Source organism: Gastrolobium bilobum, unplaced genomic scaffold (assembly GCF_033153095.1).
Source record: "Gastrolobium bilobum isolate Gb01-03AN ecotype WA unplaced genomic scaffold, APGP_CSIRO_Gbil_v1 utg117305, whole genome shotgun sequence".
NCBI lineage: Eukaryota > Viridiplantae > Streptophyta > Magnoliopsida > Fabales > Fabaceae > Gastrolobium > Gastrolobium bilobum.
The window spans coordinates 11,618-74,192 of record NW_026899084.1 but is presented as its reverse complement, the minus strand read 5'-3'; the positions used below and the strand labels follow the sequence as shown (position 1 = coordinate 74,192).

Below are 62,575 nucleotides of genomic sequence, written 5' to 3'. Positions count from 1 at the left end.
GTGCTAGTCCTCTGGTTACAGTTGGTGTCCTGCTACTTGCACCGAAGTGTGGGAGGGAGGAAGCAAAAAACCTCTACACTAATGATGTTCAGCAACTCTATTTAATCATCTCAGTTTATGGAATTAAGCAAATCATCCGACATTCAGATGGAGACATATATTGGCAAGAGTCGCTCTTTGATGCAGGCATATTTGGATATGCTGCCATACCCAACAGATTCTACAGCATATCGAAAACAGGTAGAACGTCTCTTTATGGTTGCCACACTTTCTGGCCTTCCCGAAGAATATTGATAATGTTCGTGATACTATCTTGACTAGTGGGGGAGCCTGATCTATCCATGACGTATCAGCGTCTTCTGAATTTGAATAAGAAATCTGCTCCTGCATCGGCTTCTGCTGTTGATTCTACTGCTCTAGTTTCCGTACTGATTTTCGCGGGCATATTGGAGGTGGACGTGGTCGTGGTAGAGGCAGGTGGCCGGAGGCCAGGAGGCCCAGGAGGCCAGTCGGACGTGGTCAGCGACCTCGTTGTCATTACTGTCAGCAACTTGGTCATTATGAGGAACGCTGCTTACAAAGTATCTCGCAACCTTCTTTTGTAATGTAGCTCAATCAGATACTGCTTCAAATGGTTCAGTCTCTCTCTCCTCTGAAGAATATGCAGCATTCCAGGCCCTTCTCAGGAAGTCCTCTCCTCAATCTCAGGCCTCTGCTTCAGAAACTGGTAATCCTGTTGCTTGTGTTTCTCATTCTGCATCACTTGGTCCTTGGATATTTGACTCAGGTGCTACTGATCACCTCTCTAATAATTTACCCTCTTTTACTCTTGCTGATGGAACTAAGGCCCCCGTTCATGGGATTGGACAAATCTGTCCAACCTCCTCATTGACCTTGACATCTGTCTATTACATTCCTCACATCCCTTATAATTTAATATCGGTTAGTAAATTGATCAATTCTCTTAATTGTATTGTCACATTCTCAAACCATTCTGTTTCTGTGCAGGACCCGGGTACGGGGAAGATGATTGGAGTGGGCCGTGAGTCACGGGGTTTGTTCTACCTTGATGTGCCGAGTCCTTCAGTTGCTTGTTCTCTCACAGAATCTCCACAGCTCATCCACAGTCGTCTCGGGCATCCTAGTCTTGCGAAATTGCAGAAGATGGTTCCTCTTTTATCCGGTCTTCAAACTTTAGATTGTCAGTCATGTCAGCAAGGAAAGCACATACGCTCCTCCTTTGCTAATCGAGTCAATAAACAAGCTGATGCTCCTTTTTCAATTATTCATTCAGATGTTTGGGGTCCTAGTCGTAGTGTGTCTATTTTAGGTTTTCGGTATTTTGTCACCTTTATTGATGATTTCTCCTGTTGTACTTGGATTTATTTAATGAAAAACCGTTCTGAGTTGTTTTCTATTTATCAAAAGTTTTCTGCTGAAATTCATACTCAATTTGGTGCTTCTATTCGTATTTTACGTAGTGATAATGCTAAGGAGTATGTTTCTGTTGACTTTTCTCATTTCTTAGCCACACAGGGTACTTTACACCAAACCACTTGTCCTCACACTCCACAACAAAATGGAGTAGCTGAACGTAAGAATAGACATCTCATTGAGATTGCCAGGACTCTTCTTATTCACATGCATGTTCCTCTTCACTTCTGGGCTGATGCAGTCCTTGCTTCTTGCTTTCTCATCAACCGCATGCCTTCATCTGTGCTTAATAATGATATTCCTCATAACTTATTGTTTCCAGATGTTCCTCTCTTTCCTCTATCCCCACATGTTTTTGGTTGTACCTGTTTTGTTCATGATCTCACTCCTGGTAAGGATAAGTTAACATCCAAAGCCTTTAAATGCATTTTTCTTGGTTATTCTCGTCTTCAAAAGGGTTATCGCTGTTACTTAGTTTCCGCGGATGTCACCTTTTTTGATCAACAACCCTTTAATTCTATCCCATCTCCATTGTCACAGGTTGATCATGTTCTTCCTGTTCCTTTTCTTGACTTGTCTTTGCCAGATGCAGGTGCTTCTACTCCAGATAAGCAATCACCTATTGCTCCAGTACCTGAGGACCGTCCACTTCTCACTTATCAGCGTCGTAAGACAGTACCTCCAGTCGACTCGACCCCTGCTGACTCATTGCTCTCTGCAGTTGATTCTTCCCCTCCGGATCCTTCACCAGAGGCTCTTCCCATTGCTCAAAGAAAAGGTACACGTACTACTCGTAACCCTTATCCTCTTTATACCTTCTTGAGCTATGATCGCCTTTCTCCTCCTCATTTCACCTTTGTTTCTAGTCTTTCTTCTGTTTCTATTCCTAAGACCACAGGTGAAGCACTTTCCCATCCAGGATGGCGCCAAGCGATGCTTGATGAGATGACCGCACTTCATACCAATGGCACTTGGGACTTTGTTTCTGCTCCTCCAGAGAAGTCTATAGTTGGTTGTCGCTGGGTGTTTACTGTGAAAGTTGGACCTGATGACCATGTTGATCGTCTCAAGGCACGCCTAGTTGCCAAGGGTTTTACTCAAATCTTTGGCCTTGATTATAGCGATACATTCTCTCCAGTCGCTAAGATGGCGTCCGTCCGCCTATTTCTTGCCCTTGCTGCTGTTCGTCACTGGCCACTCCTTCAACTTGACATCAAAAATGCCTTTCTTCATGGTGATTTACAAGAAGAAGTTTACATGGAGCAACCACCTGGTTTTGTTGCTCAGGGGGAGTCTGGGTAGGTATGTCGTCTTCGAAAATCCTTATATGGTCTCAAGCAGTCTCCTCGAGCATGGTTCAGTCGCTTCAGTTCTGCTGTACAGGCGTTTGGCCTAATTCGCAGTAAAGTTGACCATTCTGTATTCTATAGGATTACATCTCCTAACAAGTGCATCTATTTGTTAGTCTATGTTGATGACATCATCCTCACCGGAAGTGATCAAGACGGAATCCATCAGTTAAAACAACATTTATTCAGTGCATTTCAAACAAAGGACCTTGGGAAGCTGCGTTACTTCTTGGGAATTGAGGTGGCGCAATCTAGACAGGGCATTTCTATCTGTCAAAGGAAGTATGCCTTGGATATCCTAGAAGAGACTGGTATGTTGGGGTGTAAACCAGTTGATACACCCATGGATCCTAATGTTAAGTTATTGCCCAGACAGGGGGAGCCGTTATCTGATCCTGGACGTTATCGAAGGCTGATTGGGAAGCTCAATTATCTTACTGTGACTAGGCCAGATATTTCTTTCGCTGTCAGTACGGCCAGTCAGTTCCTTGATTCCCCTTGTGATTCACATTGGGATGCTGCTGTGAGGATCCTCCGATACATCAAAGGAGCACCAGGAAAATGTTTGTTGTATTCGGATCAGGGAAATACAGAAATTTGTGGTTACTCAGATGCCGATTGGGCAGGATCACCCTCGGACAGACGCTCTACTTCTGGTTATTGTGTCTTCTTCGGAGGAAACTTAATCTCATGGAAAAGCAAGAAACAACCTGTTGTTTCCCGATCTAGTGCAGAAGCTGAGTATCGTGCAATGGCAAATACTACCTGTGAGTTGATCTGGTTAAAACAGTTGATTCAGGAGCTTCATCTTTGTGAACAGAAACAACCCACGACACTCATCTGTGATAATCAAGTTGCGCTACATATATCCTCTAATCCTGTTTTTCATGAGAGGACCAAACATATAGAGATTGATTGTCACTTCATTCGGGAAAAGATTCAGTCAGGAGAAATCAAGACAGCTTTTGTCAACTCGTCTAATCAACTAGCAGATGTTTTCACTAAAGCTCTTAGAGGTCCTCGGGTTGAATACATTTGTAACAAGCTTGGTGCTCATAATATATACGCACCAGCTTGAGGGGGAGTGTTAGAATATTAGATATGATATGATTAGATTTGATTAGATATGATTGGATTCTGTCTTATCCGTAAATAGTCTGACTGTATTCTGACTGTATTAGGATTAGGTTTGGATTAGGTTTGGACCTTACACTTAAGCCCATTAGGGTCTCTATATATTGTAACTCCCTGACACAGATCAATACATAACGTATTCTTTTACATTTAACTATGATTATTGCTAATTGTTTGCTAGTGATTGGGCTACTGATTTGCTCCTTTATTTATTTATTTGATAAAAGAAGAAATTCGTTGAGACAAAGAGAAGAAACTACAAAGAATTTGGAGGGTGAGGACCTCCTTAACATAAAAGGAAGACACACACGATAAGAAAAGAAAATATCAATGGAGCTAAGCTGCCCAATCCCTCAACTTTTATTTGGTTAACTGTTAGAAACTGAAAAAGTAAGGGAGTGGAAAGATAGTAGAGAAGAGAGAAAGAATGAATAGAAATCTGGTATTGATGACTGAAACACAGAGAAAAGGATAGATAGAATTCTCTTTCCAAAAGTTTCCTCTTTCTACAACAAAGCTCATGCTTAGTTCCCAAATGATAACGGATCAGAATCTTCCACTCTTCTACCCTCTCCTCTTATATAAGATAATTTCCTAATGTAGAACTTTAACTGCCTATTTAATCTAACTATTTTAACTAACGACTCTCCAGCCCTATTAGAAACCTGAAACCCCCTTAAAAGGCCATCTACTTTACACCAAATAGAAGCCACAGGCCTAATCTTATCTGGAATCAGCTGCTGTGCTAAAGTTAACCTCCTAAAAAATGATTTATACTTCAACCATATGCACCAAAGTGTAGCATAGATTGCATATTATCACAAAATTTTAGCCTATTCTACCTAAATCATGAGAGCAATCATCAAAATATGGTTCAAGGACCTAGGGCACACCCAATATATGGCATAAACATGCAATATGTCATTATTAATAATTCTATTAAGAACTGCAGTCCATTTAAAAGACTGGACCTTATCAGGTTGGAAAGTAGGTCTATTCAGCGAATTGGATAAATATTTGCATGAGATCACCCCAAAATGGTTAAGAGACCAAATTCTTTCATCCTACTGAGCTCCTTGATTACTCTATTAATTAATTGTATTTGTAAAGAACCAATTCAATCCAAAAGTATAAACTTTTAAGTGAAGGCCACTCCACATCTTCAGAAGGGCTATTGTTGCAACTCTCCCAAAAACTTAAGTTGTGAGGAGGAACATTAATGATTTTAGTATTTCTCTTAACTGTAGTCAAGCTATAAATAATAGATTAAATGTGCTGCCCATAGACAATTTTCTCCCAACTACTTTCTGCTTCAACAATAACCATATATTTTTAGAAATATAATTTAGAAGGGGTGTGCTTCTTTATCATCTTTTTGTATGCAGAGATGTTTTGTTTCTCTTTAATTTATTGACTTGCATAAATAGGTATTCATGTTCAGAAACTGATGGCATGAATTTGCTTTATTTTCAGGCTTCACATTTTCTGAAGTAAATTCTGTACTTGCAAGCACAAACAAAGTCATTTGTTCCCATTTCTCATCTGATGGGAAATTGCTTGCAAGTGGTGGCCATGACAAAAAGGTTAGTTAAGGCATTGGTCTGGAAAAGCATTTTATTTAGTACTTTCTCTGTTCAACTGATTTCCTGGAATCAGCTATTAACTTGTGCAATTGACCTGCTTGGAAACTGAAAAAGAAAATCAGGAGCTTTTGTATAATTAATTCTGGTTATATATAAAATGTGACATTTCCTCTGATTGTTTCATAATGCAGGCTGTTTTATGGTTCACAGATTCTCTAAAGCAGAAAGCTACTCTTGAAGAGCATTCAGCTTTAATCACTGATGTCCGTTTCAGTCCAAGCATGCCTCGTCTTGCAACTTCTTCATATGACAAAACTGTCAGGGTTTGGGATGTTGATAATGTTAGTTGATTTTGATTCTTTTACTTGAATGGTATACTGTATACCGCTTTTAAGATGTTTCAATAGATTTTAAATCTATATATGAAGTAACTTGGTTATGCAGATCACAAGTACAAGCTTTTCCCTACCTGTGAAATGTGAAGATCAGAGGATATAAAATCGTGTGTTTGATAAGCTTTTATTGAAAATATGTACAACATCTTGAGATTATGAAAGTATAAAACAAATTTATATGTTTTTTTTTTTAAAAAAAAATGTACATACAAATATACTATAAATAAAAAGAATGCAATTTCTCAAATAACTCTATTCCTAGTGAGCTATGGGTTTGAATTTTAAAATATATTATGTTACACTACTGTGTTTTGTCGTATAGGATCTCCTAAACATGGTCTTGCTGTAGTATAATGCTATGAGGATGTTGCAATGAAGAAGTTTATTCAAGATTCTGTTAACTGACTAGATTATACTTAAAAATTTAAATTCAGCTTATTGGTAGTTATCTGGGAGACTGGGACAATATGCAATGGTGTTCCTTGTAGAAGATTGGGAAGAGAAGTTATCTGATTTCTTTAATAATAAAGATAATTAGTGAGGTGCAGGCTTATTGCTTCACAAGATTGGGAATTTCTAGCTGTTAAAAGTTTATAGAGATTGTATTGTGATCAACATGGATGTTGAATTGCACATGAATTCTTATGTCCTAATAATCTTATGTTATAGATCTATGCACAAATTTCTGATTGCTAGATTAGTATTGCTGTTGGTTTAGTTATATTTATCTAAGGTTTGGAATTCTTCATGTTATTGTAGGCAGATGTGAATGTGGGGTCTATTTAAGAATTAAGATCTGGAATGTTGATAGTGATTGTCGGTTTGGATAGTTTGTCTGCCTAAATCTGGATTTTGATGGATTCTGTTTTTCCCTAATTTGTATTCTACTTCAATTGATATATAATTACCAATGCAGCCTGGGTATTCGCTTCGGACCTTTACGGGACATTCTGCAACTGTTATGTCACTAGATTTTCACCCTAACAAAGATGACCTTATCTGCTCTTGTGATTTTGATGGCGAGATACGATATTGGAGCATTAACAATGGCAGTTGTGCTAGAGTCTCAAAGGTGTTATTTAGCATTATCGTATTTTATATGCAATTGTCTGTTTTGTAGGTTGTGTATTGAAGTGACTGTATTCGTTTCAGTTTGCTAAACTGATAAATTTTTTTACCAATTAGGGTGGCACTGCACAGATGAGATTTCAACCTCGTCTAGGGAGGTACCTTGCTGCAGCTGCAGAAAACGTTGTCTCTATACTTGATGTGGAGACACAAACATGCCGATATTCATTAAAGGTCAGTTTGAATAATTTTTTAAAGTATTTTTTGTGGAGTCAGGATTAATAATTTCATTGAGATATGCCATTCTTCCCTAGTCTGTAGTCTGTACACACTTATTATCCTGTCTAGTTAACATCAGAAGTGAACTTGTTGATTTTACAAGGAAAACAACTTGGATCTAGGTAATTATCGTAGCATATTACAAGATGGATGAAAGTGGGGTTGGAGGGAAGGGATAGCATTAAATTTGCTATATAATAGAACAAATGTGCCTGTTAAAGCCAAATTTCCCATTTATTATTTTGCAATATTGTTTAATCTTTGTTTTATATATGTAATTGTGGAGATGCTTATGACAGCTACCCGTTTAGCTATAATATATAGTTTTTGTCACAGTCACAACTGACAAAGTTGTATGTTTCTGATTACTATATGGTAGGTTCAGTACTCATTTCCAGATTTTAGTTGCTATTTCTTCCTGAAACTGCATTTTTTACCTTTTTCAGGCCTTCTGCTGATCCTTATTAGAAGAATAAATTATGTTGGCTCAGTAGAAAGCGTACAACTCATTACATCATGATTGTTTCTTGATTGTGAAAAATGCTGCTTATAAGCTATTGGCTACTTGGACAAGTCTAGGCAAGATATATTATCATGGTGAAAGATTTATAATGGTGCTTTAGTGAAGATTTCATTTTCAGTTGTTCTAAGCAAAATGGCAACTTAATTGTTTTTGCTGGATGGAGGTCTAAGAAAAGAGACATTGGTCATACTTTCAAAAAGAATCAAACACTTCTCAGTATTGTGTATATTTCCAAACAACTTAGGAGCTTGCGTATTTATTTTGTTGGTGATTTCATCAGTAAATTTATGTCCTCTAGTAATAGTTGTCCTTTTCATACTCTGTACCTAGAGCATCACTGATTTTACTGTTTGGAATGTGGTACTATGACTGTAGGGACATACAAAGTCGATACATTCTGTGTGTTGGGACCCTTCTGGGGAATTGCTGGCATCTGTCAGTGAAGACTCTGTCAGGGTTTGGACTCTTGGAACTGGGAGTGAAGGGGAATGTGTTCATGAGCTTAGCTGTAACGGCAACAAGTTTCACTCGTGTGTTTTCCATCCAACGTATTCTTCATTGCTTGTCATTGGTTGTTACCAGGCAAGTCTACATCCTTTCATTATTTCGTTTTCTTTTGAGAATGTTTGGAATCACAATTTTTTGGGAAATTGAATTCGTTTATAAATGAAATTCTCTGCTTGGAAAGTTATGAAATAGGAATTGATTTTAATCCCCTCAAATTTGGTTGGAATTGAGTATTTGATTTGATTTTAGTTGTAATTATTTGAATTACCGATTTCACCCTTATTAGTTTACCCATCTTATATGTTATAAGGGTAATAGTGTAACATTCTTAAAACAAGATGAATTCAAATCATCTTTTAGGTGTTCCAAGCATGATAGTTGAATAATAAATAAATTAAAATCCTACTTTTTAGTTATATTATTATAAACTTCAAGGGAAAAGTATTTCTCCAGTCACTGGAGATAACTTTATCTCCAGTGAGTCCAAAACGACGTCGTTTTTAGTTTGTAAGATTAAAAAATTATAATAGTAAAGACTAATATAACCTTGCAATAAATTAGAATTACAAAAACACCTTGATTTTCGCCACAAAACGATGTTGTTTTGGACTCATCGGAGATAATTTATCTCCATTGACTGGAGAAATCCTTTATCCAAAATTAAATTGTTGTTGTATTATATTATATAGTATTTATATAAAAAAATTGGTTTAATAAAAAGATTAATTTTATATGATAGTTTGTACGTGTAAGTGAGAAACATGCACATTAATATTATCTGATTAACATTAAAATTAATAGTATTTACATGATGGTAAGGATGAATAAACCTTTGCAAAACTTCGTTACTTAAAATAAGATGCAAGATTCTGAATTAGAATATGATATTATAAAATACACAAACGTGCTATGAAAACATAGATCTCGTTTCAATCTCTAGAGGTGCCACCGTAATAAAGACATTTTGGACAGGCATGGTCCATGTCATTACGAATACAGATTGTGGGAAATAAATTTAAAACTTACAATATTGATGTAAAAATGTTGCATATTAGATGGAGTTCCAATATGATTAATACAGGAGAGGAATAGAAGGGTTTATTTGAGCCCTGAGCTTAATCAGAAAGGAGTGCAACTCCTGAAAACTGGGAACTGAGAACCTTTTAAAAGCAACTCATCCATCATTGATTGTAGAAGTTTTTGAATATATGAATTAAGAGTAATTTTATAAGTTGCTTCAGTCATATAGGGCAAAGGGAAAGTCCCGGTTTACAAGGCTCCTTGACTTGTGAAGGTAGAGATGAGGGTCGATTATATGCAGTCTTACCCTTATATTTTTGCAAAGAGATTGTTTTCTAGACTTGAACGTGTGATCTTCAGGTCACAGAGTAATCTTACCACTGCTTTGGGGGCTTGCCCTCAAGTTGCTTTAGTCATAAATAAGTAAATAACTATTTTTTTTGTATTTATTATTATGATGTGGGTGACTTGAGATAGTTAAATGTCATATCATGGATGAATAGTAGTTAAATCTGATCCATAATAATGTATCATAATCTGCAGTCATTGGAGCTTTGGAACATGACCGAGAACAAGACCATGACTCTGTCTGCTCACGAAGGTCTTATTGCTGCGTTGGCGGTTTCAACTGTAAATGGTTTGGTTGCTTCAGCCAGTCATGACAAGTTTGTCAAGCTCTGGAAGTGAGGTATACCTTGTTGTGTTTACAATACAGGTTGTTTATCAGTGATGATAACATGCTTGTAGTTCATTTATTCCTTTTTGTTGCTTGATTAACCAACCTCCCTCTTTTGCCATTGGGTTGGGTATATCTGAATTTCTATGTAACCATAGATACTAACCTTTGTAATATTGTCACTCCCTCTTGTAACCTGTTTCATTATTATCTACCTGGAGATTTCTGCTCCTGTATCATCCAGACCTGCTGTTATATTATTTATTTTATACCCCTATTTTCTCCTACGGATAGTGCTGATCCCAGTCTCGAGCATTAACTCATATCTTCAGCAACCTAAATTTGTTTTCAAAATGGGGGAAGTTCAAACATGCAAAGGTATTTTGATTATTTATTTACTCGTTAAATTTGTGCAGTGGTTTTGTAGAACTCTTTTAGATGTGTAAAGAACGGCGTGTTGAGATATATAGTCCCACATTGGTTGTATGTGCAACTAATGTGGCCTTTATAAGGCCTTGGGCACTCCCACCCTTTGAGCTAGCTTTTGGGGTGGTGTATCCCAAGGTTCTTTACATGGTATCAGAGCTTCGTTTCCTTCCACTTTCTCTTGTAGACTTTCTTAGCATAGGTAGGCTGAGCCTGTTGCATCTTCCACTCTTCAAGCCCAATGGGCTCTCGTGTGAGGGAGCGTGTTGAGATATATAGTCCCACATTGGTTGTATTAGCAACTAATGTGGAGTTTATAAGGTTTTGGGCACTCCCACCCTTTGAGCTAGCTTTTGGGGTGGTGTATCCCAAGGTTCTTTACATGGTATCAGAGCCTCGCTGCCCCTCACTTTCTCTTGTGGCGTTTCTTAGCACATGTAGGCTGGGCCTGTTGCATTGTCCACTCTTCAAGCCCAATGGGCTCTTGTGTGAGGGGGCGTGTTGAGATATATAGTCCCACATTGGTTATATGTGCAACTAATGTGGCCTTTATAAGGCCTTGGGCTTTTGGGGTGGTGTATCCCAAGGTTCTTTACAAGATGTCAAAAAAATGACTAATTCCTCTATAAAATGAGTTAGTAATATCATTTACGGTCACCATGTATATTACAGAACTTTGCTAGGATAAACTTTAGAGCAAGTTTATAGTACACTCGAATAGCAAACATTTTATTTAAGATAGTGTTACAAATTTTAAATAAGCTGGGTAGAATGTACGCAATAACCTAATTACCCAGTTGACGTCTATTTCAATTTCAATATCTACTGCCATGTGGGGGTTCAAGGCTTTCTTTGAAATTAGTGGAAAATGCTTATACTATTTCTCATCTTATACTCCTGAGAGGTGATTGAATTAGAGTGTGGCTGCATAAAAGAGGTAGGACAATAGTGAAAATTTTTATAGGCACGAGGTAAATGTAAATAATTTTCATTTCAAGGTCATAATTTCTGACCAGTACATGATAATGAGCTGAAAATGATAGAAGGAACTTCTTTTATTATGGTTTACTGGTAATAATTTTTGTACTTTTTACTTGCATGAAGTTTTAATATATTATTTTCAGTCTTTTTAATGCCAAATAGTGAAAACAAAAAACTAATCCTTTTATATGTCCCTCTTTATCAAGCATTGCTGAATATGTTCGCCAGGGAATGGGGTGTGTAGTAAAAGCACATAATGAAAAGCAGGAAAAAAAAAAAATCTGCATACTTGTTAATGTTTGCATCACATGTTTTTTCTCTCTTTTAATTTGTTTCATGAGTTAGATAATAGCAGTGTTTTTTTTCTTGCCTAATTTTCATAATTTCAATATGGTATGAGAGATATCATCCTCAGTTACATATTCCATTACTATTCTGTTGTCAAATTTCTCAAAAATTTGAAACTCTATTGTAATGATGTTATTTTCTATATGATTTTTTTTTCTTCTCATCATTTGTGCACAAATATCGTTACACTGTGTTTCCAGAAATGGAGTTGTGAATTACCACCATATGAGTGTAATACTTATATGGTCATTCAAACAAGTAGCTGGAATGTAACCTCTAGCACAAAACATTTGTTCGTTTCCTTAATAAAAAATTCACTTTAGGCCTTTCATCATAGTAGGCAATGTTTAACTCAATTCAGCTTCCTAATGCAGAATCTTATGGGATATTGAACTCTGGTTCATGAGTGAATCACATATTCCGTTCAACAAATGCTACCTAAATAGAAGGCATCAACATGGTACGCATTCCATCAAACAGGGGATGGGAAATCAAGATTGATGGGGAAAACTCTTACATAAAAAAAATATATATCTCAAATAAGCAAACTACTGTAGCATGATAACTATAAAGGAAAAATAAATAAATTTTGCAGCAAATAAAAATGAATTACAAAACACAGTTCCTGTGTACAATAGTTTCCAATCTTTCAATACAAAAAAGAAACGCCTAAACTTTTTTCAATCCTCGGGAAAATACATTTTTTTAACCCAGACAGAAGGTTATTATTTGTACAATAGTAGTTGAGACAAAATAGAAAAGATATTGAGTTGGTTATTTGAGCAGTATCAACTTTAGTGTCTATTTAATTAAATTCTAAAGGAAAATGTAAGACAATCATATTCGTTCATTGATATTTATTATTATGAGTGAAGTCTTATTACCCTTAGAATACAATAATAGTAGCTCAAGGTGCTTCCCGGGTGTGCAAAAAATCCAATTGAACTAAACCAAATAGGAAACCAAACCAAACTGATTCATAAAAACCGGTTTTTTAAAATGGTTTTAAAAACTAAACTGTTCCTTAATTTTGGATATGGATTGGATCTTTATCTTTTAAAATTGGTTCGGATATGATGGTTATCCAAACCACTTTTAGAACAGGGGAAACACCGCTGCGTTAGCTTAAAGCCTCAAAGCCGAGCACAATCTATTCTGTATTGGGGAGTAAAAGCTCTTACGACTTTGTACTTAATCTATTAATTGTCCTATCTACAAATGTACGTTCTATTGGATTAAATATAATTTAACGGACACAAGGACTGTTAATTTTAATTAGGAACACCAAAAAAGAACATTCTTTGCCCCTGCATAGTTACCAAAAAGTTTTAGTCATGCTATGAATGGATAATAGTATTAAGAGGTTTAATACTAAGAAAAATTAAATCTTGAGTATGTATATTTCTATTCAATTTTTTGTTCCTATCAAACAAATGCAAAGGATCGTGTATCATTACTCCATCAAAATTATTTATTTTTTTATTTTGGAAATTGCTCCATGAAAATTATTATGTACATCTTATTATAATTAGAGCAACTGTTTTACGAGCAATTGTACTTGGATACAAACAATAAATAGCACAACTCAATAAAAATTGGTTTTGAATTTGTTATAAAATCGATTTTAATTTAATAACCGGTTTATGATTCAAAATTGGTTTTTATTTAAAACCGGTTTCAAACCGGTTTGGAAAAATTAAAACCGGTTTTTAAAATATAAAATCAATTCGGTTAGAAAATCAAACCATTTAAAACTGATTCAGTTTGATTTATGACAAAAATCAAACTGAATTTCTCCATGCACATCCCTATTTCCAAGTTGATACCATGTTCAGAAACACTGTAAAATGAATCATTTTAGAATAACAGTAAGAAGGAAGCTTTACTGATGATTACTGAATCATAATATTCTTTTAAACATTTTTTAATATGGAGGGTTGTGTCGGGACATGGTCCCTCAAATGGTTCGTGCTGAAATAGTATACCAATTGGCTATCACGAGCTTCGCACTTGGCACAACGAGTTTACTGGTTGGCACTACAAGTTTATCGGTTAGTACACAGAATCAGCCGATCTGAAGTCTTCAAGCTTATCGCTCAACAATTTAGTCTTATCGATCGATAACACTAGAAAATGATTGGCAATTCAAGTCTACCAATGCAAACGAATAATAGTAATCGATCGGTCAAGAGATGCAACGGAAACAAGGAAATGCAAAAGACGAGAGATGGAGACAAAGACAACAAATTTTAATATGGAAAACCTCCTCTAAGACAGAGCAGTAAAAATCACACGACACTAATCTTGAAAATCTTTCACTATGAAATAGTAGAATTACAAATGATTCAAACTTCCTTAGTCCTACTAGAGGTACACTCAAGCTTCACCAACAATGGTAGTTATAAATATCTTCTCTAAAGAGGTTTCACACACAAGCTTCTCTTGAGATCACCCAGTCTTAGTTTCTGTCACAAAAGGTTTCGTATGCTTATAAAGGTGAGGAGAAACTCTATACCTTCTTCTAGAGTTTTAATCAATAATGAGGTGGACAACATTTATTGAGGTGATTGTGTTCAGATATTGAGTCATACACCCATAAATGAGGTGCATGCTTAGGAATAAATCTTTGGTCCTATCAGTACATCTCACCAATAGGAGCATTACATGTCAGTTAAAATTTTCTTTTTTATGTCAAATTTTTTTTCTCTCCTCTGATGTGTAATGCTCCCATTGATGAGATGAACTGAATCTAGGTACAACAGTAGCACCAAAGATTTATTCCATGCTTAGCCATTAAACATTAAAGAAGAAACACACCCTAATACATTACTGTCTCTGCAAAAGAAAAACATAATATCATCATATTATAATATGATGATATTATATACATATTTATATTCAAATGGTAATATAACTTTGAAAGAGAAGTAAGACGCTATTATTTTATTTATGATATTGTCATTAGTGTAAATGTAAGTAACTACAATATTAATTTGAGAAGTTAAATGGATTCAAATCTTAATATTTTCAATTTAATTTTTTTTCCAAGACTTTATAATTGCAATGTAATGGTTTGTCTGCTTTTAACATGTTCTCTAAGATTTGAGTGCTATTTTGCAGTTTCAATAATCTAGAGTATCTTTAATAAAACTAGACAATACGATTTATAAGGAGTATTCGAATTGAAAGAGAAAATAATTACCTTTCATCTCTCGTTTTATTTTTGTTTCTTGAACGAAGAAATTATTGTGAAATCATCACAATATTATAAGAGGATTACAATCTCTATCAAAGAAAAACATAAGAATATAGATTTTATTAGTGTCATTGATGGATATAAATGTAAGTAATTAGCAAGAGACCTTGCTTGTGGTGTACCCTCATATCACATCTGTGTTGCTAATAATGGAACTACCAGGCTTACAATCTGTTTCCAAAAAATAAAAATAAAAGCGCCATAAGTTATATTTGGTAAAGAGCAGGATTTGTTGGTTACACGTAGAAGTCATCAATAACCTTATCAGCACCAATATTTCAACCCACCGTGTCCCACTATTCAGTTAAAGATTTGATCTCTTGCCAAATTTAGGAGCATGCGTGACTCGAAATCGTGGACATCATGTTCTCCCTTGCCTTGAAGAACTAGAAAATTAGGAAAATTGACTTAGAGAAGCAGCAAACAAAATCAAGTTAGTAGCAAGATTTCAACAATATCTGACTCCAAAAAGACCAATATTGCTTCTTCAACAAAATGTTCTCATAACTAGTATGCATTAGTGTATATATATAAGTTGGGGAGTGATCCGTTTATAATTTTTTTTACAAATTACACTAAGTATGACTGGTCATACATTCTTGATTGAAGTATGACCGGTTAGACATAGTGTAGTTTGTAATAGTTTGTTAACAAAAAGTTTGTAAATATAACCTTTCTCGTGTTAGTTAATTCTTATCTCTCTTCTTCTCTTTCTGCCGTCCTACACAAAACTAGATGTGTAAGAGCTTGATCAACACCACCCTAGATACAAAGAAAAACTATTGCCTTATATGTCATAATGTCATGACCTTGACTTATGAATGGGAAGGAAAAAAAAATAATTATAGAAAAGAAAGTAATGATAACATAAGGTATAAGAATGCACAAACTTCTGGCCCCCCTCTTGCTGGAACCCTCTAAGACACTTATCTATACATATCAAACTGCACAACAGCGACGAGTGACTGGGAAGGAGACACATTCATTTCCCAGCAATGAGCATATGGTTCTGTTAATTTGGACCACCTGAGAAAATGTGTGCTTTATTGTGAGTGCCCAAAAGAAGACAAGGCAAAAATAACAAAACACAATGCTCAAAAATTGTTACCACTCACCAAGTTCTACCCTCTTATCCTGTTGCAATAGGACAGTGATCAGTACATCAAAGTCTGAATATTTTTTCTTCCCCTTTTCCTCTCATCTTTCTGTACCTTAGTAATGTTCTGGTTAGGACAACTGAACTAGATACCAACCTTTCCTTCCAATCAAATTGGGAAAGAGAGATAGGAAAACAACACAACATTTCCAAGTGTAACACCAATTTGCTGTTTTGCACAATCTTCCTTTGTTCTACAAAAAGAATATGTTGCATGATCACTACTTCCTTTTCTCCAGAGTCAAACAATTTCAAATAATTAATATTATTCCCTTGTTGATCATTATGACTTGTGAACAACTGGATACGGTGATGTGTATGTACATAACGCACGTGGTGGTTGGATCAAGTAGCAGGTTAATTAATTGTATCAGTTACGTACTCTCTAGAGTGGTCTAGTGCTATTACTATATAAATAAATAGGCTTATATATATCATGTGACTTTGCCGTTTTGCTGATATTCACAGCTTGAGAAATCTGTGAGAAAGGGGTTTCAGAGTCCCACATACATTCAAGTATAAATGTGTTCAACTCTAGTTCCTTATATGTCAAAATCCTTTATGTGGTAACTTTTTGTTTTTTAAATAACTTTAAAAGAGAATGTTCAGAAGGGCTTGCAAGTCTTTACTAAAATCACATATAACTACTTATGTATAGGAGTAGAGAATAAACTTGATTTAGGAATAAGATATATATACCTATTCTCACTTTGATTTAGCTGTTCGGCGTTCATTTAGTGTCAACATCTATCTTATAAACATAAAAAAGACTTGACGTTCACGAAAAGATGTTTTTTGTGTAAGAATTTATCCTAAATCCTAAATATGGGTTATTGTTTACTTGTTGCTATAAGTGTGAACGAAAGTTTTACATTATTGTCTAATGATGTGTAATTTAATTATTTAATTAGTTTTGTATCTTATGTAATTATTAATAAAATCAAATTCATTAAATAAGGTGTCAACATAATATTATATAATTAATAATATACAAAAATTGATTATACAATATCAAAATCAAACTCTTTCAAAATGGATTGACATCTAACTTTAATTATACATGACTTAGTTGTTTGGTGTTTTTGCAGTTATGTATGATAAATTAAGGTGGGGCCATAGAATTGCAACAATTTTGATCATGCGGAGGTTCTTTTGGCAATCGAATATGGTAATTAAAGTCAATTATATAAAAGGTAAGCAGGTTTTTGAGCTAAAAAGACAAACATATTTAGGAAATCCTTCGTAAGGATAGTTAAAGAAGAAATATTTTAAACAAATGATGGTATTTCGGTTGGTACATGGGAGTTGAGTAGGTGGTGGAAAGACCTTACTTCGATGTCCGCTAATACCATCTTTGGGAGCGCAATAAGATCTCAATCCCGAACTTTTTCTACACTCGGGATTAGTTTCATAGCCAGTTCAAAGAACCAAAGCTTGTGGGTATATCCGGGGGAGCCCACTCATCTCAAAGAAGTAATTAGAGTTGATATCCAAAAAAGAAGAAATATTTAAGGGATATAAAGAAAAGATAGGTTATTTTGCCTATCCTTATTTTACCCTGCCTACCTCTTTTAACACCGTTAGATTATAATCTCATCTATTGATAGAGATTTGTGGGATAAAATCAACTTTTTTACCCCTTCCTCTCTCTCACTGCCTCCCATCTTTTCTCTCTCCTCCCATCCCCTTCTATCACCATCATCTTTGTCAAGCCCACCACTCCCCATCCACATCACTCTCCTTCGTCCCAAATTGTCTAACCGTGAGACCACCGTCAACCGCCAATCCACCATATCAATTACCTTCGTCAACCACCATCTTCATTGATTCCTCGTTTCATCGACCAAATCTCTTTCACCTCCACCGCCCAAAACCTCACTTCTTCCAATGGGATGTGAAAAATAAAAGGATTTAATAATAGAATTATTTTAGCGGTATTTGCAATCACATCATTACATTATATGATCGGAAGTTAATTTTGTGTGTAAGGATTTAATCTTAAAATTGATTTTGGGGTATTTACAAATGCATCATTGTCTATGTGTATTCCATTCCATCATTTAAATTAGGACGCAAACAACTTTAGCCTGTTTGCAACTACCAAATGGTGATTAGGGTTACCACCATATTAAAATTTCAAAAAATTAAATTTTAATATGTTGGTGGAATCGGCGGTGGCGGTGGCAGGATATGGTGCGATAGAGAGAAAAGAGAGGAAAGAGAAAGGGTGAAGGTAGTGAGGAGAAAGAAAGGAGTAAAAATATTTATTTTATCCCGCAAATCTCTATTGTTGGATGAGATTATAATCTAATAACGTTAGATGGGGTAGACAAAGGTAGGTAGAATAATATATCCCTATAAAAAAAAGTAAATCATCTAGAAAGATTTTATAAAATTTATTTAGAGAGAAGAATTATTACATTTTGCCAAATTGACAAAAATAACATTTTAAAAATGGGAAATAGAAGTATAATGTTACAGGAAAGTGTTTAGGTTATGTTATAGAGATAGAGATTGTGGGACCCACACTTTTTTATTTTTTTTATTTTTGAAAACAAGTGTGGGTCCCACAATTTCTCTCTATAACATAACCTAAACACTTTCCTACAACATTATACTTCTTTTTCCCTTTAAAAATATTTGTAAATGGTTATTACCCGTTAATGAATGATTATTTGTTCTAATTGAGTGATTAAGAGTTATAAATGAAATTATCTTTTACATATATGAAATTCTGAAGAAATTTGAGAGTCACTATTACTTTTTCTCTTATTAAGTGACTAATAACTGTAAATAAAGTTTTTATATACTAAATATATAAAATTAAGAATAAAATTCTGAATAACTATTTTTTTTTTTCGGTAAGCTGAATGACTACTTCTATTAGAGAGTGATTAATGAAAATACGTGATTTTTTTATTAATTTTTTTGTCAAGAGACGTAAAATTATAAAAAATTTTTGTGAATAGTTATTATTTTTTGTTTGGTGATTATTCATTCTCACTAAGTGACTACTTTTGCTTTGTAAATAAGTTGTTGAGAGACTTGTTTTTATTTATATGATTTCTTATTGATTTGATTGTAAATAAGTGAAAGTTCATTATGAAATGTTATGATTATTATAAAATCAAATTTGTTGACCCTAATTTCTTTTCTATCGATCGCTCTCCACTTTATTCTATCTTTGCTCTTCCATATTATGATTCTCATCTTGCACCGCAAATTGTTCACATTTGATTTATTATTTATAGGGATAAGATAGATAATTTCTGCAATTTTTAACCGCGTTCAGATTCAACTTAAAACCAAAAATACACATGAAATACAAGTAATAAAAAAATTAAAAAAATAACTAATTTTAAAATAAACCATTACGTCAATTAAAGGTTTGGTCCCAAAACTTGCGAAATGTGGTTTGGTCCGGTCCGGTCTGGTCAAAGTTTTGGCTGTTACTTGCGCTCAATCGGCCACTTGGATGAAGTTGCTACACTTCAGTTTATGCACTTGAAGATCCGGATACTCAATTTCGTTTTTCAACTCTCTGTTTCTCAAAATCACAAAGGGAGACGGAGGGTATGTTTGATTTATATTCGTAAAAACAGTTTTTGAGGTTTTAAAATAAAAAAGTTAAAAAATCCTGTTTGGAAATGGCTATTTTAAAAAATGACTTCCAAAATAATAATAAGTTGAGTAAAGTATCTTTTGGATCCTCAATAAAAATTACGGAGCCCATTTTATTCGCCTAGAAAAAAAGTTTTGTGATCCCTCTGAAATTCAAAATAGACTCAGTTAGTTGAAATTGTGGTCACTCTGAAATTTAAAGAAGACCCATGTTAGTCCTTGTTAGTCCCTCAAAAGGACTAACATGTGCCTATTTGAATTTCAGAGGAACCACGAGTTGACTTTTTTTCCCGGATTAAATTGAGCCCTTGATATTTGTTGAGGACCCAAAAGATACTTTACTCTTATAATTTCTTAGTTTTAAAAATTAAAAATATAGAACAACTTGGGGATCATGAATGTTTGAAATCCATATTATGAAAGGAGACATTGCTTTTGCTAATTCGAATTGAAGGGTGAGATAAAATCGGTCTATTTCCTGCATCATATCCATAGGTAGCACATTCATCATAGTTAGAAGCTCCAGCTCCGTATCAAGGTCACGGTCGATATGTCACTATTATCAATATGGTCACTATCGTCACTCTCATCAATAAAAAAACTCTTAGATTTGTTATCCAGGAACTTGTTCAGAAATACTGTAATGAAAGGAACATAGGAGTTTGTCGCCTATATTGGAAAGCTCTCACTCCTTCTTCCTCCCTTCCTCCTATATAAGGACCCCTTCCTTACACCTACACTTGGAGAGGGAAAAAAAAAAAACAACACAAAAAGACTCTTCTAAGAGATACAAAAAAGACACTTGGGATTGTGCTTAAAACTAAGCTAGTGTCTAAAATATTTTTACTATGACATTAGCTTAGTTATAAGTCCAAGCCCAAGTATCTTTTTTGTAACTCTTTGAAGAGTCTTTTTTTGTTTTTGTTTTTTTGTTGTCTCCAAGTGTAGGTGTTCAAGTGTGGGTGTAAGGAAGGGGTCCTTATATAAAAAGGAAGGGAGGAGGAAGGAGTGAGAGCTCTCCAATGTGAGACTTTGAAGTGAAGGGATGAGAGTTGTTTTTTTTTTTTTCTTTTCAATATGGAACAACCATATTCCGAAATTTATATCTAACACCAGCGGACTTAACTCAAAAATATGAATGGCCAAATTGAAGTATCACAAGAGAGAAACACATTGACCAAATTTGAGGACGATCCAACGGCTGGACTAGGAGATCTCCCTTTTTGAATATGATTGCCCGTAACAGTATGGTGTTCTCACAAACAAGCAAGCCTTTGTGTGAAATCTATATCTAACATTAAAGGACTCAATTAAAAATCTTAACATTCAGATTAAAGTATCATAAGAGAGTAACACACCGACCAAATTTGAGGATGGTCTAACTGTTTATTTGAGAGAGATGACTCTCGCAAAACTGTTGCCTACTGCAGAATCCTTTAGGAGAGACAATTCAGGTTTAAAAATTCCAGGAGTGCTACAGACATATAATCAACAAATTCACTGTTAGATGTGAAGAACAATGAGTCAATATCTTGCTAAAAAAATTCCAGCTCGATCGAATGGTGGATGAAGGGATGTCGAAGATTGAACAACACTTTTTTTTTTGGAGTTACCCAACCCTAATTATCTCTTTGCTCCTTCCCTTTCTATGCTGCGATTTTCTCTAAAATGACTATCTCTCCCTTTTCTCTCTATTTGGATGCTCTCTCCTTTTTTTTTTCTTCTTTAAGGTCAAAATTAGGTGTTCACAATTTATGCTATTACAATAAAAAATAAATAATGAATTAAGCTTATAAATATACTTGTTAACTAAAAATGCTAATAACTCTAACCATAATTTTGATTGGTCATGGTGATATTGGGATTTGTATATATTATATATATGTAAGTTTAGACAAACAACTTTGCTTTCTCCGCTAGAGTTTTTTATTTTTTTTACTACCTATTATGAAAATAGCACTCTTCGTGCAATAGGAGTATGATAATTCATAGAGTTTAATCTTATCATATATAGGCTAGAGATGAAACCTAGCATAATTATGATTAAGCAGTGTGTCTACTTGGTCCACCTATACATCATTGCCTACCTTGTGCTGCCCAGCTAGGCTCAATACCGATAGATGTCAAAATTCTAATTCATCATGATCACCAAAAACTCATAATATTAGTTAAATTGAAATATAATTAATCTGATTAAGTTTAAAAATATAAAACTAATTAATTAATATTGTCAATGTATGTGAAAATTCCCAATACTCTCTCACTTGGGCTATATTATTTAAATTGATATTATTTTGAAAATTATATAATTTAAAAAATTCTCTATCAGATTAACAATTAAAAAATCATTTCACATAACTAGAACTTTTAAAAATAGAATTTCAATTTTAGCATATGATATTTACCGCTAACCCAATATCAATGATTTTTCTTTTAAACTTGTACAAGATATATAATGAATTTTGACTTGTTATAGAGTTAATTATGGATGTGCCATGTATAAAATTAATAAAAGAACTATCATTGAAAATTGGTTCATAGATGGGATTGAATTAAGTAAATGTGATGGATTTGTTTCTTAAATGAACAATGCCCCTCATCCTGTTATGCTTTTGTAACTTTTCTTCTAACTCTTCATATTTGTTGGCATCTACACAAGATAGAGAAAAATACTGCAGATTCCTTGACAGTGCATCAGCAACGACATTTTCCTTCTTGGGCTGGTACTGAATTTTAAAATCATAACCCAAGAGCTTTGAGATCCACTTTTGCTGGTCTTCACCTAAAATTCGCTGATTATTAAGGAATTTCAGGATTTTTTTGGTCCATTTTAATGATAAAATGGCGACCCAATAGATAAGGCCTCTCCACTTTTGAACAGTAAACACAATTGCCATTAATTCTTTCTAATACACAAACTTGTCCAAGGCTTTAGGTGAGAAAGCCTGGCTGATAAAACTAATGGGACGGTCCTCCCCCTGCGTAAGAACATCCCCCACTCCTTTACCAGAAGCATTCGTGACCACCGTGAATGGCTTATTAAAATCAGGTAACGCAAGGACAGGGAGAAAACATATAGTTGCTTTTAATTGTTCAAAGGCACATTGTGTTGTACGACTCCATAAAAAGGCATTTTTCTTTAATAAATTAGTTAAGGGTTTTGCTATTTTTCCATACCCTTGAACAAACTTCCTATAATAACCAGTTAGCCCTATGAATCCTCTCAACCCTTTCAAATTTTTGGAAACTGGCCACTGAGACATAGCTTCAAGCTTCGTCGGGTTTGCCTTCACACCATCACTAGAGATTATGTGGCCAAGGTATTCGATTTGATACTGCCCAAAGCTACATTTTTATTTGCTACTAATTGGTGCTTCCTTAAAATTTTCAGTATCATTCTGAGGTGCTTTAGATGCTTTTTTTTTGCTACTGCTAAAGATCAAAATGTCGTCGAAAAACCCCACAGCAAATTTGCGTAAATAAGGCTTTAAGATCTCATTCATCAGAGATTGAATGAGCCCAAATGGTATCACCAAGTACTCATAGTGACCCTCATGGGTCCTGAATGCTGTCTTGGGAAGTCTTCTTCGCGCATTCTGATTTGGTGATACACGAACTTGAGGTCTAGCTTGGAATAAACACTAGACCCTCCTAATTCGTCCAAAAGTTCTTCAATAACGGGAATTAGGAACTTATCCGGTATTATGAGTTTGTTGAGGGCTCTATAGTCCACACAAACTTGTCAACTCCCATCTTTTTTATGCACCAGAATTACTGGACTCGAATAGGGATTGACACTGGGTCGTTTCATCCCTGCATTATGCAGCTCAGAGACCAAGGTTTCAATTAAATATTTTTGGTAATGGGGATGCCTATAAGGCCGTATGTTCGGCATCTCACTCCCAAGTTTGAGCTCAATTGTATGATCCTATCGTCGATGGGGTGGCAAACTATGAGGTTGTCGAAATACATCCTTGAACTTTGCTAATAGTTGGTCAAACTCCACCCAGCTCTCATCTTCTATGGTTCGTCTATTATGAACCCATTGAGATTTAACCAAACATCCTTGACCCTCCTCCTTTAATGTTTTCAGCATTGATCGAAAGGAAGCCAACGCCCTTTTGCAAGAGAGAGACAGGTCACCCAGTAAAATCACTTTGTCCTCATGCGTTTGAAATTTAGAGTTAACTTATTGAAATTTGCTGTAATTTCCCCCAAGCTTTTCAGCCATTCCATCCCAAGAATAACCTCTGCTCCTACTAACCTGAAAACAAACAAATCTTGACAAGTTTGCAAGCCTTGAATTTGGATCTCCACTTGGCAACAAACACCCTGGCTTCCCACCTTGTAACCATCCCCAATTCCACCTTCAAACTGTATGAATCCTCTATGGTCAGCCCCAACCTTTTCGCCACTTGCCGACCAACATGATCACCCTTTCCCCATTAATTTTACCCCATAATCGCATGTTTTGGTTTGAAGAGAGCCCTAAGACGCTATAAACACAGAGTTGTAGGGTTTTCGCCTTTGGTCATTGTTCTTCTTCTTCTCTCATCTCTCCATTTTTGGCTCCTTCACTTCGGTTGCATCTTCCCCCTCTTCGTCGATCATTAGCAACCATAGTTGTGCCTTTCGACATCGATGATTGCGATTCCATCATTCATCATAATTGAAGCATACGTCTCTACACATACGATCTTGGAGCTCCTTTTGACAGAGCCTCCTTCCACCTCCCCTTACGGTGTTACTTCTAGATCCTTCTAAGGTTCGAGGCTCCCCATTTTCCCCAGAACGCACATCGTTTGTCGTTGTATTTGATACACGTGTTTCAGCACCTTGCGTTTGGGCTGAATTAGTGGGCACATGTTTAGCATGTGACCCACTAAAGACCCCATTTGGGCTAATTTAAACGGCCCAACCTAGATCCTTTTTCGCCCAAGGTCACCCCAAACCCACCAGCCATCCACGATGCATTCCTTCCCTCCAACCACATCGTCTTCCTCATCATCTCCGATAAAGAGTCAATGTTGCTCTGCATCAACTTTGTCCATAGACTATCGCTAATCCCATGCAACCAGATCTCCTTAAGCATCGTTTTGTCAGCATTCCCAACTCTCACAGCTGTGTCGGCAATAGAATGTAATTCCTTGTGGCGTCTCCTACTATAAACCTTTAAAGGATTCTTATTAGAATCATATCTAGCACGAAAACTCTAAAGTCTTTTGCATTTAATAATATTTACCATGTCTTCGACCATATTCAACAATATTTAGCATAATTTTGGCCTAAAAACACGATATGTTTGACCCTTAACACACCTCAACATGCATAGATCCACGATGAGTCAAACCAAGTAAATACATGATGAGTAAATATGTGTAAATAATAAAAATTTATCTAGAAATAGCAAGTGAGATTTCTTCACCGACCACGCAAAAACAGGAAACAATAATATCAATTGTTCATATGCGTCCAACCACCTCAACTTGAATAAATCTATGATGAGTCAACCTGCCTAAATAATAAAAAATTATGCATAGAAACTGCAAGCGAGTTTTCTTCACCGACCACACAAAAACAGGAAACAACAACATTAATTCATACTCATCCAACCACCTCAGCCTAGTGGCGCACTCAGAAAATTTTATTTATGTGTGCCCATTTAGAGGCGAGGGAACGAGGGCAGTGTCCGTGAATTTTTTTTTAAATAAAGTTTTAAATATATTAAAAAATAAAAGAATATAAATAAGAAAAGAAAAGAAAACTTCAACTTAACATAAAAAGCTAGTAATTAAGAGTCAATTAAGCTGTTACAAAATAGATGCATGTTAGTTTTTTTGAGGGACTAATGTGAGTTTTTTTTTTAAATTTCAGAGAGACCACGATTTCGACTAACTAAGTCTATTTTGGAATTCTGAGCGACTCGACTTTTTTTTTCCTAAGACATTAAATTGGGCGAAGTAATTTTTGTTGAGAACCAAAAATGTACTTTATTCTTTTTTTCCCCAAAATTTTATGTGTGCACTTGTACACAATTGCAAAGATGCATATATGTCCGCCAATGCCTCAACCTGCATGCATAGATCCACGATGAAAAACTTATTGGTGAGGATCTAACAATTGAAAGACGAGTGGGTTAAAATTCAACCGTTTTTTGCATTAGCAGAGGAAGAGAGCAATATTCGAGCCTAGATCTCTGCATATTTTTCCTATTCTTAGTTTAATTTTTTACTTAAGGTTCTCGTTTTACTTAGGTCTTCCATTTTCAGCGGAATTTGAGTGATAGAGAAGCTATTGAGTTTTGAGTTCCCTTTTTACAGTATTATTGTGCTCATTTTTCTACCAATCTAGATGGGAGAATTTGGACTCTCCATTCTTCGAGGGTGTTATCTTTGCAATCTTTATTTTAATTTCTAATTCACTCTTCTAGTAGTTAGCAGCTTCTTTTTTTCTTGACAAAAATATTTTGAAGTCCCAAGATGCATAAAGTAAAAAATTAATTCTTTATTGGGAAAGCACTGCAAAATATAATTGCTTTCTCATTTTGTCTTTCTGTCCTGTCCAAGGCATAGTTGATTTTCCCTCAAACATCGTTACCCTTTTTGTTGCTTTCAAATTACATGTGCAGACCCAAACACCAAGTTAAAATCTTGGAAGCTAGAGGGAGAAAAGCCTTGGGTCAAACTCGTTTATAACCCATGCTTATACGAGATAGATTGGGACGTAATTGATGACAAATAAGTATTATTTTGGTATTGTTAAAATTTACATAAAGTCTTAAAAAATAATTTAGTCTCAAAGATATTTTAATAATTTAAGATGATCAAATTTAATGAAGAATTATATATATATTTTTTATAAAAGTTAACTTTAATAAAAAAAACAAAATGCTTGAATTTAATTATGAGAGAATATGGACATTCTCATTAAATAAAAATAATAATTTCGAAAACATGAAAATTTATAAGATATTTTTATTCTCAAATTCATAAGAATTTTATAAAATATAAACCATTTACAATTTTTTAACTAATAAATAAGTATAATGAAAATTAACCTATTTTTAATGTATTCAACTTTCTTGATGTGGTGTATGTTTTATCATATTTTTTTTCAATTCAACGAATAAATCCATATATTAATAATTTGATCATATATAAATTGGTCTTCGTCAAAGGGCAAATATATTTAGCCATTTTTCAATACTTCCTTTTGAAAACTAGCGACAGCAACTCAACGTACAAGCAGACGAAAATGGAAACCTGAGATCGTACTTTATAGTTAATTATACTACAATGCTTTTCTTTCTATTTATCCTCCAAGAAATAATGAAAATAAAAAATCAGGTTTAATTATTATTAATGGATTATTTCATTTTCAAAAAACAATATGTAAATGATAAAATAATATACAATGTGTTGAATCTTAAGATCATTTGAAAGATAATAGCATATTCAGACCGAAGAATTAAACGTGTCTCTCTCCTCGAATAGGAGATTAGTCTCATCCTTCTTCCGGTGGTGAAGCTCAATGCATTCGATGTTCCAATAAGAGAGTAACCTTCAGGCTGTACTCCGAGGAGTGACCGGAGGAGGGTGAATGAGAATATACCCTCCAGGTTACATAAAAAAAGAAGAAGATTAAATTAAAATATTTGTCAAAAGTTTGAAAATAAATTCTAAAAATTTCTTTATGATTAGTAAAGATTAAAAAAAAAACTCTTACTTTTAAAGGACTCAATCCTTTACCATTTATTTTATTATGAAAATTACCTTAGACCGATAGAATGTATGTAATCTTGAGACGATTCTCATTAAACTCTCAATTGTCAATTATATTTTTTTTAATTATTGAGTTTCACAATTAAATGTTAATATATATATATATATATATATATATATATATATATATATATATATATTTTAATTAAGATATATTTGAATAAAATAATAATTTGAGAAAAAATTATGAAATTACAATAAGAAATAATTAATGAATTAAGTTTATAAATATACTTGTTAATTATAAATGCTAATAACTCTAAGCATAATTTTGACTTTTTTATATATATAATCTTAGAATAAAGAACTTCGGTTTGACTTTTTCTATATCTTATTCAGAAAAAGACAGTTTTCGTGCAATTAGAGCAAGACAACTCATTGGGTTTAACCCTATTACATATAGGTTAGAGATGCAATATAACTTAACTTTAATCAATAGTGTATCTGATGATCAGTCAATTCAATCACACACCAATACCTATAATATACTATCCAACTAAGTCCAATATCAATAAATGTCAAAAACTTAATTTATCGTAATCACAAAGGGGTCATCGTATTAGTTACATTGAAATACCAATTAGCTCGATTAAGTTCAAAAATGCAAAACTAATCAATTGATATTTCTCACATTTCGGAAAAATCCAACATTATCTCACTTGGGTTATTTTAATTTATTTGATATTATTTAAAAATTATTTTATTTTAAAATGAATCTAGTGTTAATAATTGAAAAAATTATTTTACGTAAACAATATTTCAATTCTAGCATCTAAAACTAATTAATTTTATTCACCACTAGCCCTATTTTAATAATTTTTCTTTCAAACTTGTATAATATAGTGAATTTTGAATTTTTATATAGTTAATTATGGATGTGCCATGTCTAAAATTAATAATAGAAGTATCATTGAAAATTGGTTCATTGGTAGGATCGAATTAAGTAAATGTGATGGATTTGATTTGTAGAAAATGAACTTATTTTTGGCGAGATGAAAATATTTTTTTGATTTATTTTTATATTAACATCGTCATATTTTTAGTAAAAAGAATACTCTTATCCTTTAAGAATGATAAAAAAAAGGAGAGTGTTGAATTGAAATATGAAAAATGTGACTAGACTGGTCCCTAGTTATCCTTTGGGATTAAGGGAAAGAAGGGAGAGATTCTCCGATGAGAAAAAGGATCCAATCAACTTCAGAAGAATTCAACTAGCTAGGAGCTATATAAAATGAAACGCATATCAAATCTGTTGAGCAACAATAATGATAATCTACGTGGCATCGGCACCGATACTGACACGAGACACGATACGATATGACACGTCTACACGTTAATTTTAAAAAAGTCATATTTCGACACGTTAGAGCATATTTTGATATTAAATAATATTTTTAATATATATAATATAATTTATATTTAATACATAAAACAGTCCATAATAAGTCATATACCAATCAAATATTTAAATTCCATAACATAAATATAAAGCAAAAGTAATTTTTCATACCTTGTTAATTTTTTATGTTAAATTCTATAACAGAAAAAATTGACTTATAAATTAATTTTTTATTTTTAGTTAATAAAATAAAATTTAGATCTTAAAAAAAAATGTATCGGATGTGTGTTGAAAAAAGTTGATCGCGTGTCGAAAATAAGTGTCGGAGTGTTGATCGCGTGTCTCAAAATATTAACCGCGTGTCAAACGCTTGTCCGACATGCATATTTTTTAAAAGAAAGTGTGTCCATGCATTGTAGATGATAATTTATCTATTAGTTTTTTCACATCATCCCAAAAAAACCAATTAACTCTGCATAATGTAAAGTTGCTAGAGTAACTAGGAGTTATCAATATTTATCTAATGGAAACGAAACACCGTTGGATTAGATGACGAGGACATGTTGAAAAGAAAAATAACTTTTCCCGAATCATAAGGTTATTGTTATATGCGCCCATGACGATATATTGCTTTAAGTAAATAATTATTTTGTTCTTTTCTTTTCATATTGGTGAATCTTCTCAATTCAAAGATATCTTATATTATAATAATACACATTCTTGTTCATCGAGCCTAATATTTCATTTTAGGTTATTTGTAAATACTGTTGTAAATATATACAATAAATGGATGATATAATCATTGTATCTGAGCAGAGAGCGACGCGAGGAAGGGCTAAATAATTAAAAGAAGGCAACAACTCGGAAACCATAAAAGTATATATCTATTTTTGAATGAAATGCATTACATGTAGATCGTTTCCTTAGCAGGAATATCTCAAATTCAATTAATTACTACAAGCCTTGCTTGTAAGAATGAGATTCGGTTACAAAGGCTGCGCATGACAATCATTCTGATTCCTGGCACTGTTTCTGAAAAGAAATGATTCTTTTCTATTTCTGTGCCTTGGAACAATTTTGAGAATCAGAATTACGTTTGTTAACATATTTTATTTTTATTTTGAGAATCAGAATTACGTTTGATAACACAATTTTTTTTTATACCGAGAAATAAAAAATCAAACTTAAATACATTATTCATTATCTTTATTTATTTAATAAAAAAGATGTAACAACAGTAATGTGCAAATAACAACGCACAATACAAAATTGAAAAGTGAAATCAAGGTCGTATATGGTCCTACACCAATCTTTCTGTTCATACAGTGGTGTATGCAATCTCTTTCTTTTGTTTCACCATGTGGGGTTTGGTTTCTACCTCATCCTTATATTATATGCATTCACATTCACATTATTCACATTCACATACACATCCTGGTCTCAACATTTACACATCGAACCCCAAGATCGCCGTCAGCGCCGTTCAGAGAGGGGAGGGAGAGAGAGCGAGAGAGAGAAATTCGAACTAATTCTATTTTTGTGTTGGTTTGGTGTTGTTGTGTGAGGGGAGGGAGAGCGAGAGCGAGAGCGAGAGCGAGAGCCAGAGAGAGAAGAGAGAAAACGGATTCTGTTTTTGTGCCAAGAATGAGAAAAGCAGAAGTTTTTTGATTTTTTTTTTGTTTCCCGACACAAAAATTAAATCGGTTCATTTGGGGAACAAAAAAATAAACCGGTTTTACCAAACGAGTTTCTCATCCATTTTTAATCTCAGGAACAGAAATTGAAAAAAAACTCATTCCGGGAAGGTTGTCATGCACACCCAAATAGTAATTGCCAACCAAGAACTCATTCGAAAATAAATGAAATAATAAAAAACTAATCAGACATTTAATGTATTAATAATGAATCTAATACAAATGGCTTGCATGCATGAACATATTCTCCCTTTACAGGGTGGCACCCTTCTGGCTCCATACCTCACTCCTCAATATTATTTTACAAACTTCAAAAACTCTTGCATTTGAATTCACACACAAACGTACCTTTCATCTTTAACGTAACTGCATTAAGTTTACTTAATGCAAAGCACTAATGTTTAGTTCACTTGTTTGACTTTTCGAACCAATTCATATATTAAAAAAAAGTAATGAAAAATAAAATAAAATTTAATATCGTTATAAATGTAAATTTATTTCAACCAATAAATGTGTAAACTCAATTTTTTAACATTTAGTTTGATATATGACGAGACTCTCATTGTCCATTTCTTTAATATATAGCTTTGCTTATGGCTTTGGTCCTGCTTTTCCGCAGCTAGGCTTTTGTGTCACTAACTTGCTATATATATAGCACAACCTTGTGTGAGAATTGAACAACCAAGAAAGAGAGAAAAATAGAGAGAGGGAAATGGGTAGTGAAAGTGAGATGATCCCATGTCTGGATTTTTCCATTGATGAGTTGGGATCAGAGGATATTGGGAGAGAAAAATGGGAAGAATTGTGTAAGAAAGTAAGAGAAGCATGTGAGAGTTATGGTTGTTTTCTCTTAATATATGATAAGATCCCAAAGGGTCTATGTGAAGACATGTTTATAGGCATAAAAGCCTTGTTTGATTTACCTGAAGAAACCAAGAGGAAGCACACAAGCCCAAAGCCTTACAGGAGCTACAATGGTGAGTGTCCCGTTATTCCTCTCTGTCAAAGCTTTGGGATTGATGATGCACACCTCTCTGATACTGCTCAGGCCTTCACTAACCTCATGTGGCCTCAAGGGCACCCGGTTTTCTGGTATCTCTTTTCTTATCATTCGTTAGTTTCATTTATCTATCTTCACTATTTTTCCTGGTTATGAATTAACTGATAGAAGTTAATTAAATCATGTAAGTTGTAGCTTTAAGTGGTACATGTTCACGTTTGAAAGAGTTGGGTGCAATTTATGTTTCTCTTTTTCTTACCTTAATTAGTGTCTGCACCTTTAAAAAATATAAATAAACAAAACTCATGACATACTCAAATCACCTTAAATGAAGAAACGGGTACCAGCCAGCTATGCACATTTAATTTATGAATCCCATATCTTAACCCATCTTCATTCATTCATTTTTGTATTTTATTGTTTCCTTTATGACAAAAGTATACACATTTAACTAGCTTGTATTTTATATATACAGAGAGATCGGGGGCATGGGATTATTTGTTAATTGTAATATAAACTTATCGACATTTAATGTATAGCATAATTGTTCAAGGTGAAATCAGGTTCCTAAACTAGAATTTCCAGTAGCATTTATAAGTTTGCTTATTAAGTAGAATTTGTATTGTCAACAAAAATGGAACTTTGCCTTATAACCGAAGTGTTCTGATCCTTATCCCTGTTGATCATAACACTCACCGAACCCCCTTTGTTATCTGCAGTTATCATCATTTAATTAGGACTTGTCCTTCAAAGATGTTGGATTTAAGAGTTTTTGTGTCCACACTCCACGTGGCATCGTTGTAGGGGAAATTCTGAAAATAACAGAAAATATGAGTCGGTTTCTTGGCAAAAAGTGTAACGTATTCATTTTGTCCATTGTTCTTTTTGTCAGAGTTTTTAGTTGTTAAATTTCAAATGTGGAAAAAAAATCATAGCATGCTAGGTACTAGAGGTACCCTGACCGTTTCCTTCTTTGGATGCATTGCATAAACCTTTTAATTTTTGTCTTTAATTCATACAAATTAAATGATCATGGAATTTGTTGAAGGAGTAAGTTCTTGACTTATTTTTAGTAATCTTAATTTTCAAAGTTAATGAAATTTCAATGAATTTTATTAGCTATGGTGGAGAAATAGTCAAATAATACCTATTATGTTGTTTTATTTTATTCTATTTTTTTAACAATGATTTTGTTTGGGGTTGGGGATGCATGGTATATAAAGTGAGACACTGAAGTCCATGAGCTCAGAGATGCTTGAACTGAGTTTCCTCATCATGAAGATGATTCTTGAGAGTTATGATCTTCCAAAGCAATACACTTCGGATATTGAAGACATGAAGAGCACTAGTAATTTTAGGATGATAAAGTACAAAGTTCCTGAAAGCGACAAAGATTGTGAAGCTGCCTTGTTGCCTCACACCGACAAAAGTGCCTTAACCATTTTATGCCAAAATGAAGTTCAGGGTCTTCAGGTGCTAACCAAAACAGGTAAATGGGTTCAATTGGAGATACCCCAAGATGGCTTTGTTGTCTTTGTTGGTGACATACTCAAGGTATATATATTGCTCTTTATATATAATATTATAAAGTTATGATATGCATATAAACAAAAAGGATATGCATATATATATATATATATATATATATATTAAGGATAATTTTTTTATATATGTAGGCATGGAGCAATGGGAGACTTCATGCAGCTACACACAGAGTGATGATGAGTGGAGATCAAGAGAGGTACTCATATGGACTATTTGCAGTGCCAAAGGAAGAGGTGAAGATTGAAGTGCCCCCTGAATTTGTGGATGAAAAAATGCATCCTCTGCGTTATCGACCATTCAATTATGGGGAGTACTTCCACTACTTTGTTTCAACTCTCAAGGAAAATGCACTTGATGTCTTTGCAGGCGTTTAATATCGTTTTTTTATTATTCTCGTATTATATATACGTATATGTGTATGAACTAGAATCACAGTCCTATCAGGACTTTCCCTTTCTGTAACTGACTTTTGCTTTAAAATAAATTACTAAGGTTCTACGTACCTCTATATAATTAATGTTAAATTATGTGTCCCTTTAGAATTGCTTTCTTTTGTTCTTGTTTAGTTAATTACTATATTATTCTAGGTTATATACGACCTTTCTAATTCTTAAACTCATTGCTCTTGATGAATGTGAATTAAACTTGATTTGAGATATTTTTACCCTAATATATCTCCAAGGATATATGCCAAGGTTATTTCATTTTCATCTATATATATACGGCTTGAAACGTGAAATTTTATTATCATTTTTCTTGTTTGTATTGAATAAAATGAGATAAAACTAATTTTGTATAGTAATTAAGTGCATAATGAAATGGTTTTTCTATACATTTTTTTTCATGTCAGGTTCTCTCTTCGAATGACAAAAACACATACTAGTGAGATTTAAAATAAACATTTATATTGCTTCAAGCTGTCAAATGATGACTAGTAAATAAATCTGCATTAAAATACATTTAAAGTATAACAATTTTATTTTTATAACAAAATTAGATATTAATTTTTTTTAGGAAATTATTAGTGAAAAATATTTTCTTATATACCTCTCATCAAATTTAACAATTGATAACTGTTTAACCTAATTACTATACTCTCATTATATTGTTAGATAAAGTAAAATATAATGAAAATTTAATTATAAATACTCATATTTAAACTACTATGAAATTTAAATTGATTGAATTAATTAGTAATTCATGAATACACACTACTAGAAATTGTTGCAATTGTGACAGACAATTGCGACGATGTGAAATTGCGGCAGAATTTTGTACAAACCTCCGTCGTCAAAATTGTCTCAAAATCCTTACCATTTTAGTCGCAAATTGTGACGGCCAACACTTGTGTCGCAAAAGTATAATATTTGCGACGAGAGATTGCGATGGAATTTTATCCGACGGCTAAAGCCATTGCAAATGTGGGGAGGAATCCTTGCGATGGTAGAGAGATTGAGTCCATCGCAATTTGCGATGGTTTTGCGATGGGAAATCTGGACACGATTTGCGAGGAATTTTGGACGAATTTATATTCTTGATTTATGACTGGAACACAATTCCGTCGGAAATATTTGAAATATAATTAGAGGTATTTTATTATACACAGAGTGCTAGTGTTAATCCCTAACATAATATGATAGGTAATTAATTTTTTTTTATGAAAGCAACGACAAAGACAATATAAGCTATATGCAATTAGCCGCGTTTATATCAATGTTAATAAAATTGGACTGGCCCTGGAACCTTTAAATCGGTCATATAACCGGTCCGAGTGAAGATCGAATTGACCATACATGCGACCCAACCGGTTTTTGTGAAAACCGGTGACACATTAACCCGGCCCGATCCAAAAAAACAAAAAAAAATATAATGAACATATTTGATTATTTTTTTTTCTTATTGACTTACATAGGTTATGTACCTACAAGAGTAATATTATCTCAATTATGTACTACACAGGAAATTTTGATTTAATTTATAGTTAGAGATGACGTTTACTGAACCTAAAGCCCTGTATCACGATCATTATATTTTTGTTTGATCCTTTATTGGATAATAATGTGTGATTTATTATTTTTTATATTAAAATATTTGAAATTTTTATCATTTTTTTAGATATTTGAGTATGTTTATACTTTTTTAATATAAATTATAGAATTGCATATAATTATCGGGTCATGCGGTTCAACTAATGATCCACTGGTTGAAATAGTGACCCAGTACCCCGATCGGGTCAATGACCGGGCCGATTTTAATAACATTGATTTATATAGTATCGATAGGAGTAGAATGAATAACAACTGATGAAATTCTCCTTAGTATCATCATCGTACATGTATCTTCTATAAATGAGATATAGGCAACTGACAAGATGCTTGGTAATGATACTTCATTTATAGGGGTATACGTATAGGTTAACTTTAACAGGGTAAACGACATAGAATTTGGGAAGTTGTGGCTATAAGTAAGGGAGGACTATATATATATGCAGGAGATGTAATGTGGGAGAAAAAGTCATCCCGCCAACATAAGGTGAAAATTGTGCATCAGTAGTAGGACATAGCCATAGATTTGTGCTTAACAAATAACTTGGAGTCATCAAGCTTTTATGATATTGAGTTTCAGATATTGGTAAACAAGTAGGCGTCATGCCAAAATCAAGTCCATCCATGTAACTCATTATTGGTTCAGTATTATTCTGATTGATACCATGACGTGTAATTGCCATCAAATGCTCTCGATAAGTCATGGTATCGCAAAGAATTAATAGATAGATGCCTGTAATTGACATAAGAACACCATCAAAGAAATGACAACATGTAATTCGTCCAGTAGAGCACGCCGAACTTCAATCAAGTGGTTGCTTATGGTCCTTGTTGCATCAACCATGGGATGACATTGGGAGCTTCTGAACTTTAGTGTTTTTTAATGAAATATTTGTTGATATTTATGATACCTTGTAAGGTCATTTTAGTCAGCATGTTGCTTTTCTATTCTCTTTAAGGAAACATCACTTCAGTAGATTCATCCTGACAAACTTTTCCTTAGGGTTCATCATTCATAATGCGGATACGAAAAATAAGTTTTTTAGCATTGCCATTATTAAATATACATGTGAAATCATCATTAAACTCAAGGTTAATCTTCTCAGCAATGTCAGCTATACTCAACTTCTTGTCCACCATCATTTCATGATTTTGTTCTATGTGAAGCAACCAAGGTGAGATTTTTTCAAGAGCTACTTCTTCGTCAGGCATTTCATAATAAGATTTCATGAAATCAACATGCTCATCAATTATTGTACTCATTAGGTCCTCTGTACCAAAAGTCACACTTTTAGTATAACTTATTTATAAGACATTTCATAGTAAGACTTCATGAAATCAACATCCTCATCAATTATTGTACTCATTTAGTCTTCTGTACCTAAAGTCACACTATTAATAAGACATTTTCATCAAGGATTTTATAGTAAGACTTCACGAAAACAACATTCTCATCAATTATTATACTCATTGGATCTTTTGTACCTCAAGCCACACTTATAAGAGTGGTATAAATCTAAACATTTGTGACGGATACTGAAATCTATCACAACTTGCTAGGGATGTTGCAACGAAATGCAGCAACTTGCGATGGGATAAGATTTCCGTCGCAATTTGAAAATAAAAATTAGTGATTTGAAATTAAAAAATGTAGCGCAGATTTGCGATGACTTTTTACAACGGACTCTATATTGGTCGCAATCTGTGACAAAATTGCCTGTCGCGATTTGAATGTAAAATTTAGCACAGATTTCCAAGCTCGTGAAGAAGGAGGAGATGAAGAACAAGAATAAGAAGGATGCAGAGCCTTTTGTACCTGCACAGCCTTCATTATCTACAAATGACTCCTCCTATTCCTATTCCTCTTTCTCTTCCTCTTCCTTTGATAATGACTAGGCGTCATTTTTTGATACATTGTTTATGATATTTAATGTTTTGACTTCGGCGATTTGTTAATATACATTGGTATTTTTGTTATTTAGATTGAGATATTGAATATGATGTTTATGTTACTTGTTTTTTATTCTTGTGTAATTATTGTTGTATAGTTGTTGTTTATAGGTAAGAAAATAAATGAATTTCAAAAAAACTTCTGATTCGTAATTTGCGAATGAAATTTATTGACAATTCCATCATAAATTCAACAGTCGATTTGCGACAGACATGTTTAAAAGTCTTTCGCAATTTTGTAACAGCACCATCATACAATATCTGCGACTATATCTTCAAATAATTCTGTCGCAAAAATATCATTGCAAAGTTTGCGATAGATTTCAATATTCGTTGCAAGTGTTTAGATTTATACTACTCTTATAAGTGTGGCTCGAGATACATAGGACCCAATGAGTACAATAATTGATGAATTTGTGATGGGTTCATCATGTTTAAAAGTCGCAATTTTGTGACGGCACCATCAATTATCTCCATCGCAATATCTTTGACCATATCTTCAAAAAATTTGTCGCACTTTTGCGACAAGTTCATTATATTTTCGTTACAATTTTTCGATGGAACACTTCCAACAAATTTATGATAGGTTTCCTGATGCAGTTTGTGACCGAATACAATGTAAACTCTCTGTTTCCATGCCTGCCTTTTACGACAGAAGTGGTTGAGTTTGACTCAGATAATAACCGTTGCAATTTGTGACGAAAATTGGCGCGCACAATTGTCGTCGTAAATTTCACTTGCGATGACGATGTCATCGACGACCGTCTTCCTGTCTCAAACCGTATTTGAGACCGAATCTGGCTAGTTTGTGATGGAATATATACGTTGCAAATACCCTATTTTTTAGTAGTGACATTTGTGATTTATTGTACTTTATATTAATTCTAGTCACTTATACATATATTTAAATTGCATGCACAACTTAAATCGTTCGTTAAGCATAAACAAATGATTTTACCATAGTTCCTTATCGAATGCGAGGGACAAATTACGCTCCACCACCTTATTGTATAATGTATCTGCTTGAGGTTCTTGTGAAGTATGATGATGTTGATTGGTTTTTTTTTACTATTAATTCTTTGAGGATTAGCAATATTATTATTTTTGTATAATATTGTTTATTATTATTTACGTATAATATTTATCGCCATTGACTTTGTGATTTATATAATTATTATTTTTAAATTGATAATTGATGCAATAAATATTAAACAGGTAATTGAATGTAATTAACATAGTTTAATTACACAATTAAATAATCGAGTTAATGTGATAAATGATTTTATATGACTAGGTTTGAGGTGAGTAGAAGTAGAGTGGGAAAAGGTGTGGGATGATATTGCCACATAGTGAATGTGGTGGTGCTTGTAGTTGTAGCACATTACAAAACACTAGGTAAACCTTTTGTGTTGGTGTTATCATGTTACGTTGCATCGATATCGACACGGAACATGATACGACACGACACGACACGATACTTCGATATATTAATTTTAAAATATATTAGATTTTGATACATTAGAACATGTTTTGATATTAAATAATATTTTTAATATATAATATAGTTTACATTTAATGCATATACAGTCCATAATAAGTCATATAACCAATCAAATATTTAAAATTTATAATATAAATATAAAGCAAAAATAATTTTTCATGCCTTATTAATTTTCCATGTTAAATTTCATAGCAGAAAATATTTTATTTACAATTTTTTTCATATTTAGATAAAAATAATTTTTTTTTGGATCTACATGAATGTTGATCATGTATTCATGTGTACTAAAATATTGATCACGTATTGGATGCGTATCGGAACATGTTGATGTCCAAAACGTTTCTGACACACATTTTTTAGAAAAAAAAGCACGTGTCCAAATTTCATAGTTATCATGTGCCACATATGTAATTTTTTCTTTTTTAAACAAAAAATACTATGGGTGAATATACGTGCAATCACTACATCAAAGTAATATTTTTAGTCAAGATATAATTATTATCATATTTATTATATGTTAATATATAAATTTTGTTCAATCCATTTAACTACTAACTCACTAATTATACCAATAACTCATTAATTTAGTATCTTGATTGACCACTGATCCGAATTTAATAATATTGAGAAAAGTATTAGCATCTCTTATTACGAATGCCACGTGTCCATTAATAGAGTAGTTAAGGAAGGGGTTTGGGTCATCTCTATTGGGCTAAGCAAGGTAACCTAATGGGCTTTGTGCCGAACACATGCCCCAGTGATGTGCGTCTAACATATGATGCTTTCTAACTTAAAAGAAGCAAGGAATTAATCATAAATGTGTGAAAATAAGTCCTAAATGCAAGAAATATTAATTATTCCTTCTCAATCATTCTCTCACTCAATTTATGTGTTTTAATAGCAGGAAACACCACAAAAGGAAGCAAAAGAGAGAAGTTCAATTTTCTAACTGGCGCACGGTGTGCGGGACCTGGCGCATGGTGCGCCATTTTATGCAAATCGTCCCTGTATCCTGGCGCACGATGCGCGGGGCCTAGCGCACGGTGCGCCGTTTGACAGCTTCAGTTCTGTTTTCTCATGCAAAGTGCGCCAGACTTGGCGCAAAGTGCGTGGGCGATACTTTTCAATTTTAATCTGATGCGAATTACTCAAAAAGGAGGCCCAAGGGGAGAGAAATTGAAAGTAGGTTTTCCTAAAACCTAATAAAAGGATCAGAAACAAAGGAAAGAAGAACTTTTTGACAAGAAGGAAGAGAAAAAAAAACAAAGAGAGGGAGAATCCTTGGGAGCTTTTTGAAGTTTCAAGGATTCGATCGATCAAGAGGGAAGATCTTCATCTTCCTTTTCTCTTTTAGATTCTGAATGTTATTTTCTTTATGATTATTTTGTCAGACATGAATATGTCTGGCTAGTTCTATTATTGTGGTAAGGGTCACAACCCTTGATGTGAACCCTTTGTGATTTGGTTAAATTTATATTCATCTATGTTAATTGAGTTTATTTTACCTTGTTCTTCATCTTATAATTCTTCTAGAACTGATCACTCTTTTAGGATTGCGAGGGTTAGGGTTTTCAATAGGAATATTAGAATTCTAATTCCTGATAAGAGGGAAGATAATTGTTCATGTATGCACTAGGGATAGGCTACATGAACCGCAAACGTGAAAGATTCGCTGATTTGAAGGCTCAACTTAAAAAGGGATTTCTAAGAGATTATGATTCTAATAGGGTTATTAAGGTTAAGATCATTAAGGAATTAAGGCTTAACCAACTAAATAAAAGATAGTGAATCGTTTGATCAATGGCATAATTGAATGTAAATGTTATTTCAAGGGGATCATAAAGGTGTTGGCGTCTCTTTACCGCAATATTTCCTCAAATATTTTCTAAACCTTTATTTCGTGTTCTTGAATTCTAAAAGACTTTTGGAATCATTTACATTTTCTTTAATTGTTTTCGTTTATTTCATAAACCACAACTGTTCTTAAACCAATTTTGATTAATCCAACAAGAGAGGAATAGTTATAATAACTTCGGTGCCTCAATTCTCGTGAAGACGATACTCTGCTCATAATTTTATTACTTGGTACGATCGGTGCACTTGCCGATTTTACGCAACACCCAGCCAAGTCCATATTGTGGGTACTTTGGCTAATTGAGTAAGCTATTTTCATCTTTTAGTTTGAAAATGGGGACAGGGGAGTGAAACGTGATAGACCGTTAATGAATCAAGGCTGTGTTCATGCGAGTTGTTAACACGTGGTGGACCGAACGGTACTGTTACGGTGTGGGTGTAAACAATAAAAAACTCAGTAAGTAGAAAAGTCAAGAAGATGTGGGAGAAATTTTTTCCTTGAAACGCTTCGCTAACATTCTTTATTCCTGATCGTAATTTAATGCTTCAATCCTTTCGCGCATATTCTTCTCTTTTTTATGTTATAAAACAATGGTTAAAATTAAGTTTCACTAGTCTTATAGATTCATGACTGAAAGGGGGTGAATCGGAGCAGTGGTAAAATTGTTCTTTTATGACTGAAAAGTTATGGGTTTGAATCCAGGAAACAGTCTCTTTACAATTATGCAAGGGTAAGGCTGCGTACAAGGATTACCTCCACTCACACTCGTTAGTCGGGTTTAACGGGAAGTGATTTTTTTTTTAGTCTTGTAGATTCAATGAATATAGGATTTTTTTTTGTTACAAAAAGATTAGATGGAATTAGGTACCGGTATCATCAAGATCAGAGGAGACCCTCCAAACACTTTGAGAATTTTGGGAGAAATTATATATGATCCATTAATAAAATTCTCATATCGGCCAAGAGAATTTAAACTCACAAAGATACATCCTTTAAAATAATTGATGACCAGTATGATGTATTATAGCAAGTGTCATGCTCACATATATAGGCAAAAAAAATTAAAATAAAGCTTTTTAATTAAATAATTACGCATTTATTGTAGTTTTGAAAATAATTACACATTTATTGCACAATGTGACACCCCTTTTGGGCGTCACATGTGACGCCCCATTGAGGCGTCTCACCCTAAGGTAAGACGCCCTAATGGGGCGTTATATGAAGGAGCGTCTCATGTGTGCCCTATATATATATATATATATATATATATATATATATATATCCTTTTTTTTACCATTTCGCTTCTCACTATTTCACCTCTCTAGCCTCTCTCTCTAACCACGGTTTGTGCTCCCGACCGAACGCGAAAATTTTCGTAGCGGAGCTCTGCCAACTTAGGTAAGTTCGTAATACCTGCTATGTATACGTTTAAATTACAGTGCTACCTTGCGAACATGTTAGGATTTATCGTATATTAGAGACTTAGAACATTAGGATAGTCACTTAGAAATTTTGTACCATGCTATGAATGTTGTAATGATATAGTAATTTTTTTGTTACGTAGTTATGATTATTAATACATATTTATGATGTTATTTTGTGATAGTGATTTAGAAAATAATGATAGTGACTTCGTAAATTTTGTATGATGTTATTAATGCGAGTGTATTGATAATTTTGTAGTCAGTTAGGTGTGATGATTAGTACATATTTATGAAGTTATTAGTGACTTAGGGTTAAGTATTATGTCAGTATGATTTAATTTGTGTCCGATGTTTTATTATTATTTAATTACAAATAAATGACTGTACTACGTATTAATAATATTTCATTAATTTTGATTCTAGTAAAAACGTAGAGTTTATGCTTAATTTTTTTGATAATAAATTAGGGCATTGCTTAATTAATTTGTACATAAAATGTGTTGTTACATGTGATTAATTTCATTGTTGTTTTATATTATATAGTTTAGGGTCATGGCTGATTCATCATCATCTTCGGGTTCTGCATCGAATGCAGAGCCTACCGATCCTAGCATGTACATCATACCTGGGCCTTATAGATGGGACGTCCTTCGTAAGAGGATGCAGCGTGCCCATATTTCACAATGAGTGTGGAATACGGAGCATGTGAGGAGACTAAAGACCAGGCGTGGGAAACCACAGGGGGAGCCACCTACTGGGGCTATTCCAGAGGTGGTCACAGACTACATCACACAAGCTGGATTTATCCATGTTGCCCGGATGCGACATATCCAGGTATACAACTTACGACATTTTGTATTTATGTAATTATTCAATACCATTCGTTAACACGTGATAATTGTATAATTTATTTCAGATCGATGCCCCATTAATTAGTGCTCTGGTCGAGAGGTGGAGACCAGAGACACATACTTTCCACATGACGCAAGGCGAGATGACTATCACTTACAAGATGTGGCTGGCATATTGGGATTGCCTACTGACGATATTGTCGTTACCGGATCTACAAATGAGGATTGTCCTTATCTCAGAGAGCCATGACAGTGAGCAGACTCTAGCCACGGACACCCACAGTCAGGGATTCATGCCATCCCACATGCAGGGCAGTACTTCAGGGCATGTTTATTCACATTATCCAGGCCAGTCTTCGGATATTGGAGGGACCGCACTGGCAGATGATTTCATGCGTGCGGCGATGGATGATTTCCAGACTCCACCACCACCGGCACATCAGGGAGACCCAACATGGGACAGACATATCCAGCTAGATAGAGATGCACGTCATAGGCCATGGCCACTGTAAGAACCCGCACCGTTAATTAAGGAAATTAGTTAATTAAATATGAGAATTAGGAAATAATTCTATAATTGACCCTAATGATTATTATGAGACTCTAATAATTATAGTAAGTGAGTAATAATTCTGAAAGTCACTTTTCGGACGAAAAGCACAGATACCGGTTCTTCTAGTCAGTATAAATGCGTACCAAAAAAAGTACCCCAGAAAATTATAATAAGTGCACGATAATTCCGAGAATAATATATAGGACTTGTAAAACGAGTTTCAAGTTAAAATAAGGAGAACTGGTGCCAGAAACTGATACTGGCTATGAAAAGCGTGTACAGAAAAGGTGCTCCGAAAAATATAATAAAAATATGATAACTCTTGTAAAATTGAGTAGGTTAAGAATCCTGAGTTTGAGATTAAAATGCTAAGTGTAGCAATTAACAATAATATTGTGTGTTAATGACTTAAACCGCTATATATACATTAGTTGACCCAAAATCCTAGGCCATAATATTGATCCTACGTGAGTCTTGGGGCTGGTCAGCTGCTGGTCACTGTTCCATTGGTCTTCTCCTCCATTTCTTGAGCCAAGTTGCCACCTTTGCTCCATCTCTTCATCTCTAAACATCTTTACCTTGGGTGGGTTGGTCTTGTGAGGTTGTGAGTGACTCTCTTGCTGAGTTGTAGCCTCTGGTTGAGGGTGAGGAAGTGTTGACTTTGAGAGTTGGTTTGTGGGAGCTTGGAGTTGGTATTTTGAGCTTCAAAGTGCCACCTTTGTGAAGAAAATAGTATTCTTGTTGTGCACTTTCGTGGCCCTTTGGTTGCTGCACAATGGAGTGGTGTAGGAAGCTCCATTTCCCTGCCATTCTTTGTTTTCAGAAGCTTGGTAAACATACTCAACCTTTGATCATGAGTTATTGGTTAAAAATGGAACCTTGATGCATGTAATGACCTAAAGATGATAACCTAATGTTGGGTAATGCTTAACACACTTAGAAATGCATGTTTAAGCTTATGTAATCGGTAAAAGTTAGACCTTTGGTTTGGATTTTCGCAAAATGGAGAATCTGGGTTCTGTCGCGAAATATCCGGATATTTTGTTGTGAATATCCGGATATTGATATCCGGATATGGGTATCCGGATATTCATATCCGGATATGGGGATCTGAATATCCGGATATGGATATCCGGATATTGGAAGAGAGATATCCGGATATTGATATCCAGATATGCCCCCGACGAATATCCGGATATTCTGGGTTTTCGATGAACAGTAAGGTGCTGTTCATACAAAGGTCTTGTATGGGTTTGTGGACCCTAGTTTGATGAAGTGGTACTTCTGTGATAATTATCTAAGTCAGAACCTAAGTGTTTTAGGGCTTGTGACTTTGTGAGAAGCCTAAAGACATAAATCGTAAAAGGAAAACGTAGTCTTTATGTTTATGCGTATGAGCTGTGTTTATTGATATAATTATTGGTCCAAACAGATTGTGATTGTACTGTTTGTGGACGTTGAGTTGTGAGGACTCTTGGTTGGGATAGCTAGCTTGCAAGGTAAGCTTTCGTGTCCTCGGTTTAGCCATGTTATGGTTCCACCATGTCCCATAGGGGTATGGTTATATGCATGCTGTGTTACATGCTTTTGATGTTTTGGAAATGCTATTGAGTTGTTATATGCTAGTGCCTTTATGATATGCATGTGGTGTTCCACCTATACAGTAAGCTTGAGTATGTAGTACATACAATATGATGAGGCTGTGGGTGAGGTGCAAGCAGTGTTCCTTGTCCTATCTGTAGGTAATAGACGTATTTCTGCATTTCTCTAGCCAGTAGAATAGTTAAACAAACATGTCATGAATATCTGTTGCACTGCATTGATTTTTGGAACTTACTGAATTACTGCTTTTGAAACTTATATTGCACATGTAAGTGAGCTTGGGTGGAAGATCCTTGAGGACCCCTTGTCTTACTAAGATTTATGGTTTATAGATCTCACCCCACGTTTGGGGAATGCTTATTTCAGGTTCAGGTAATGCGAGGGTTGAGACCTCTAGTGGCAGGATGCCAGAGCTTAGCTGATAGATGTTACTTGTTTATGCTGCTTATGCTCATATGCTATTATGATTGGATGTTGGATCCTATTTACTGTCTTATGCTTTTAGCTTCAGTTCATGGATTCCTCTGTTGAGACTCTGTTGGTTATGCTGTTGATTTGGTGAGCATGAGGATTGTCAATGCCACATGGACTTGATTATGTCTTGTTTTATGTTGGAGTTGTATTAATGTATCAGGATTATTGTCCGGACTACGTGTAGTGGATCCGTGACATAGATACTCACTTTATCTATATTATGAGGTATTTCAGTTAGATGTTCATTTGCAATTTACATACAGGCGATATTTTATGAAAATGATTAAGTAATCAACTTGGCTAAGTATAATGACGTCATAATTGAAAAGAAAAAGATATTCCACATTTTTCTAATTAAGCGCAGCTTAATACGATAGTATGATAACATTACCGGATATATGCGGGGTGTTACAGCCACTGTGGTCGTGGTTTTATTGCCATAATAGGGTTTTTTTTGTATTAGTTATGACTTTATCATTTGTTATATTGTGGACTATACATTATTATATTATTCAGTCATTACTTGTCTTTAGTATTTATGTTTTGAACGTCAACTTAATGCATGTATGATATGGGAACTAATCAAGACGAATACTACTATGAGAAAAAAAACATACATAAAGGAAATAGTCCAACATTGCAAAGTCCACACCTGGACATACATAACTACTAAAGGAAACATAAAGAAATAGTCCAACATACATAAAGTAAAACATACATAACTGCTAAGTATCTCAGTCGTTTCTCCCACGATTTGGACATGCTCGCCGATTATGACCGCGTTCCTTGCAAAGTCCACACCTGATATGGCTTTGACTTGTCTCGACTTTATCCATCTTGTTGCGTATGCGAGTTGACTTTGGACGACCTTTTGCACGCAACATAATGGTATCGGGAATAATCTTTGGACCTGTACTTGGTGGTATTGCTTCCTCATTTTCGATTGGCTCCCACGGAAAAGAATAAGCCTCGACCAAGTTAGTTGTCAAGAAGACATCGTCTACGTACGTGAAAGGACTCTGTCTAACACTTAAAGCAGCAGCAGCGGCTTGACTACACGGGTACTTAAAGGCCTTAAACTTTCCACATTGACAAAATCTCTGTGGGAGATTGACAGAATATGAATGCTCCCAACCTGCGTCAACCTCGAAGACAGTATGATCCACATTGTATGCACGAACATGGTGGCTTGTTGCATGTACCTGATTCTTCTTGACCAGTTCAACAACATTTTTGCAATGTCGATGAGATGATTGAAGTTGCACAACGGCAGATGTACCTCTCTCAACAAAATAATGAACCAATCTATTATATGTGTGCTTAACCAATGCAGTTATCAGCATATTTTTGGCCCCCTTCAAAACCCTGTTCACAGATTGTGCCAAATTTGTTGTCATATGCCCGTACCTCCGTCCTTCAAGATCGTAGGCACGCGACCACTTTTTCTTAGGGATAGCATTAATCCACTCAGCAATTTGAGGACTACTTTCGCGGAAGCTCGCAAGATTCCTTTCAAAATCAACCATGGCCGGAGTATAGCCTGCACAAATTGGACATCATCGAATTAATCATAAAATGAAACAAATAATGGAAAGAAATAAATAGGGATCTGTGAATGAGTTTACCTAAGTTCTTTAACATCCGCTTCAAACCCTCATTCTGAAACTTTTGATTGAAGTTGCTTGCAATATGACGAATACAAAAGACGTGATATGCATTTGGTGGCAGCCAATTAGGGTTATTCTCCACAGCAGATATTATGCTACGATGACGATCGGAGATCAAGCATATGTTTGACATGTCAGTAACATGAGCACGAATATTAACAAGAAAATAGTCCCATGCTTCCAAAGTTTCACCTTCAACAATGGCAAAAGCGATCGGTAAACATTCATCATTTCCATCTTGGGTTGTGGCCACCAATAATTTTCCTTTGTACTTCCCATATAAATGCGTTCCATCAATCTAGATGACTGGTTTGGAAAATTTGAACGCCTCACAACACTGTCTAAACGTCCAAAACATGCGAAGAAACACCTTTTTTCCAGTACATAATTGCCATCACTTTCTGCTTCGCATACCATGCCTTTTTGTAGAAAACTTTAAAGCCATATTTAGAGGTTATCCTTTCTTGAACCAAAGAAATTGAGACAGATGGTTCTTCCCTTATCATCCCTGCATTGAAAAGGTCACAGACTCGATAACATAGAACGAATTTAATTACACAGCAGTATGTAAACGTTGACATGCATTGAAAATAAATACATACCTAGAACGAGATCCGCAATAACGTCCGCTTCGAGCTGTTTATGTCCCTGGAAAATGTGCTCATTCAAACAATTGTGATCTCCACCCCATCTCGTAATCTTCCAATTTTCACCAAGCACTAGTTGGATCGCCCTAACGCGCCACGGGAAACCTTTATCATACGCACAACATTTCATGAATAACTTTGCAGGCGTGCTCTCAATTACAATTGCTTCTTGATGCTCCCTAATCAGGTTGTGCTTAAGTGCCATTTGGACATCTTTTTTTGTTGCAAATTCTTGGTTTACAAATAACTTGTCACCCAGTTGCCACGGACCTTGTATTGAACCCGATCCTGAAATCGTACCATTAATGCATGATTCTTGTTCACTTCGATAACTCCAATCAATGTACGAATAATGAGGAATTCCTTGCCAAAAAGGAATAACAGCTTCGTCACCTGCATCTGATAATTAAAACTTTTTAATACAAACTTCCTAAATCAGGTATTAAATCAGCTATCAATTCAGGTATATACAAATTATATCAATTACCTTGATGATGATTACCTAATGGGGCAGACACAATGTCATGCAATTGCGGCATTTGCGCGACCAATGGTTCATGGTAGACTGGGATTTGAGATGCACCCATCTCACCACCTTCATCTCCATCTGAAGCACTAGCATCCTCTGCCAGAAGACGTTCTTCCATTGCGATGTTTTTACCATCATCGTCGTCGTCTTTGTCGTGCATTTCCCAAGTCGGATCATTTTCATCTCCCTCAGAAATGTTACCAACTGGAGACGCATGAGCGACAGACATTGATGGAAGACGGGAAGAAGTTAAATCAACTGACCTCACCGGTAATGGAACATTCTCCGCTGAGGTGATGTCGACATAAAACTCCAGAAAATCTGTCCTTGATTGGTTGAAAAATTCTTCCATTGTCATCTCCATGTCTTCATCGTCAACCACTTGCAAACTAATGTATTTATCACATTGCCATAACCTTGTCGTGATTTGAGTGATACATTGGTTGCCTTGAAGACTTAACTTCTGCCGAATTCTCTGATGTAGTTTGCCAATGGTTGCGTTACGTTGGATACATGTCGACCTTTTTTCACCTTCAAACATGACACCTCGTTGACCTTCTACCTTCCTTCTATTGTAATATAACACAACACGAACAGAATTAAGATTTGAACTCATTCTTAAATAGAATAAGAAATAAAATTCAAATACTAAATTAAAGATGAAGGATTATGTATGTATGATGTTAGGAATTTTGGTAGAGAAGAGATATAAGGTGAGAGAAGAGGTGTGAAGAGTTGTAATAGTGGAAGAGGAATATATAGGGTGCACAATGTGACGCCCTTTTTAGGGCGTCTCCCCTTAGGGTGAGACGCCTCAATGGGGCGTCACATGTGACGCCCAAAAGGGGCGTCACATTATGCAGTAAATCCGTAATTATTCTTAAAACTGTAATAAATACGTAATTATTTTATTAAAAGGCATTAAATTAATTTTTTTGCCCACATATATATGCACTTTGAATGACAAGTGCATGTTTCCCATTAAAAATAAAATAAAAAAATCTATAGTTTTTTTAGAGTATTCATAAACTCATTAAAATTAAGTGGTTAAATCAGCGAGCTTAAAGCAATTAAAGGTTGTTAGGAAGGCACGTTCTCAACATTAGGGTTTTCGATGATTCTTTGTTCTTTTTCCCTTACGTAATTTGATAAAAAAATTTTAAAAAATTGTTGCTTAATTGACAAGTCTACCGGTAGTACAAATAGTAAAGTGACGAGAAAAAATATTGTTTACGGGAGGAATAATATTTCAATTACTAATTCATTATTTTGTTTAAATTGGATGAATTTAAATAATAAAATTAGGTATACAAATGATAAATTATATTTTACATATTTTAAATTCTGATGAAATTTGAAAGTTATTATTAATTTTTTTAGAGTGCTTATTTTCTCTTATTAAGTGACTAATAATTATAAATAAAGTTTATAAATACTAAATGAGAAGGATTATGTTTACAAACTCAACTATATATTTTGAAGAATACAAATATTTGAATATGTACTTTCCAGAGTACATATTTGAATTTGTAAACAAAAAATTTATAAATATAACCTATCATATACTAAATATATAAAATTAACAATAAAATTTTGAATGACTATTTTTATTATTGAGCGATTAAATTGTCAAGAGACGTAAAATTATGAAGAAAAAAAAATTGTGAAGAGTTATTATTATTTTTATTTGGTAGTTAAAAATTATTATTTTTTGTTTAGTGATTATTCATTCTCCCTAAGTGACTACTTTTGCTTTGTAAATAAGTTGTTAAGAGACTTGCTTTTATTTATATGATTTCTTATTGATTTGTTTCTTGATAAGCGAAAGTTCATTATGAAATGTCATGATTATTATAAAATCAAATTTATTTACAGACATTTTTGATTAAATGTATAACAATAAGCTTTTATATATATATATATATATATATATATATATATATATATATATATATTAGTTGTTTGGTATGGAATAGGAAAAATTTACCTAGGAATTTTTTTTTGATCGAAACATTTTGTAGTGTAAAAATGAAAAAAATTGTCCACATGAAAATACCACATTGATGGTGGTATTTTGATTTCCCCAATAAACTTTAATTTATAGCAATTATATATCAAATTTTTTTAATAATACTTCGATCTATCAAACAATATTTTTTTAACTTTATCAAAAAAATTATTTTCCTATCTTTTTCACCATTTCTCCTATAATTATATTTTCTTAGTGAAAAAAAGTTTCTTCTCTGTCAAACTCTTAAGTAAAAAAAAGATTCAAAAAGACAATCTACTTTATTGGACAAAGTTTCGAATTGTTCTTGGTATTCCATCACTGTTGAAAGGATTGTCCACTTGGTCAATTTTCCTTGATAGTCCTCCAAATCAGAAGACGCACTTGAAAGGATTGAAGGAGTGACTCCGAAGTGTTTGTTATGGCTCATACTTCGCATGCTGATGAGGGCCCATGAATAGCTGTTGTTAGGATTTTGTAATCCTATTTATATTTGCCTTATAAATCGAAAGACTTGTAACGAGTGACGGTGAGGTGAATATAGTACATACAAGCTGGACGTAGCCTAAATTGGGTGAACCAGGGAAAATCGCTGTATCTATTCTCTCTTTTTTCTTTTCCATTTTCGATTTGTGTGTTGTCGATTTCCAACACCAAGAAGAAATAATGGTGTTCTTGTTGAGACATTGATATCACGCTAAGGCTTTTCCATCAAAATAAAATGGAGCAATCCAAAGTCTCTGTTCCTCATCGATCTCATAGAAATCAAAACTCATGTGTAACCCAAACTAAAGGGTCGATTGGTTCTACCAACCAATCACCAATTATCAACAACTATTTTCTAATTCATTCAACTGAAAAGTAATACAATCAACAAACTAACAGAATCAACTAATTACTAACCGAATTTGACCAAACACTTCCTTAATGGATCAGCCTAAGTAGTTTCCAATGGCTCTTAAGATCTCCTAATGTGCTTTCCCCATCTTCTGATTCCTTCGAACTTGTTGCTGCTGTTTCTCGTGGAACTATCTCGAAAGAACTTGTTGTCTTTGCTCCATTCAGAGGGTTGATATTGGGCTGCTGTTTTTTTTGTTTCTTTGTTTAACTTATTGTTGGGCTTAATATCGGACAGCTGCTACTTTATGGGCTGATACTCCAAACTAAGGCCCGTATCACTCTGCATAATGTGAGGTTGCAGGGTAACTAGGCTAGGAGTTATCAATATTTATATATCTGTTCTTATCTAATGGAAACGATTGGATTAGATGACGAGGACATGTTGAAAAGAAAATTAATTTTCCCGAATCATGATTCATATGGTTATTGTTATATGCTCCCATGACGACATATTGCTTTAACTGAATAAGTAAATAAAATGAATAATTGTTTTTTTTTTCTTTTCGTATCATATTGGTGAATCTTCTCAATTCAAAGATATCTTATATTAATAATACACATTCTTGTTCATCGAGCCTAATATTTCATTTTAGGTTATTTGTAAATACTGTTGTAAATATATACGATAAATGGATGATATAATTATTGTATCTGAGCAGAGAGCGACGCGAGGAAGGGCTAAATAATTAAAAGAAGGCAACAACTCGGAAACCGTAAAAGTATATGTCTATTTTTGAATGAAATGCATTAGATGTAGATCGTTTCCTTAGCAGGAATACCTCAAATTCAATTAATTACTACAAGCCTTGCTTGTAAGAATGAGATTCGGTTACAAATAGTAATTGCCAACCAAGAACTCATTCGAAAATAAATGAAATATAAAAAACTAATCAGACATTTAATGTATTAATAATGAATCTAATACAAATAGCTTGCATGCTGTGTTGCACTGACATCCACACGGGACATGAAATACGACACGACACTTCGACTTGTTAATTTTTAAAAATGCTAGATTTCAACATGTTAGAACACATTTTTTATATTAAATAATATTTTTAATTTATGTAGTGTATATTATATTTAATATTCAATAATTTAACAAAAAAATGAAGCTAAATTTATAATATCCATCAATTTTGCAAAGAAACATAAGATATCCCAAATATTTATACTAAACTTAATAAAATAAATCATAAAATTTAATAGTTGGAACTAAAAACGTAATACAATACAACTTTCAAATTTTTTTTTTGAGTCTCTGTAATGCGTGTTAGAATATCGAAGTATCAAGAATTGTGAAACACTAAACATCAAGTCAGTGCATCATAACTTGTATGCGTCAACATATTCTCCCTTTTACAGGGTGGCACCCTTCTGGCTCCATTCCTCACTTCTCAATATTATTTTACAAACTTCAAAAAACTATTGCATTTGAATTCACACACAAACGTACCTCTCATCTTTAACGTAATTGCATTAAGTTTACCTACGCAAAGCACTAACCGCGCAGTCGGGCTTTAATTTGAGTATGAGCCAAAAAATTATGTGTATTTTTTTTTTTTTAATTTTAATTAAGTCTTATCATAATATATTTAAATTATATTAAACACAGAGTATCAGAGCAATTAACACTAAGAAAAGTTATAATTTTATTATATATTTTATAATTTTACTAAAAAAAATTTTATACAAGTAAAAATTGAACACATAACCGAATGTTGTTAAATCCGATCCGGACATCGGTCCAGTCGAGATACTGGGTTACTGGGTCACTGGTTGAACCGGTGAGTCACTGGTCGGACCGGTTGACCCGAATATATATAGATATATAAAAATATATATAAATATGAACATAATAAATTCAATTATATTCTCCATATCTAAAATAAATTTAACAAGATTCACTAGATAAGCTCAAAAATATGAAGCATAAATAAATAAATAAAACTACACGTTATTATTATGTCAATTTAAATTGAAACTCAAAATCCCCATAAACATACCTCTCAATGACATTAAACTCATATTTTTCAAATTCAACTACATTTAAATGACATATGTCACATTCTCTAATTTATTATTCTGCAAATTGCTTCAATATTGAAAATTAAAATTTGAGGTTATTGTAGAAGAGTATACTAGCAATAAAATTATAAAAAGTTTTTAAAATGAGTTCTACATTTTTTCTGATAAGATGAAACAATTTTGCTTTTTTGATTTTTTTTAACGCATGACCCGACCGGTCACCGGTTTTGATCGAGTTTGGCTGATTTTGTTCGGGTTTTGAATGGGTCAATGCATGAGCGGTCCAATACTTGACCTGAACCGGTCTGATGACCGGTTTGCTGGGTTCCAGGTCGACCCCGTCGGATCGGGCTGGGTTTTACAACAGTGACATAACCTAGTACAACCTATATCCAAATATTTCACCACAAATATTTCAAGTTTAGATAAGGTCAAATTATAAATTGTAGCCCGGACCAAATTATAATTTTAGCCCGAGCCAAATTATAATTTTAAACCGGGCTAAATTATAATTAATTATATATAAGTACAATTTGTTAAAATTTAGCTCGAGTCAAGGGCAGGCTATATGTCCGCCACTGAAAGCACTAATGTTAATTTAGTTCACTTGTTTGAGTTTTTGGACTAAATCATATATTAAAAAATGGAGTGATCAAATGAAAGTAAGGATTTTTTTAATATCCTTAAATTAATGTAAATTTATTTCAACCAATAAATGTGTAAACTCAATTTTTTAACATATTTAGTATGATATATGACGAGACTCTCATATTGTCCATTTCCTTAATATATATCTTTGCTTTTGGCTTTGGTCCTGCTTTTCCGCAGCCAGGCTTTTGAGTCACTTAACTTGCTATATATATATATATATATATAGCACAACCTTGTTTGAGAATTGAACAACCAAGAAAGAGAGAAAAATAGAGAGAGGGAAATGGGTAGTGAAAGTGAGATGATCCCATGTCTGGATTTTTCCATTGATGAGTTGGGATCAGAGGATATTGGGAGAGAAAAATGGGAAGAATTGTGTAAGAAAGTAAGAGAAGCATGTGAGAGTTATGGTTGTTTTCTCTTAATATATGATAAGATCCCAAAGGGTCTATGTGAAGACATGTTTATAGGCATAAAAGCCTTGTTTGATTTACCTGAAGAAACCAAGAGGAAGCACACAAGCCCAAAGCCTTACAGGAGCTACAATGGTGAGTGTCCCGTTATTCCTCTCTGTCAAAGCTTTGGGATTGATGATGCACACCTCTCTGATACTGCTCAGGCCTTCACTAACCTCATGTGGCCTCAAGGGCACCCGGTTTTCTGGTATCTCTTTTCTTATCATTCGTTAGTTTCATTTATCTATCTTCACTATTTTTCCTGGTTATGAATTAACTGATAGAAGTTAATTAAATCATGTAAGTTGTAGCTTTAAGTGGTACATGTTCACGTTTGAAAGAGTTGGGTGCAATTTATGTTTCTCTTTTTCTTACCTTAATTAGTGTCTGCACCTTTAAAAAATATAAATAAACAAAACTCATGACATACTCAAATCACCTTAAATGAAGAAACGGGTACCAGCCAGCTATGCACATTTAATTTATGAATCCCATATCTTATCCCATCTTCATTCATTCATTCTTTCCTTTTTCTTTTTTTTTCGTTTTATGAAAAAAGTATAGACATTTAACTAGGTCCAAACTTGCTTGTATTTTATATATACAAGGAGATCGGGCATGGCAATGGGATTATTTGTGAATTATTGTAATATAAACTAAGGTTTCGTTTTTTCCGCAGTTACATACAAATTATTTACAGTAAGCCTAATACGCTGTCATTTTGGGACGGAAATTATGCTGTTTTTATAATTTTAATTTATTTCAGAATTATTATAATCTTTATAATTATAATTATTTAATTTTTCAATCTCAAAACTACACTTTGCTTTGAGAGTAAATATAAATGCTGATAACTTATCTGCAGATGCAGAGATATTATTCTGATGAACTAATTAATGGACCTTTGATATAACATTATTATTCAAGGTCAAAACAGGTTCCCAAACTAGAATTTACAGTAGCAGTTATAAGTTTGTTAATTTGTTAAAGAGAATTTGTATAGGCAACAAAAATGGAACTTGAGCCTTTATGACCGAAGTGTTCTGATCCTTATCCCTGTTGACGATAACACTCACCGAACCCCCTTTGTTATCTGCCGTAATCATCATTTATTTAGGACTTATCCTACAAAGATGTTGAATTTAAGAGTTTTTGGGTCCACAGTACTCCACATGGCACCGTTGTCGGAAATTCTGAAAATAGCAGAAAACATGAGTCGGTTTTTTCGCAAAAGTGTAACGTATTCATTTTGTCCATTGTTCTTTTTGTCAGAGTTTTTAGTTGTTAAATTTCAAATGTGGAAAAAAATCATAGCATGCTAGGTACTAGAGAGGTACCCTGGCCGTTTCCTTCTTTGGATGCATTGCGTAAACCTTTTAATATTTCTCTTTTAATTCATACAAATTAAATGATCATGGAATTTGTTGAAGGAGTAAGTTTTTGACTTATATTTAGTAATCTTAATTTTCAAAGTTAATGAAATTTGAATGAATTTTATTAGCCATGGTGAAGAAATATTTAAATAATGAGTAATATGTGGTTTTATTTTATTTTTTCTAACAATGTTTTTGTTTGGGGTTGGGGATGCATGGTATATAAAGTGAGATACTGAAGTCCATGAGCTCAGAGATGCTTGAACTGAGTTTCCTCATCATGAAGATGATTCTCGAGAGTTATGATCTTCCAAAGCAATACACTTCGGATATTGAAGACATGAAGAGCACTAGTAATTTTAGGATGATAAAGTACAAAGTTCCTGAAAGCGACAAAGATTGTGAAGCTGCCTTGTTGCCTCACACCGACAAAAGTGCCTTAACCATTTTATGCCAAAATGAAGTTCAGGGTCTTCAGGTGCTAACCAAAACAGGTAAATGGGTTCAATTGGAGATACCCCAAGATGGCTTTGTTGTCTTTGTTGGTGACATACTCAAGGTATATATATTGCTCTTTATATTTATTATAAAGTTATGATATGAATATAAATAAATAGGATGAATATTAAGGATAATTTATTTATATATATAATATTATATAGGCATGGAGCAATGGGAGACTTCATGCAGCTACACACAGAGTGATGATGAGTGGAGATCAAGAGAGGTACTCATTTGGACTATTTGCAGTGCCAAAGGAAGAGGTGAAGATTGAAGTGCCCCCTGAATTTGTGGATGAAAAAATGCATCCTCTGCGTTATCGACCATTCAATTATGGGGAGTACTTCCACTACTTTGTTTCAACTCTCAAGGAAAATGCACTTGATGTTTTTGCAGGCGTTTAATATCGCTTTTTTATTATTCTCGTATTATATATATATATATATATATATATATATATATATGAACTAGAATCACAATTCTGTTTTCATGAAATAAATCTTTGGTGTAACAATTGCATTGAGATTCAGTGCAACCCCACTAAGAGCATTACACATCAGAGTAAAGATAATATTGACAAATATGTGATGCTCATATTGATCGGTTACATTGAGTCTTCATTGTGTGCAACTGTTGCACCAAAAATTTATTCATCCTCAAGAGTTTCCCTTTCTGTAACTGACTTTTGCTTTAAAATAAATTACTAAGGTTATACCTCTATATAACGTTAATTTATGTGTCCCTATAATTGCTTTCTTTTGTTCTTGTTTAGTTAATTACTCTATTATTGTAGGTTATACAACCTTTCGTTTCTTAAACTTATTGTTCTCGACGAATGTGAATTAAACTTGATTTGAGATATTTTGTGCCCTAATATCTCCAAGGATATATACCAAAGGTTATTTCATTATCATCTATATATGGTTTGAAACGTGAGATTTTATTATCATTTTTCTTGTTTAAATTGAATAAAATGAGATAAACTAATTTTGTATAGTAAGTGCATAATGAAATGGTTTTTTATACTTTTTTTCCTGTCAGGTTCTCTCTTCGAATGTCAAAACCACATATTAGCACTACAAAAAAAAAAAAATTGATATTTAGCCTCGCTTAAAAAGTGGCTATATCACATATGAATTGTTGCTAACAAAAGCAATCACACTTTTTTGCAAATGTGGCTAATCATGGTGTAGCGATATTTTAGCCACTTTTGTTGTTTTACTTAGCCACATTCAGATTGAGTGTAGTAACATATATTTAGCTAAGATTAAAGTTGTATTTACCACAGTATAACCGTGGCCAAATAATTAATTTTTTTAAAAAAATAGCCATGCTATATTGTGGCTACTTTTTTATTTGTTGATATATAACAAAAGCAACATTTATTGCAACATACAAAACATGGAAAATATTGCTTGCTTACAAAACAAATAGATTTAATCATATGATATCACTAAAAAAAGGATGAAACTTCGTACATGTAATTGAAGGTAATGGGGTTCCAAATTACATAAGAAAACAAATTTACTTTAGCTTGAGGAGCATCTGGAGGTGGCATTTGGCCCTTAAGGCCTTCTTCTCTGTACCGATCATAAATTGCTCTCTTCTGGAGATCACTTAAAACCTGCATCAAACCAATAATCCAACTCATATTAGATTATATATGTATGAAGATTAATTTTTTTTTTTTTAATTTTCTATTAACAAATATCACAAATGTATGAAACATCTTAATTTGAATAGCGCTAACAGCTCGTTGAGCAACAACTAGGGGTGTCAAAATAGATTGACACGACACGTATTTGACACGACACGAATTTGACACGAATATATCAATACGAACACGACACGAATTTTTATTCGTGTCAAAATCTTCAACACTAACACGACACGAATTTTTTGCGGGTTGACACGACACGACACGAATAACGCGCATAATAGAGGTCAAAATGGTAATTGACAAAAAAAAATTTAAAAAATGGGTCGAAATTAAAAAATTTAAAAAAAAAATAAAAAAAAAATATGGGTCAACACGAACACTGATACATCAACACGAACATGACACGAATTTTTTACGTGTTATTTTTTTCAACACGAATTTTCGTGTCGTGTCGCGGATCGACCCGCGTGTCATAACCGATATTGACATTCCTCGCAACAACAAATGACTTTGCCACTAGTTTCTTCTCGAGTGCCAGGGACAATTTAGCTCCACCACCTTATTATAAAGGGTAAAATGTGTGTCGTTTTAAAGGATCTAAAGTTATGTCATTTTAAGAAAGAGAAAGAGATAGATAAAGGAGGAGAGAGACTTGACTAAAAAAATAAAGGTGTGAGTTCCACCTCTTTGTGAAAGTAAAATGATATAAGTTGTGTCATTTAAAAGTATAAACATTTTTCCCTATTATAAATGTGTATGCTTGAAGTCCTCGAGAAGTACGATGATGTTGATTGATTTTTATTATATTATTTATTCTTTGAGGATTAGTATTATTATTTTTGTATAACATTATTTATTATTATTATTATTTATTATGTACGTGTGATATTTATCTCCACTGGCTTTTTGATTTATGTAATTATTATTTTTAAATTGATAATGGATGCAATAAACATTAAACAGATAAATGAATATAATTAACATAGTTTAATTACACAATTAAATAATCGAATTAATGTAATAAATGATTTTACATGACTCGGAGTTGAGGCGAGTAGAAGTAGAGCGGGAGAGACCGAGGTTGCGGGATATAATGTACCGACATCGACATGGATACGACACGACACGATATGCCGACACGTTAATTCTAAAAAATATCATATTTCGACACGTTGAGACATGTTTTGATATTAAATAAAAAATTTTAATATATATAATATAATTTATATTTAATATATATAGCAATCCATAATAAGTTTCAATCAAATATTCAAATTTCATAGCATAAATATAAACAAAAATAATTTTTCATACTTTGTTAATTTTTCAAGTCAAATTTCATAACAGAAAAAAATTAATTTATAAATTATTTTTTATATTTAGTTAATAAAATAAAATTAAGACTAAAAAAAACATGTCAGATGCACGGCGGAGCGTTGACCGCGTGTCGAAAAAAGTTAACTATGTGTCAGAAAAATGAGTCGGAACATGTCAGAGAGTTGATCGCGTGTCCCAAAATATTGACCGCGTGTCGAAATGTGTCGGAGCGTGTTGGTGTCCCGCTCTCAAATTTTTAAAAAAATCACGTGTCTGTGCTTCTGCGGAACGATATTGCCACATAGCAAATGTGGTGGTCCACGTAGCACACTACAAAGCGCTGGGTAAATAATTTGTGTTGGTGTTACTGGAAAATAAATCTTTGGTACTACTGTTGTACCAAAGATTCAGTGCATCCCATCAATGAAATAGTACATGTCAGTTAAAATTCTTTTTTTTTTCTGTCATTTTTTTTTCTCCTCTAATGTGTAATGCTCTCGTTGATGGGATGCACTAAATCTAGGTACAGCAGTAGTACCAAAGATTTATTCGTTACCGGGTGTCAAACATATAATTGTTGGGTTAAAAGTTTATCTTTAAAAAAAATATAATTTATGTTCTTTTAGTAATTTATAATTATGTATTAAAAATAGTATATATATAGTTATATTATTAAAATTATTATTTTTTTTTACTTTTCACATCAACAAATAGATTTGAAGAGATAAAAAAAATTAATTTTAATATTATAATTATATATTACTTTTAATACATAGTTATAAATTAGTAAAAAAAGCATAACTTACATATTTTATTTTTATTTTTTTTGAAAATATTCCAATCGGTTCATTGCTTCGCAATTAATCCAATTCGGGGCGGGTCCAGGATTAAGGCTTTAAACCCCTCCTAAAGGTGGTACTGGGGAGATTCGAACACATACTCTCACTCCCACCTGCCTAGCTCCCATGCACCAACTGAGCTACCGCCATTTGGTATAACTTACATATTTTAAAGGATAAATTATTTCCCCATATTTTTTTCATGAAATTATGAGTAAATGTAGGCTCAACCACTATACCAAAATAATTTTTTTTGTCAAGATACACCTATTATTATATTAATTATATATTAATATATAAATTCAGTTTAACTGATTCCATGTATGACTCATTAATTGGATCAGTGATGGGTCCATATCTGTCCGAGCTTAATGACATTGGGAACATTATTAGCATCTCTTTTTACTAATGTCACATGTTATGGTAGTTAAAATTTCAATTTCAATTTGCACTTTTACAATTTTACAATTTTTTTTAATCAAAATGATTTCATCAAAATTTTAAACATTTTTAGATTTTTTAAAATTTTTAAAATTTCTTTACTTTAGAATTTTACATTTTACTATTTTTTTATCCTCTTCTCAATTTTAAGTAAAATCTCAATTTTAATTACCACGTCACATGTTATTCTTATTTCTTACCCTACGCTACGATGATTTCCCCCAAATCAAATTATTTATTTTAACCCTGTCAAAATAAACCGATTTTGTATCTTAGGCCTCTTTTACCAGCCTTTCTTTTCTGTACAGACCTCACTACAGAGCGTAGGTTAGCTGACGGGTCCCACAATGCAGAGTGTGAGCCCATCATACCTATATGATAACTGGGAGTTGCATTAGTTTGGTTAGTCCAATAATAGAGTAGTTAAGGAAGGGGTTTGGTCTAAGCAAAGAACCTAATGGGTTAAGAAAGGTTCCTAATGGGCTTTCTCCCGTACACATGACCCCAGCCAAGACAATATTGCGGGTACTTTTGGCCAACTGAGTAGGCTATTTCCAGCTTTTAGTTTGAAAATTGAGAAAAGTATTTGTGCACTGGAAGCTTGATACTCTCTTTTATTAATAAGAGATTTTTTTTTTATCCATGTTTTTTTTTTTTAGTTTCCTTTTTTAATAAAAGAGAATATTGAATTCGGTGCTCCCGGTACCAAAATTTGTTCCTTGAAAATTGAGACAGGGAGTGTGACACATGATGGACTATTTGAATCCTCTTATTTTTAAGCTAAAAGTTATTTATAAGTTAAAGCTAAAAAAAAATAACTTAACAAAAGAAGCTAAAAGCTGTTTGGAAATTACATAAAAAATTTAGCTTGAAAATTACTTAAAAGCACATGTTTCAAAAAAATTATTTCTCTCTCTATCTTTATCACTTTTTGTTTAAAAAAAAAGCACACAATTCAAGAAAAAAAGATAAAAGCTTAAAAAAAAGCTCTTCATAGGAACTTTTAGTTTGCAGTTTTTTTCTTCATTATAAAAAAAAGATTTTGTTATAAGAGCTTTTCTCAAAACCTGTTTGGCCTAGCTTATGCTTATAAGTAACTTCTAGCTCAGAAAAGAGAGAATTCAAACACGCACTTGATCTTAATTTGATGCGATAAAAAATGGTTAAAATCAAGTTCAACTAATCTTGTAGCTTCAATCAACAAAAATACTTCTTTTAACTAACAAGGATACGTCCCATAAAATGATTGATGCCCAGCATATGTATTATATATCAAGGGTCATGCTCACATATGCAGTTTGAATGACAGACGTATGTTTCACATTAAAAAAATAAAATAAAATAAATCAGTGCGCTTAGAACAATTAGGGGTTTATCAAACGGTGGTAGCTCAGTTGGCGCATGAGAGCTGAGCAGGTGGGGGTGACGGCATGTGTTCGAATCTCCCCAGTACCACCTTTGGGAGGAGTTTAAAGCCTTAATCCTGGACTCGCCCCGAATCAGACTAATCGCGAAGTGATGAACCGATAAAATATTTCAAAAAAAAAGAAAGAACAATTAGGGGTTTTTATGAAATTTAGACTATATATAGTTCACACTTACTTGCAAGTTAAGATCCTCACAAGCACCTCAAAGAATTTCATGTGGTCTCTGTTCAACCATGAAGCCTTAAGGCACAATAGAAGAATGACCATGGGACAAGTACAAGCTGCAATAGTGTGTGATATCTGCTTAGTAATAAAACCACATATCCAACATACCCATGTTCTACTCTTCATAAAGATAGAGACAATTCCTTATCCTCAATAAGCCTATGTAGCAGGTGTGTTTCCTGGTAGACCTTAGTAGGGATATATATGATCTTTACTTAAATTTCTACAATCCTGGCTCGACTGACCATCCCTATCTATGATATGGAAACTCAACTGCACAACAGTATAACAACAATAATAAAAAGACCAAAAACTAAGCAACAACAGATTTCAACATCCATAATTGGGAATGTAGACTTTTCAAAATAAAAGTTAAATTTTCTCATTTTAAAAAAAATGAAATCCAATCTTATGCGGCAAGGGAAAGCGCAAAACAAAGAATATCACCTCAATAAATGGGCTTGATACTATGTCCATTCATACCCAACGCGGGATTTTTATCAATCACATTTCACCAAAAATCCAAACTTCAATTGT

General features: G+C 33.7%; 3 protein-coding genes across 3 annotated transcripts; all 3 read left to right on the top strand.

Moving 5' to 3' along the window:
* Positions 1–2,181: 2,181 nt before the first annotated feature.
* Positions 2,182–10,412, top strand: LOC133287095 (transcriptional corepressor LEUNIG-like). Its single transcript, XM_061484652.1, has 7 exons — positions 2,182–2,212; positions 5,391–5,500; positions 5,692–5,841; positions 6,812–6,967; positions 7,081–7,197; positions 8,141–8,347; positions 9,836–10,412. Exons 3-7 carry the CDS (start codon positions 5,782–5,784, stop codon positions 9,977–9,979), a joined length of 684 nt encoding a protein of 227 aa, XP_061340636.1. The 5' UTR covers positions 2,182–2,212; positions 5,391–5,500; positions 5,692–5,781; the 3' UTR covers positions 9,980–10,412.
* A 20,870-nt stretch (positions 10,413–31,282) lies between these two features.
* On the top strand, positions 31,283–33,489 carry LOC133287097 (probable 2-oxoglutarate-dependent dioxygenase AOP1). The gene is made up of 3 exons (XM_061484654.1): positions 31,283–31,662; positions 32,794–33,124; positions 33,247–33,489. The coding sequence occupies exons 1-3, from the start codon at positions 31,283–31,285 to the stop codon at positions 33,487–33,489; spliced, it is 954 nt and encodes a 317-aa protein (XP_061340638.1).
* A 20,594-nt stretch (positions 33,490–54,083) lies between these two features.
* LOC133287096 (probable 2-oxoglutarate-dependent dioxygenase AOP1) lies at positions 54,084–56,533 on the top strand. Its single transcript, XM_061484653.1, has 3 exons — positions 54,084–54,463; positions 55,857–56,187; positions 56,291–56,533. Exons 1-3 carry the CDS (start codon positions 54,084–54,086, stop codon positions 56,531–56,533), a joined length of 954 nt encoding a protein of 317 aa, XP_061340637.1.
* Positions 56,534–62,575: the final 6,042 nt, after the last annotated feature.

Excerpts from the sequence above, each read along its gene's own strand:
- LOC133287096 (XM_061484653.1), top strand. The coding sequence starts at position 54,084 with ATGGGTAGTGAAAGTGAGATGATCCCATGTCTGGATTTTTCCATTGAT. Across the intron at positions 54,464-55,856 it reads CAAGGGCACCCGGTTTTCTG|TGAGATACTGAAGTCCATGA; the intron begins GTATCTCTTTTC and ends TGGTATATAAAG. Across the intron at positions 56,188-56,290 it reads TTGTTGGTGACATACTCAAG|GCATGGAGCAATGGGAGACT; the intron begins GTATATATATTG and ends AATATTATATAG.
- LOC133287097 (XM_061484654.1), top strand. The coding sequence starts at position 31,283 with ATGGGTAGTGAAAGTGAGATGATCCCATGTCTGGATTTTTCCATTGAT. Across the intron at positions 31,663-32,793 it reads CAAGGGCACCCGGTTTTCTG|TGAGACACTGAAGTCCATGA; the intron begins GTATCTCTTTTC and ends TGGTATATAAAG. Across the intron at positions 33,125-33,246 it reads TTGTTGGTGACATACTCAAG|GCATGGAGCAATGGGAGACT; the intron begins GTATATATATTG and ends TTATATATGTAG.
- LOC133287095 (XM_061484652.1), top strand. The coding sequence starts at position 5,782 with ATGCCTCGTCTTGCAACTTCTTCATATGACAAAACTGTCAGGGTTTGG. Across the intron at positions 6,968-7,080 it reads GTTGTGCTAGAGTCTCAAAG|GGTGGCACTGCACAGATGAG; the intron begins GTGTTATTTAGC and ends TTTACCAATTAG. Across the intron at positions 7,198-8,140 it reads CATGCCGATATTCATTAAAG|GGACATACAAAGTCGATACA; the intron begins GTCAGTTTGAAT and ends CTATGACTGTAG.